Below are 72,089 nucleotides of genomic sequence, written 5' to 3'. Positions count from 1 at the left end.
ATTTGCCATAATTACTCCAGCTGCAAACAGCTTTTTTTCAAAAGGACACCAAGTTTGTTCACTTCCTTTGCTAATAACCTTTGAATGTTGTCTATTAATTTTCAAAGAAGAGTGACAAGGCTAGAAATATGGGTGAATGCAAACCTTAATATAAAAATATGAAGATCTATTTTTATAATCCTTAAGACCTTTAAAAACAAAGAGCAAAACACAAAACAAAATAGAAATAAGGGCTCATAAAATGTTTAAACGTTGGATTTTGAATATCAAGGCTTCAAAAATATTGTTAAAGAATGCATGTTTGTGGGGTGAAATGCTTTTCAGATTTAGGACATAGCAAGAGAAACTTATTATGGTATTTGGAGACATCTTTGAGGAATGCGATTTTCATAAACAATCTGATTCAATTATATCAGCTATGTTTTGTCATCTCAGAAACAATCTGTTGCCAGAAGAAAACGTTACAGAACAAGATATGCAGCAAAATCTATCTAAGAAAAATATGAAGGAATCTCTGAATAAGACTGTGTCATGAGATAGAAAGCAAAACAACTATATGGAAAAGTCTTAACTTTTAAAGAAAAAGATAAAAATGATAGTTCGAGAGAGCAATTGGAATAATTTCATTTTGTTGGATTCTCACGAGAGATTGATTAAAGTACTGAAGAAATTTGCAATAAGAACTAATAACTAATAAGGACTACGTCGGTTTATTTGATCAGAGATAAAATGGAACATGTTGTCATTATATGTGGCTTTCTTTGGATTTCCTGGTATCTTAACTAAAAAATGTGATATTTTTCAGCTGCAGTATTTCAGCTTTTTAGATCAGCAGTTTATAGAATACATTTTACCAACTAATGGTAACACCAAGGGTAACAGTACTAGCAAGAATACAGCTTCCAAAGTGCAGCTTTTACTTCTAGGAATCAGCTTCAAGAATAAAATTTACTTATTAAAGTGTTTTAAATACACTGCATATTTACATACAGCACAGTAGCATTCTGAGGAAATAGCCATTATGCTTATGCCTTTCAAAATTGGCTGAGATAGTTCAATTGCAAGAGACAAGAAGAAGAAAAAAAAAGGTACCTGTAAACATTGCAAGGAAATATGGACTACAAGCTGCTAATACAACTCGATGAGCTGCAATTTCCATGTCTTCAGCAACTATTGTCACATCACATAATAGGTTTTGACTATTAAGAAAAACAAAACAAAAATCATTTTAGACAACAGGAAAGATAATCATTTCCTTTGTTAGTTAGCTATTGTGCATATTCACCAAGTTTAATAAAATAAGCAATTGATAATCAATATTCAGGTTCTTATCATTCTTCTTGTTAGTAGGACTATTGATCTTTTTTTTTTTTTTACTAAGGAAAGACCCTGCAATTATTTACAAAAAACCTGATGTAAAGACAAAGTTTAAGTGCTATCAAAATTCACTTCAGGTTTGGACCCCCCTTTTTCTGTGCAATCTCCATTAGGTTTAGGAACCCATGTTAGAAAGATTAAAATTTAACAATTAAAAGAGGAACATTATTTCTTGCCCAGTCTTATCCCTGATAAAAATAATTTCTTTTAATCATAAAAGGTAAATGTTCCCCTCGCACATATATGCTAGTCATTCCCAACTCTAGGGGGCAGTGCTCATCTCCGTTTCAAAGCCAAACAGACAGCACTGTCAGAAAATGTCTTCATGGTCATGTGGCCATGTCCCCTTCCCACCAAAGATGGTTCCTATTTTTCTACTTGCATTTTTACATGCTTTCGAACTTCTAGGTTGGCAGAAGCTGGGATAAGTAATGGGAGCTAACTCCATTATGCGGCACGAGGGATTCGAACAGCCAAACTGTTGACCTTTCTGATCTTTTAATCATAGGACGGTTGAATAAATTTGTTTAGCATTATCAACAATAGTAGAAAGCTTGAGAACCTTGCTTCTGTATACAATTCCCTCCCTTACATACTATTTTGACTTAATAAGATTACTTTGCCACGTACGTACAGTAAATATGTAAGAACAAAAACAAAGACTTTTTCCAGAAATTAAGCAGAGTTTATTCTTTAAGTCCATGATTAGAAACTTGAATTATAATCTACAATATCTGTAACAAACAGCCACATGGAAATTGTAGTTCAATACTCTAAATAAAGAGTACAGTTTTCTCCACCAATAAAAGCTTCCTTTTGAAATTCTGCTATTTCAAGAGTTTGTGCTTCCTTGAACAGGGAAGAGAGGCTGGACCTTACATTTACAGTATCCAAAAAGGAGGTTTACAATTTCATAGAAAACTTTTACTCCTTGATAATATACACTTACTCTTGAAACAATGCAATGCCAGGCCCATTAAGAAAGCCAATTTGCAACAAAATGTTAGGTTGTGAAATCATTTTGCTTAACATCATTTTTCTAATCATGTTCATTAGGAAGTAACTCAAAGAATTAGGGTTATTGATGTGATCAAAACTTGTTATGACTGAATAATAATCAAAAATGAAGTTAAACAGAAAATAGCTAAAATTTAGTTTGGTTTCTAATTGTAAAGCATAAATGGATATTCCATTCAGTATAATGAACAAATAAGACAGCTCCAGAACAGAGTATTTCACCACTGTATTCTAAATAGTTTTGTGGAAGTAAATCTCTTCAGGATTTTGTACAAGTCCACATCTATTAACTTTGATGAACAGAAGTTCTTGGTATTATGTTTTCAAAAAAGTTATTAAAGACTGGTCATGCCTCTGTCGGAGTCTGAAGACAGAAGATGAGCTGGCACAAGAAGTGACAGCAAGTGAAGGGCATCTCCATTGGCCTTGGGGGAAACTGGGGAAAGGCAGTCAGTCCAGACAAGGCTTTTCGGAATTAGTAAGACCTGCAGGCAGGGAGGCAGGATGAACAGGAGAGACAGAGCTCAGACGAGGAGCAAGAACCATCCCCTCCTGATGCAAGAGCTCGGAGAGCGCAGAGAAGGCGTGAGCAGTACAGACAGAGCAGGGTACTCGTGAGGAGAGTGCCCCGCCCATCTTCACCAGGCACACCTGGGGAATGAGACTTAAGGAGACCCTATGGGGAGGGGCATTTGTCGGGAACAAATGCCTAGTTCCTGAAGTGTTGTGTACCGAAGTTTGAACTTTCCAAGTGTCTTTGCATTCCTTTTGGCGTTCTGGACTACTTACCTGGATCTTTTGCTTCCTTAACTCCTTGATTTGTTCTTGTTTTACCAAATACATTTGGGATTTATTGCTGTGCAGCCTTAGTGCAGACAGCGCTGGGCTGGACTAACTGCAGTCAGAGGCTGCTTAAGGTTTGTGTGGGGTTTTTTTCTCACTCTGCTCTGCTCAGAAATGTGGGAGCATTTGGGGAGATTTGGAGCAATTAAAGGGTGGTTTGAACTGCCAGCTCTGTGCCATGCCCTGGGTCATCACAAGATTACAATAAAAAGAATAAAAGCTAAATAAATTAAAAATATTAAAAATGTGGAAAAAAAAGAAGTCGCTTTCCTCTTCATTCCATCAAGTACATAACTTAAGTACAATGATTTGTGTAGTTTACTTGCAAGGAGCAGCTGTATGGAACCACACTGGCTATTTCAAAGATCCAGAATGAATTTCAACAGCCAGGATTCCGCATCCCTCTCTAATCTCCACTGCAACACCATCCTGCTACAAAACTGATGCCTATCTCACCATGTCTTTCACACAGAAGGTGCAATGTTAATTGGAGCCATTATTCTAATTTTTCAGAGAACCAAGTTGGAAGAATAGCATAAATCCCATGTACATTTAACTAGTCAAGATCCAAGCACTCCAAGATTTTCATCCAATGCTCTAGTTCCCTCTGAATAGGCTGAGTTGAATTTTCAAAAATCTAGACCAGAATGCCCAATACATTTTTAGAACAAACACTGGACAACAATTTTCAAACAATTTGCTTTCTGAAAAACGTTTTGTGATTATGATATATATCATACGGGTGTGTACTTTATGCTATACTGCTCATACTTAGGTTTCCCTTCTCAGATATCCACAGCAATACAGGTGAATCTGGTGGCCAGATCTCAACATATCAAAGCTATCAGCTTATCAATCATTAGGAAGGATTGCTAAAATAAATGGCATAAGAAAAAAATGACTATATTTCTTTAATCATATGCCAAAATAAGTGAAAGAGTGGGGGCAGAGGAGATATGAGAGACACAACGCCTATATTGTTCAAGTTATGAAATCACAGGACAGTGAAGAAAAAGTAGGGGACCTAACCCAAAACAGCAGCAACATCAAAGCAGTGAACAGGAGCACAATTAGTGGAGTTATGACCCAATAGTGGTCCAGTAGTATTTTACCACTTTGTCCCTAAAGAAGAGACACCACACTAAAAGAAGAAAATCCTATCCTTAAAACCTAAGCCCCAAGGCACATATGTTATCCTCACAGGAATGCTTTCATAAAAAAGATAATTTTTCAGGTGTGGGGGAATGATATGACATCCTTAATACACATCATATAACCACTATTAGCATTTGAAAACAGATTTGTCATTAATAAAGAGCTGAAATTTTCTGCTGCCCAGAAAAGTTGTATTAAGCAGCTCAAGTTTCCCCTTCAAAATCTTATTGACCAGCTCTGGAGGAAAAAAAAACAACAATTATATAAAATGCAATGTCCAGACCAGCATCTTATTTAAATAATGCAATATCATATTCAACATTGTATTCCAATAAGAGTAAAATCTGGAAAACTACCAAAGACACTGTCTGCTTTTCAAGAACAATACCTTCTTAATTCATTCAAAACTTTAAAAGCTTTTATGATGTGCCAAGGATTCACTGTAGCAGGACAGCGTTTTTCAGTATTATCATCTTTCAAATCCAGAGGTTTCTGCTGGCATACTTTGGCACATCTGAAAAAGAAAAAATATTTCTTAACCATGAGAGTTTGCAACCAACTTAATTACTAATGCTAAACTGATTAGTTTATTTGTGCTTTTATTGTTCCACAATATCATTGTTATATAGCCTTATAAGTTGCTTTAGAGTCCTTGACTGAAGTGACACAAAAGCTTGTAATATTTACATTCACTTACAGTTCTGCAACTCAGCCAAGTAAAATGTGCTTTTAGTTTTGACTTGACTATGCTTTTAAGCTTTGGGATGAACAACCCAACTCCCAAGTGAAATTCAAACTAGGAAAAGCCCTAAATTTAAACATCCACAATAATTAAGTCATTGATAAGAGGCTGAAGTAGCTACAATTAAACACACATTGAAACACACTAAATGGAAGTTAGTGCTAACAGCATACAGGTGAAGCATCATTTGTCATTGCAAAGCTTATTAAAATAGCTTATTTATCAAATGGTTTCTGTAAATGAAACTATTAAGGAAAGAACTTTCCCAACTTGATGTATTCTATGTATTCAACTGTATCTTTCAGAATAGTCAGTTCACATGATCATTGGCCATCGGCATGATGGGAAATACTGGAAATTTTAATTCAACATGCCTGAAAGTCATGGGCTTGGTGAAGATGCGATTAGAGCAAAAAGCTCAAAAACATGATGCCCAAATTTGAGACATAAAACAAAAAAAATCTCACAAAATAAACAATATCTTTGTATCTTATTAAAATATGTAGTTTCCCCATATATTGGCCTTACATCTCTTCTTAAAATAATTCCATGGTTTTTTAAATGAAAACTAAAGCATAATTGGCAACCAATTCTCTATAAACTCACTATTCTGGCCTGATAAACAAATCAACATTTACAGATTCTTTTTTTAAATAGCCAGCATTTTATCCTACTGATCCTATGTTCAGAATGAGCAAATTCCTTAAAATGAGACTAGAACTAATACTAGAAGACAGCAACTACACATGTAACTAGTGGGCATGAGAAACATGCAAGAGCTTTACACAATTAGTTATGGGATTGCACTTTGCTGCACCTCCAGTTCGATAATGCCGAGATACTGCACTAGACTGCCCAAGGTTCTAATACAGAAGTACTATTCTTTCATAATTCTCCAAACATGTTGATTATCCTAAACGTAAAAGATTGATATTATCATATATCACTACCTTTCACAGAAGACACTACCAAAAAAACAAACACTGGGACTGTTTTATCCCAGTTTAACATTTAATTTCAAATGTAATTTTCATAAACCCTTTCAGCTTTCCTGGGAACCAAACTTGGACAGAGTCTTAAAATAAAAAATGAAGATCACAACTTTATTTTTTTGCTAGTACAGGTGAAACTCAAAAAATTAGAATATGTGCAAAAGTTCATTTATTTCAGTAATGCATCTTAAAAGGTGAAACTAATATATGAGCTAGACTCATTACATGCAAAGCAAGATTGTTCAAGCCGTGATTTGTCATAATTGTGATGATTATTGCTTACAGCTCATGAAAACCCCAAATCCACAATCTCAGAAAATTAAAATATTGTGAAAAGGTGCAATATTCTAGGCTCAAAGTGTCCTGCTCTAATCAGCTAATTAAGCCATAACACCTGCAAAGGGTTCCTAACCCTTTAAATGGTCTTTCAGTTTGGTTTAGTAGGAATCACAATCATGGGATAGACTGCTGACCTGACAGTTGTGCAGAAAACCATCATTGACACCCTCCATAAGGAGGGAAAGCCTCAAAAGGTAATTGCAAAAGAAGTTGGATGTTCCCAAAGTGCTGTATCAAAGCACATTAATAGAAAGTTATGTGGCAGGGAAAAGTGTGGAAGAAAAAGGTGCACAAGCAGCAGGGATGACCGCAGCCTGGAGAGGATTGTCAGGAAAAGGCCATTCAAAAGTGTTGGGGACTTTCACAAGGAGTGGACTGAGGCTGGAGTCAGTGCATCAAGAGCCATCACACACAGATGGATCCTGGACATGGGCTTCAAATGTCGTATTCCTCTTGTCAAGCCACTCCTGAACAACAAACAACATCAGAAGCATTCCCTTCAAGTGAGAAAGGAGTGTCAGCATCTCCTTTCTCTACCTGTCACTGAAATGACCAGAACAATCCCTATTTTTTCCCAAGCTTAATGCTATTAAAGTGCCTATTATTCTAGTGTCACTGGTCATATGCTCCATATCTTATTGGAGTTACAATCTAATCTATTTGAGGAAAACCATGCTAGGGAAGGTTTTCCTAAACTTTTATAAAATTCATGTCATACCTGAAGCCAATAGAAAATGTGATTAGAATCAGAGGAAAAAAATAGTTTTGGAAAGGATTCCATGTAGGAAAAAAATATGACTATTTTATGCTCAATTTATGTCATAAAAATTATATAGCAGCAGAACAGTTACATGCAACTGGAAGACAAATTTGGAAGATTGTAGTAAAATATTTATATGTTCAAAATTTGTTTTTTTAAAGTACTGGAGTCTACAATAACTTTAATATATTGCCTCTAAAATGACACATCTTAAATAAGCAGCATTTGCAACAATAAAATATTTAAAAACAGCTTCAGGTTCACCAAATCATTTAACACTTGGACAAATAAGGCAAATTAGGTCAGGTGCTTAAATTTTAATAAGCATCTTAAAGAATTCTAATAAGAATCTGAAAGTATAAGTTAAGGTGCCATCACGTGGAAATTCTTTTCCTTGCCATCCTCATCCAGTAACTGTTGGCACAGACACCAAGAGAAAGCTTACTTTAAAAAAACTAAGTTAAAAGTAACATTACATGTACATGACTAAAGAGTTCTTTAGTCATGCATCTCCACTTTTTTCTAGAACTTTCTTAAAATTGAAAACTTTCCATGCAGAACTATTCACCTTCACTCTATTTAAAAGAATGGAAACACATCAGGTACTTTTGGCTTATTCGGCCACTGTAATCATTATTATTGGACAAAACCAAGAATGACAGATATTCCAGAGTAAATGTTAGCATTCCAACTGTCATTATTTGTTATTCAAATTGTGACTAGAATGAAAAAGTATTTTTCTCCATGCAAAGAAAGTAGTGAACAAGGATTAATCAGCATTCTCCGGAACCTTCTTTTGTCAGCGAGTCTCTGTTGACCCTCAAAAACTTAAGATTGCTTAGCACAAGGATAACCAAAGTAAAAACACCCTACCTAAAAGTTGCTCTTACTTAAACTACGTTGACAACTTTGGTTGGAGCAATCAAAATCTTCAACTAAGCCACAACTCACACAGAAGCTGTTTGGAATTTCAAGGCCCTGTTTTGGAATACAGTATATGAAATGTGAAAGAAGTATCCTGACCGTATGTTCTGTGGTTTTCTAACTTCAAGCCAACCACAGACAAACCCTAAAGATAACGGGGCTGGAAACAGCCCTTCCAGGCAGAGGGACTAAATTAGCCATCCCCAGAAACGAGCTGTTGTTTTTACCATAGCTGCCCTAAAATATGAAATGCCCTTTGTAAATGTTCAGAATACGGTTGAATTATTGGGACGTAGGTTCCAATAACAAACGCGATATTCCAGTTTGGCAATAGGAACAAGGCCTGTTCGAAGATAATGATTTTCTGCAAATGGGGCAATTCTCTCCAGAAACCTTACATTAGGAGAGTGCAAGGTCCACATTCACTTATCTAGGAGTCCTCTTCAATTGAGAGTCCTCGGGGTGCTCAGGACTTCAACACCCACCACTTGCAGCCAGCTGGGGGGGGGGGGGAGCGATGGGCGTTGAATCTAACACATCCGGAAGAGATCAAACGGGGGCCGAGACTCACCCCAGCGGTTGCAGCAGCGGCATTTCCATCGCGGCTCCTCCGCTCGGGCTGCTCCCTCCGAAAAACGCAAGCACCGAACGCCGGCGCCAGCACCATTCCAACCGCAAACGCTGGGACTCTCCCGGCAGAAAGCCCAGGGAGCGGCAAGACTTTCCTGGATTCAATCAGCCCAGCCTCTCCGTAGAATGCAGCCCCGGCGCAACCGATGATAGTTTCCTTCCTCCGCTCAAACGGAGCCAAATGTTAGCACCTACTCACGCCTCGCGGTCTCCTCCAGGCTGCCAAACCTCTATTTCCGGGGTCTGGACGGGCTTAACCTAATTTATCCTCTTCACCGAAGAATGTGACGTCAACACGTAACTTGGCGGGGGGGGGGTGTAGGACGTCTTCCCCCTCCTCCCTCTCTGCCTGTCTTAAGGGGCGCGCGAAAACAAGGTTTGCAATAGAAGCAGCTGGTGTTGGGGTGGTTACAGGGAGGGCAGAGGAGGGAAACACGGGAACCCTGTTTGATACTAAGCATGGTTCTCTGCCGTTTTGAAATGACTGTTTGAAGGACGCGTCCTCGTTTTTTCCACATAGCGTCCATAGCTTTCTTCATAGCAGGTCCCTACAGACGTTTTAAGTAATTTCTAGCATTTACAATGACCAGGGATGGGCGTCCTGGAACTAGGGCAGCCAAGGTGATGGAGCATTTTAATTGCTGGGATAGTATCTAGAAAAATCAAGTTCACCCTCAAACACGAAAGCTGATTGGTTAAATTTGGACCATTTGCCCCCTTACATAAACCCATTGCATGTGTCAGGATTGTTTATAAACTTTCTTGAACTTATACTTCAGCCATAAGTGGTGTAATGCCTTCATGCAAAAGTGTAGGCACTCCTTATCAAAGTGAATGTGTCCCTGAATCCCCAATAAACATAATATCTCAATGGTACCAGGCCATTGTGCCTAACAGTTGGCCGGAGGTTTTTCTTCACCCATTTTCTTCATAGGTACCTTTTCAAAATAGTTTTTTTATTACTTTATACTGTAGCACACAAAGAAAATACAAAAGTAAATAGTAGGGAAAATAGGGAAGGGAAAAGGGGAAGGAAATGTGAGGGGAAGCAAAGAGAAAAAAGAAAAAAAAAGATTGACTTCCTACTCCCTTTGGTGCAGTGGAATAGGGCATTAACATCAAACCTCAACTTTTTACATAATATTAAGTAGCCATTTCTATAACAACAAATCTATCTAATCGGTAATACCAAAAATCAAAGTTTCTTCATAGGTATCTTAAGTGGTTGTAAATGATTTGAAAGAAAGAATGAAAGATTAGAAAATGACTTTTATGATGAGGTCCCCCATTCAGAGTGTAAGTAATGCTATACTTGTCAGCTAAACTTTTCAGTCAACTTAAGTAGTTGCAGTGATCTGCAACTGCAGTGATCTGTGGATTCTGTTATATGTTCCATCTATTGAGATCCACTAAATGTTCAAATTGTTTTTAAAGATAGTTCCCATAGGAAGCATTGCACATAGTTCAACCAGATTTAAAGCCCTCAAGCTGGATTTGAATGTCTAATTTAGGACTGAACCCTATGAAGAGTAACCACATAATAATAATACTAATGTTATATAATTTACCTGGGATAGTTTGATCATTTTTGTATTCCAACAGAGCAAAGGGGAAATACAAGTAGCATTGATGCTTATCTGTATTACAGCTGAAAGAAGATCCAGCTGTTAATGTGCCCAGAGGCAAAAAAAATCAAGTTGTTGGTTACTATTTATACCTATGTGGTACAGGAGCTGATTGCTAGAGGGGCCACTGTTGTATTTGCCAGCCAATTCAGTATGAGGATTGGCATGCTCCAGCACCTTTAATTAAACAATGCTATCTATTAGTACCCCAGTAGTTCATATTCTCTGCAGCAGTATCTGGAATGTTGCGCCCCTCCCCCCAATATTCAAACAGCCTCCATTCTGGTGTTTTAAAAGGTCCCGAGGACCCAACTCTTCATCCAGCCTTTTTACGTATATGAAGGCCCCTTTTCTTCTTTTTTATCATCTGGATTTGTTATCTATGGCATCTTTGTTTCCTTTCTACTGGTTTCTTGTTTTAAAATGTTTTTAACAATTTGTAAACCACCGAGTTTACAGGGCCAGGTACTATACATCCTAGCAGGCCTGACTAACTGGTGGTCAGTGAGCCGGATGTGTCACGTGCAAAGGCAAAAAATATCACAATATGTCACACTACGTCATGTGATGCAGTTGAGTTTGACACCCATGCACTAGAGTCAGGTGCTAAATATATTGAATAAATTATTCCTACAACAAAAGCAGGAATTGAAAAGACAGAAAACTGCCAACTGATTTCAATGCATTGTGCTAAGTGGTTAAATAGTTTGTCTGGTTTTGGCCTAATGTGAACCTACCTATTGTAGTTTAAAAATAATGGTTTATAGTTAAGGGCATTATGGCTTGCCTTCCTTGAAACCTCTGATTCCAATGAAACTGTGAGCTCTTTCATTGAAAGAATACTATTCCAAAAGATGGACATTTTGTGGTGTCAAATAAGTGATTAGTTATTTCCCATTAAACCAAAATTCAATAAGAAGCATGATCAAAGGCAATAGGAAGATTCAGCTGTAACAGTCACTGATAAATAAGGGACAAAGTACATGAACCCAGCTTCCAAGATTCTCAAGCTTGACTAGCAACTTTATGACACTGACAATGCATCAAAACAGATATAGTACTAATTTATAGAAGATAGGAATCTTAAAGTTAGAAATAGCATTTTGAATAATGGGGAAAGTTCTTAGTGTATGAAATGAAGCAGGAGAAAGGTTAATAGAATTCTGAAAAGAAAATTAAATGTAAATATGAAATCTCTTCTTCCAATAATATAAAAGACAGCTATAAAAAAAGATAGGCAACAATGAAATCAAATTGAATATGTATTTTGCAATAAAGATGGAAAAGCTCAGTTCAGTCACCAAAAATAAAACCAGATGTTGAATGCAGATTTTTAACTACTATTTTTTAAATTTTTAACTAAATTAATAAAATATTTTTAAAAATCAGACTAACAAGAAATGACCTCATCAATATTCGGTATGGTTATACAACCAAAGTAAAGAATATATTATACGGATATTTTGTTAAAGTGTTTTAAAAACTCTAAACTGAAATATATTAGCACCATTAGATATGTAACTATCCTAAAATTCATCAACAGAGGATGAAATAGCTTTCTTCCTACACAAAAATAGCTGAAGAAAAGTAGAAAGCAAAAGATAACAAAGGAAAATTTGCTCAATTAAGAACTGAGTTGCAAAGAAGAGAAAGATATAAATAATACCAATACACTGAGAACAGTAGTGTATTTGGAAGGACAAAAAGTTCAAGTAAGAAAACGTAATGTGCTGGTACTCCAATTACTGGTCAAGAGCCATTAAGATAAGATATAGTAGACCTAGACAAATTATTTAAGATCGGAGACATCAAATTGACTATAAAGGTATACATATAAAGGCCAGTTTGCCCAATTGTAGCATATGACTGTGAATGGATACTAGAAACGCTGAACAAAGAATAACTATTGTTGAATAATACTGTTGAAAACAATTGTTGAGAATGTGATGGGCTGCAAGAACTAATTATTCAGTATTCAATGAAGTAACGCTATTCATGGAAAGCACTAATAAAGAAGCCAATGCTTAAATATTTTGGACATACTGTATAATTCAATCACTGTGTCTTAAAATTTGGACAAAACTCAGCATCACTTTTTCATGTGTCTGTTGACAAAAATAGGATTGCCAACATCCAGTGATGGATATGGCACAAGAAGAAGTGTCTTAAAATGATTGTCCTTGGAACTGACAGAGAAGAAACAATATTAGATTTAATCTTCAATGGTGCTTGTATAGTATGAAACGTACATGTTTGTAAGTGACAGAAAACAGTGGTTGCAATACTACTGTTCCACTTAACATACATGTTATTGGGAAATTGCTAGCAGGATCCAACACAATTATATTTCAGTATAAAAGAAAATAATTTCATAAATGAGGTGACTAGTAATAACAAGTTTTAAAGGAGACAAGAGAGCCAAATCTTTTTGTAATACCTAAAGATTATATAAAATCTCAGAAATTCAGGCTCAACTCTGTATTCTAATGGCAGAAAAGGTCGACTAAGTCCAGGAGGAAGCCAGCATGGGCATTTTGTAGGTATCCAGTAAATCAAAAAAGTTAAAGCAGACTTCCTTTAGGAAATAAAAAGCCCTTTCTCATGAGAAAAATAAAACATGGCACAAAGCATGGAAGAAAAAAGTGTAAGGAAAGCAATAATGATAAAGACCATGAGGAATATACATTAAGAGATATAATAAACTTGCTAATCTCTTACCTAACTAACTTATACCTCCATGTAGGCTCAATGCCAGAGAATTATGAAGATGATTTCTAATTTTTAAAATGGGCTTCGGAGAGATCCAGGAAATTACAAGCCAATCAGTGTAATGGCTGTTCCAGACAAATAGATACAAAGTGATTACTATTTATTACTAAAATAAGGACACGAGGAACAAACTTCAATAAAGGTAAATTCTGCTTATAGAGATTTTGCGAGAGTGCCAACAAGCATGTAAATACAGATGTCTATCAAGACTATATACTTGAATTTCCAAGTACCGCTACTTTTGACAAAATTCCTCATTAGGATTCTTGAGCAAACTTAATAGTCATGAGATAAGAGGACCTTGCATTTTATGGATTGCTGTTTTTTTTTAAAGGAAACTTTTTTCAATGAAGGAAAGTTAAGAAGATAAATTTCTAGTAAATGTATTGGGAGGAATGTTTTTTTTAACATTAAATGATTTTGTGCTGCATGTTACATAAATAAGCACCTATGAGCCAATTTTGACCACTAAGATAAATGACAAAAAATAGATAAAGGAAATAATATAAAATAAAATAATGAACATTTATGAAGGCTTGTAGGTGTACCCTGCATCCAGGCCAACTATATTATGAACATTTTTCTTCCAATGGGTTCCTATGTTATTTATTTAGTATTTTAGTGTTTGCATAAGAATACATGGAACAAAGGCTCCTGCCAAATTGAAATTTCTAAAATCTTAACTTGGAGTAAGCAGATAGTCATGACTGGAAGGAGACAAATGGGTGGTAAAAATCAGTGATTGTGAAGCATTATTTAGAGACAAACTATGCCTAAATTGAATGAATTACATTAAAATTAAACTAAGGGCTCCAGAAACATCTCTCTAAATCAGGTGTCAAACTCAGGGCCCGTGGGCTGGATCCACCCAGTGATGTGGTTGGACCCAGCCTGCAGGGCCATCCTGATCTACCCAATGTGAAGAGGAAAGATTGGACCAGCGTGGCTTCGGCCCAGTCTACCCACTGCGAAGAGGAAAGATCAGGCCACTGTAGCTTTGGCCCGGTCTACCCAGTGTGAAGAGGAAACATGCCAGCAATTTGTAGAGTGGCATCAAGCTGGCCACGCCCATCCAGTTGGCCACTCCTGCCCAGCTGCCCAAGGTCAACCACAGCCCTGATGCAGCCCTCAATGAAATTGAGTGACATCCCTGCTCTAAATGGATAAATGATCAAATAAAAGAAAAGTGTGATTCAATTTAAATATTATAAAAATGATATATTGTATATTGTGACAAAAAAAATTCCAACTTCATGTATATTAATGGAATCTCAACTGCCTAAAACATCTTTGGATAGGGCAGACTCAGTATAAAGAAAACTAATTCCATGTCAAGGATCATTAGAAAAGAAACTTGAAAAGTTATTTTTCCTTCATACTATTTCTTTATATTTTTATAGTTGGTGTAGCTTTTATTCTTCTTATAATATTTAATAAAATTATTTGAATGCAGTATTGCAGACAAATTCTGCCCATAGCCTAGAGTTCGATCCCAACAGGGCTCAAGGTTGATTTAGCCTTCCATCATTCTGAAGTTGGTAAAATGAGGAGCCAGACTGTTGGGGGCAACATGCGAACATTGTAAACTGCCCAGAGAATGCTGTAAATCACAGTAGGATGGTATATAAGTATAAGTGCTGTTGCTATTGCTATTTGACAAAAAAAAAACTGAAAATAAATTTGTCAAAATTGTCATGCCCTTGTAAAATCTACTGTGCATTTGCATCTGGAATCACACTTGAAAACAGATATAAATGAAGGAAGAACAGAAAAGTTAAACCAAAATTATCAGAGAGACCAAAGAATTTTCTTTATGAGAAAAGGATAAAACTTTTGAGACCTTTAGCTTCAAAGAAGAAGAAAAATTATAACTGAGGAACATATGTGGCTTGAAGAAAGTGGATTCCTTTTTTTTTTCTGAACAAGCTGATTTGGAAGACAAAAGGGAAATACACAATTTAATTAGGAAACTCACTGCTACTAAACATAAAGGTGGCCTTTGACTTAAATTAGTTTTGGACTGAGTGCTTAATGATCTGTAAAGCACTTCTGGGCATTGTAAAATGTTTCCCCTCTGCAATTATGTAACTTCTAACTTTTTTTCCAGTTTCCAGCAAAAAAAAAAAAAAGCCCATTTGGAAAAATTGGTTGGTTTAACAACCATGCTGTTTGCTTAGCAACCACTATGAAAAATATGTAAAAGCAGGTCTGATCATATGGATGCATCAACATACAACAAATTAGAAATGGATTTCCAGTCCCAATTGTGGTTGTAAGTTGGGGACTACCTGTATTGAGAGCTTTAAAAAAGACTAAAGAAATTAGTGTCTTGATATGTCTATCAAGAATTATCTCAATTCTATCACTAGTCTATCAATTCTGTAAATATTTACTTATTGTTAGGAATGTAGGCTAACAGTTGGGTTAGTGTGTGAGTGTGTGTTTGTAGAGGTGGTCTTCAACTTACAAAACTTCACTTAGTGACCATCTGAAATTACAATTGCACTGAAAAAAGTGAGTTTTTCACAGCAGCATCCCCATAGTCACATGATTAAAGTTCAGACATTTGGCAGCTGACATATATTTATGACAGTTGCAGTATCCTGGGATCATGTGATCTCCTTTTGCAACCTTCTGAGAAGCAAAGTCCATGGAGAATCCTGATTCACTTAACAACTGTGTTACTAACTTGACAACTGCAGTGATTCACTTAACAACTCTGCCAAGAATGGTCATAAAATGGGGCAAAATTCACTTACAACTGTCTCGCTTAGCAATAGAAATTTTGGGCTCAATTATGGTCATAAGTCAAGGACTACCTGTATAATATACTTCTTGTTCTTTTTTAAAATTTGTGTAATTTTTGTTTTAATATTTTTTAGTTTAAAAATTGTTTGCATCACATTTTCTTTATCCTGGTCTATTACTTGTAATAGATATACTGTGTAATATGTAATATACTTGTAATATGTAATATACTTGTTGTTCTTTTTTAAAATTTGTGTAATTTTTGTTTTAATATTTTTTAGTTTAAAAATTGTTTGCATCACATTTTCTTTATCCTGGTCTATTACCAGGATGATTAATACTTATAACTAAAGTACAATCAGCTTGGTGAGACTAATTGTGTGCCATATGAATTTGGATTATTTATTTATTTATTTATTTGTTTGTTTATTAGACTTATATACCGCTTCATAGGGCTTTCAGCCCTCTCTAAGCGTTTTACAAATTTTTTAGCAAATTTAGTCAGCAACTTGCCCCCACAGTCCGGGTCCTCATTTCACCCACCTCGGAAGGATGGAAGGCTGAGTCGACCTTGAGCCAGTGAGATTTGAACCGCTGAACTGCAGATCACAGTCAGCTAAAGTGGCCTGCAGTACTGCACCCTAACCACTGCGCCACCTCGGCTCAACTCTATAGGACCATTGCTATAATTAAAACACAACGAAATGCATATTTGTTTCATAAAAAGCAAAATGCCTAAACAAAACAGAAATCATAAAATGGCACTCCAGCATTCCAAACAAAAATCCCTAACCAGACAACTGCATTGTACCAAGCATAGTTTTAATCTTCCAACACCCAAGCATTACTTTATATAACATGCATGTGATTTATATAAACACTGATGACAAAAAGAATCACAAAATGCACATTATAAATAAATGACGTATCCGAGACTTCAACCAATGCAAAAACATCCCTAAAGGAATCAACAGAGGCACACAGTCTTATGACAGCATGCCTGAGTGAAAAGTCACCTCTTGTAGGTAGAGTGCCTATCCAATTCTCAAATGCAATTTTTAAGGGGTCGCATTTAAATGCCTCATGGCCAGATGCATAGGATCAGCAACTGCACTCATTGTATTGTTCTCTTAGTCAGTGTTTCCCAACCTTAGCAACTTGAAGATGTCCGGACTTCAACTCCCAGAATTCCCCAGCCAGCGAATGCTGGCTGGGGAATTCTGGGAGTTGAAGTCCGGACATCTTCAGATTGCCAAGGTTGGGAAACACTGCTCTTAGTTATGACAAGACTAAGTTGTTGTGCTTTCAGAAACGCATTTTACCCCTTTTGTCAATTTTATCCTTCTGCTCTCCGTCGCTTCGGGCTTCCGCTGCCTGAAAATCGGAAGGAACCCACCCACCTCAAACGCGTAATCGGCAGGTAAAAAGAAGCTACCCCTGAGGCAAAGCGAACGGCCCTCAGGCAGAACAGCGTACTACGTTTGGGGTAGGCGGGTCCCTCGAGAGAGGCGGGGTTTTTTTAAGAGCCACGCGCCTCCAATAACAGCGCCAATAGAAAGTGGGCGGGGCCTTTGGAGTGGACCCAAAAGTCGAGGTTGCGCAACGTCGCGCACGAGAAGCGAGGTGGCGGGTTGTTTCCTTTATTGCAACAAAGGGGGCGGGGCGCCGGAAGCAGCTGCGGGAGCAGCCCGCCATGGCGGGAGCTTCGGCTTCAGGTGGGCGGCGGCAGTTGCGTTCTCTGGATAACGTGAGTACCGGTGATGGGGATGCCCCTGGCGTGAATATAGTGTTTGTTAGGTTACTAGGGACGCTCCTATGGACTTGTGCCGGGAAAGGGGCGACGGTGCGGGGTTTGCACACAGTTAAGGGGGTTCAGACTCTCGAGGTTTTAGAGCAGTGTTTCCCAACCTTGGCAACTTGAAGATGTCCGGACTTCAACTCCCAGAATTCCCCAGCCAGGTGGCTGGGGAATTCTGGGAGTTGAAGTCCGGACATCTTCAAGTTGCCAAAATTGGGAAACACTGTCTTGGAACAATCGGCTTAGGCTCGCCCTGACACCCCATCCCCTCGCTCGGTTATTGCCCTCAGCCCGACGCTCTGCAAACGAATCTGAGTGCGGCCGCTGTCGATGCCAACCAAATATAATGATCCTATTCTAGTTGAGGGATATACCGGGAGGGCTAGTCTCGGGTTTGGAGGCGTCTCGTTACCATCATGTGATGGCGCTGGTTTTCTTTCATTTCTCTTTGGAGACAGAGAGCATATATTTTGCTTGGCGAGATCTTGGGGTTAATTTTAGTAGGACTTTCCAGGTATTTTCACACGATCTAGTGAGCCAAACCCTGGACGTGTGAACTGAAGCATGTATGTGACAAGGATGAATTTGTGCCTGGCATAGTCAGAATAGAGCTGGAAGGGGCCTTGGAGGTCTTCTAGTCCAACCCCCCTCTACCATTTCAGACAAGTGACTGTCCTGTTTCTTCTTTAAAAGCCTCCAGTGATGAAGCAAGCACCTACAACCTCTGAAGTCAATCTATTTCATTGATTAATTGTCCTCATTGTTAGTTATAGTTATGCTTAATATCCTAGGTTTTCCTCTTCTGTTTCCTCCTTTCCCTATTTTGGCTTGAAATCCTTTTTACCAAAATGCTGAGGTTAAAAGTGCCAGAAGCATTGTTAGGTAAATCAAGCTTTGTTTTATGTTCTACCAACATTTATAAAACTGGTCTTGAGCACACAAATATAAAAGATCAGGATTCACCACCACCCCACACACATACACACAAACACAAATATGAATTTGCACCTAGTTTGCTAGGATTTCAGTAGAATCAATAATTGATTTAGAGACAGAGAGATGCTTGAGATGATTCTGTTTGCCTATCTGCTATGGCTGATTTTGACATTGGAAATAAGTTCTGTGCAGGATGTTAACCTTTCTGTCAAAATAAAGGCTGCTTTCAGTGTCTTGCGCTAGCTTTCTAAAATTTAATTATGTATTTGAAAAACAATTTTGTAATTAAAAAATTAGAGTGTAATACATTGATTAAAGATACATTAGTCACCAGCTATTAGAATTGACTTTTCTTCATTATTGGTCGTGTTGACTAGAACTGATTATCTTTCTTCCTTTGTCTGTCAGGAATGATAATTTGATCCCTTTCTCTATGGAAGGTGAAACATGTGAAATTAAGATGTATTATGTTTGAGCCTACATATAAATTTTATCCAATAGGATATACATTTCAATAAACATCTATACATTACATTCTGTGGTGGGTTCTAGAGCCTGGTGCAACCGGTATGGTGCAACGGGACCGGGCATCCACCACATAAATGCGTGCAACACATGCGCACAGTGCGTGCATGCATACTTACCGCCAGCACCTCTCCAGCTGCTCAGCGGAGCATCGCGCAGGTACCATGCGTTTGCGTGGAAGCCCCAAACAGCTCAAATGCAGGAAAGGAGCAAGAGGGGCAGGGGGCCCTCTGGAGTACCATAACGGAACGGTACCTGATGCTCCCAGCCAGGCACTGCTACGCCTGTACAGGTCGTATCCCACCACTGATTACATTGTTAGCACTCTTAAAACTGACTTCTTACTACTTCCCATTATTTTATTTAGTGTACAGCGATAGTACATTAGCTAGGAGACTAATACTGTGTTAATACAGAGTGGTTGTTTGACTGCCTAAGACTGCTAATCTATTTGTTTCATGCTCATGCGCCATCCATAGTGCACCACAGTGAGCAACAAGCTTGGGGTCAGGCATTGCATTCAGACAAGGGTTGGATTTAGCACATTTAGCACAGTTTTTCCCCCACACCAAAGTGGTACTTATTTATTTGCATTTAGCATGCTTTCAAACTGCTAGGATGGCAGAAGCGGAGGCACATGACCCTGCCACAGGAAACGTTAGGTCTCAAACCATCACAGTCCTTCCCCTTTAAACTACTGAACCACTGTGCCTCCTACTTCCTGTTAATATTGAACTACAGAGTTGGTATATTCTTTTATAAAGTCTGAAATATAAGGATGCCCCTGAAAACCAGACAGGTTTCCCAAATACTAACTACCTTGATTCTTAAGATCATGCTGTTTCTCTTCAATAGTGATTGACTTGCTTTATTTGAAAATATAACTTCCATGATACCTACATTCCAATTCAAAATGTTGTTGTTTTTATTAGAAACAAAATGTATTATTACAGCACAAATAGGAGAAATGGTTAAATGCTAGTAAATACTTTTTGTTCTAAAATCCTAAGATATTGGTTTTGTATTAATAAATTTAGAAAATACCTCCCTGGCCAACAGTATCTAAAATCTTTTTTAGTTTAAATATATTTATTCTGCCCAGAAGGAAATGAATTTGTTTGAGGTGGCTGCATAAAAATTAACAAATAATAAAGTAGATTTATGGGGATTTATTCACAGAAAAGCTTCAGTTATACTCAGCTATCTACTTGACAGTTTTGCTTTGACTATTTCTGATCATTACCCATCAAATTGAATGGGAAAACTGAGCATGTTTTAAAGGTCTTTTTGCTCCAGTTGAAAGAATATATTGAGAATGAAAAAAAATGCTTGCAATTGTTAACGGTAAACAAATTTAAAAAAGATTTTATGTTGAAAAATATACACAAAAGTAGCATTTTCAGGTCTGTATTCAATTTAATGTGAAATGTACTAGCTTCCTTGTACAAAGATTATGTAGTTTGTTGTCAGCTGTTTGTTGACTTATTAGTATGTATTAGATGGATTTTTATTTATTTTTTGTCCAAGGTTATAAAACTTAAATTTTAAATAAGTTAATTAGAAGAAAATCCTAATTAGAAACACACCTAATTCTGTGTTTCAAAGGGAGGTTTGCAAAATTGAAAATAAAAGTATCATGAAAAGATGAGTCTCAAAGTTGGGGAAAATGTATTTAATTAATGTTATACTTGAAGGATCTGAAAATGGTAAACATGCTTCTTAATAAAAAGTTCCTAGTGTGTTAAAATATTATTCTTTAGGTCACATATAGATTTAAATAAATCAAATTGCTTCTCGCAGGGAGGGATTATATACAGTGTAAAGAGTAAGGACGCCTGAGGATGTTATTAGTGGATGCTGAGGTAAATATTTTATTTGGATTTATACTGTTTTTATAGCAACATTTTCTTGGGAAGGGAAGGTCTTTTTCTATACTCCAAACCTTCATTGCTGTAATCTGGGTAATTCTAAAATTACATGATAACTATAATTCTCTGTAGATGATGTTAAATCCTATTTAGCCTAATAGGGGATATCTAAGTAATCACATAGGTTTTGTTGGAAATATTTGCTTTTTGAAATGTACGGCTCTTTCTAATGTGAGACAACCTGCAGAAATAGCATAATTGATTTCTGCATACTATGTAAGTTATTTTGAATTTCTGGTTTAAAAAACTATCATCTGTTTCAGGGGTCCTTGGAGGTAACACAGAGTATGGATGATGATCCTCTACTTGATGCACCACTTCTTCCACGCCATACATTACATTCCAGGCTTCATCCAGAGTTCCATGCTATACCTACAGTCTTTGTTGCCAATGTTTTATTGCTTTTGCATGTAAGTTGAAATAAAAATAATAAATGTGGAGTTATGCAAAAGATCAACTTAGCTTGCCTGAAGATCAGTGGTTAGCTATTTCACTTAGCTAACCAACAAATTAGGAATACCAATTTTTTCTCTCTACCACCTAAATTGCTCTTTCCCCAGCAGAAAGACATTTATCTCAATGTTTTCTTCTTGGTCTTTTAAAAGTGGCAGAGACATCTAGTATCCTTTAAGAAAGTCTTGCCCCATCATTATTACAATGGTACCTCAGTATTCGACTGCTTCAGAACTTGTTGAATTTGGTACTCAATGCATTTTGATGCGAAAATGTTGTCCTGGTACCCTGGCACAGCAAAAGGAAGAGGGGGACTACCGCAGAGGGTGGACAGGGAGTTGGCCATGCTAGGAAAAAGGACAAAGTTCTTTCCAGCTAAAACAAAGTGGGAAGTCACCTTGTTCGTTTGACAGATTTTGTAGTAGTCAGTGTGCCTCTCAGAATGAATTTATGTTGAGTACTGAGATACACTGTATTTACTGTTACAGTTTTGTCAACTTTCAGTGTGGGAATCATATCTCAACTGAGAAAATTAAACACAAAATGGAGTGTGCAAAAGATTCCTATTTCTATTGCCATAAACTAATAAATCTAGCTTTTGTTATTCTTCCAGTAATGGGATCTGAATTGCCAAGTCTCCTTACTGACTAGTAACTATTAACAAAATGAAATAGAGCAATCAAAACAGTTTCGGCATATGCCAAGCAGTATTGTGGATGTAATAAAAGAGAGGTATGCTTCAGTGTATGTGTATGTATAGAGGGTGAGGGAAGGAAGAAAACATAACTCTGAAAGCTTGATGACAGAAGCAGTGACATGTATTAAAACCAGAATAAGTAACTCCCTGCTTTACAAGTGAATGAACATGGCCACTACCTTCATCATGTTCGGGACAGATTACAACAAGTGAAAAACATTATAAAGCAGAAACTGTATTTCCCCTTTTCTGAATGAGTTCCTATTTCCCTGAAGTGAAAGTTTCAATATTTCTAATATTTTGGCAAGACAGTTTTTGAATTCAAGTCATAAGTTGCAAGTCACCTAAATAGACTTTTTTATTTTAAAATGGATGCATATTTGCAAGTTAAATTTGTCAGTTGGATGTTAAGTATCACAAATGTCAATCTTCCCAAAGCTTTTTGATAACTATACCCGAATCTTGATGTTTTATTGCTAGTTTATGTTTTAATCCCTGTCTGTACACATGTACTGGCAGTAGTGTTGTGGTATATTCCTTGAATACTGGAATGTTGACTGTAATAAACAATGTTGACTCTCAAAATTTATCATTAACTTACTGCTTCATGTTAGAATCTTTATATAGGAACTTTGGCCATACCATTTGCCAGAAACAGGCTGATGAAAACTGGCCCCATGTGTAAATCCAGACTTCCTGAACTGAGAAAAAATAACTCTGGTATCTTGGAAAGTTTAATGAAATAGCATACCTTATCATAAGTTGGGGAGTTCCCATAATGCCCTTATGCATTGAACAACCCCAATCACTCCTTGAAGCAAGCCAAAGCTGAATCTTACAGACTTTTTTTATGACCCTTCGAGTTGTTATAAAGTGCCCTAAATCTGTGCACAACTATATCTTGGGGTGCCTATTTACATTATAACATTTTAGCATGCTTAGAATTGGGTTATAGTGATATTGTTCCCGAACCGGGAAATGCAGGCATTCCCAGTTGAAACAGTACAATAATTCAGCTCACAACAAAAAAAAAGTAAAGATGCTTAATAGGAATAAATAGCTTGTATGAAACCTGACTGATACTTTATTAGTGCATATAATTATTTAATATCTTTCTTTCTCTAGGTTACTTTCGTTGTGTTGGCATTTGTGACGGGGGTGATTTGTTCTTATAATGATTCAGGTGAAGACACATGCCCTGAAAACTACACTTATCCTTTTAAAGTACAGACTACTATAACGATTGCCAAGGTAATTCTCTGGATGCTTCATCTGTTCCTGGAACGATACATTCACTTTCATCACAGCAAAGCTAGAAGCAAAGGTTACCTCCGCATCTACCGAACCACAAGACATCTTAAAAGGGTTCCCCTATTAATTCAGTCAACAGGTAAGCCATAACATATTTGGTTATTTTACTTAAATAATGCTTAACTTAATTAAATTAATGTTTTCTATCTAAATTCAGGTATTTCAGTATGCAGTAATGATGTTACACAACTATGGTGGAAATTTTTGTGACTTTAATTTTGTCCTGATATATCTCATTCTGATAAGTTGCAACTTTTCTTCTAGTAACTGAAACAAATCACTCTTATAGCTATAATTAATACATAGTATAAAATCCTGCTCAGACTTTTTAAATACTTACAGAGCCACTGCTGAGTAATGGTTACTTCTACTGTGAAAAATGATAATGTGTTGTCTTAATTGTACCAGGCCCACTATGTGTAAATAATTCCACAGATATGAGTATCATGTCTGTATTTTTAACCTCTTTGCATGCATAGAAAATTTGCAGTAACACCAGCGGTCCTAATTCTCTAGAGATCAAGAATGTATCAAGGCACTTTTTCATTAGGACTGTGTCATCTGCTACAAAATAAATGTAAGATATTGTTTGAAACATCCTTTAAATTGGCTTTTGGCCTTGCTTTCAAGGATGAAAGTTTATCAACTTTTAATATACTCTAGTCTGGTTTCAAATAGTTTATACCGTGTTTCCCCAAAAATAAGACAGGGTCTTATTTTCTTTTGACCCTCGAAATAAGCACTTGGCTTTATTTTCGGGGCAGTCTTATTACTTTTGAGGTGCAGGAGACAGCGAGCGTTGTCACGTCATAGCTGCTGCTGCGTTGCAATATTTTCAGGGAGAGCTTATTTTCGGGGTAGGGCTTATTTTAGCACATGCGCTCAAAAGTCCAATTGGGCTTATTATCAGGGGAAGTCTTATTTTCGAGGAAACAGGGTATTACCTAGATTAATATTTACTTGAAAGCTTTTATCTTGGGTCTATTGGTTTAGATCCTGCCCACTACAGTAAGACAGTAAGTCCACTCTTATCAGTTACCATATCTTAGTTTCATTGGCTTGTAGAAATAAGTAGTACATTTAGATGTAAAATAGCATGCACTCTGAACATAAAACAAATATTAAATTGGTATTAAATTAAAATATGCAATCTTATCCAAATGGAGAGATTATTTGTTCTTTTGGTAGTACCACATATTTTCATTTTTAAATTTATGTTTCTAACTCAACCTTTAATTATATGTGTTACGTTTCTATTCCTTGATTATCTAATTATGAAACAAGGTAAGAATGTTGTGGCTGCAAGTTTTCCCATTTTGTATGATAATGTTGGGGATGACCATGTGGGAGGATGACTAACAGTCTGGGCAACATCTGATAAGAGTTTGTAGGTGGAGGGGAAAGGATAGGAAGCATTTCAGAAGGAACCAATAAGACAGAAGGGGAGGAATAGTTTCAGTCTTGTAAAATTCTGTTCAATGGAACCTTGCAATAAATAAAATTGATCTGATGCTCCTGGTAGCACTTCTCTGGACTAACACTTGCCACTGAGAGGTTTAAACTTGCTTAACTGGATAGAATAAAAAAACTATTCCCGTACATTAAAAAGTAAGTTAATGAGTACCCTTTGAAAAGAAGTTTACTTATTCTGTAATGAAAAAAAAAATTTCTAAATTAAGCATCTGGCATTTCAGTATTTGTAACATTTTGTAATACCCAAATTGCAGTTTGAACCAATCAGCAATCTACAGATTGATGCCTATCTGTAGTCATGTTAGATGTGCACCACTGGAATAGGGCCACTAGATAGAGCTCTAGTGATAGAAAAATTGACAAGATGGCCGATAACTATTTAAACAGATGATGCATTCTCTTGAAGATCTAGTGCTTGTGTATATGCTCCTATGGGGAAAAAAATATATTGTCCTTTTACGTAGTGCTAATGATCATTTCACTTATAAATCCTTCTATGCTGTCTCATCCTTATGGGGTGGGTGTTCTTGAGAAGGATGGTAAGATACAGCCAGAGTGGGCTTTTTTCTCGGTACAGTCATCCCAAAATATAAAGGTCATCCCAGCAGCCCAGCTCAAACAAGCGGACACCTGTATAACAAGCAGACACTGTACAATTCTGTATATATAAGGCAGAACTGATACAGGAAGGTCCTGGAGGGGGATAACAACAATATTTCACATTACACAAAATAATTCAGTGGTAATGTGCTCTTACATTTGGATACGGAAATGATTATAGTGATTGTTAAAATCATCACATCCCTAAAAGACCAAGATTTTTTTTAAAAACCATCCTAGAAAGAATTGAGCTATGGTTGCTGAAAGATACCATTGATTAGACAGTACCCAGTTAATCTGTATATTAATTTGACCCAGAATAGCCTTATATATGTTCATAATATTACTCCTGAAAGCTGGTGTGGGACTGGTGTAAATCCAATCAAAATAAATAGTATATTTCATTTCATTTACTTTACTTTACTTTATTTGTATGCCGCCCTTTTCCCTGAGGGGACTCAGGGCGGCTCACAATTCAGGGGGAGGGAAGGACAAACAAGTTACAGACATGAAGACAATACATCATTAAAAAAAAAAGCACAACAGTCATACTATTCGAGTGGGGTTGGAGTCTTTAGCCCCAGGCCTGTCGGGACAGCCAGGATTTAAGGGCTACGCGGAAGGTCTGGAGGGTGGTGAGGGTACAAATCTCCACGGGGAGTTCGTTCCAGAGGGTCGGAGCAGCCACCGAGAAGGCTCTCCTCCGGGTAGTTGCCAGTCGACATTGGCCGGCTGATGGAATTCGGAGGAGGCCTAATCTATGGGATCTTATTGGCCTAGTGGAGGTAATTGGCAGTAGGCGGTCTCTCAAGTACCCAGATCATTCCAGTAAGTCTAGCCCACTGTAAAGATTAATCTAGGACCTTTACAAGGTTAATCAGTGGTGACTGAATTGTTCTGGAAGGCATAATGAAGGGGAGAATTGAATTCAAGCCCTAGCCCTGCAGACAGTTAATTCATTTTCTGTTTGTTTCTATTTTGGGTCATTAGAGTGAGCTGTGTATGGATTTATTTTAATGGCCTATTGATCAAGGTTATCTGTTGCATACAATCTGGTTTAAAGTTATTGCATCATTATTATTTAAATAGAAGGGTTAATTTGGAGCTATATTTGGAAAATTCTAGACTACCCTTCACTGTTTTAGTGGTCATCACAAGATCTTGACTTTCAACCAATGTGGCTTTGTGGGAGAAACTGACCAGATTTCTGTTTCTAATGTGTCCTGTTTGTTTTTAATAGGAAATGTGGCTTTATTGCTGATAGTGTCACTGCAACATTCGTTTCCTAATCACAATAAAATGTATCTCTGCTTCATGCTGGGAATCTTGGCGATGGAATTGATATGTTCATTGATATGTCTGGTTGTCTACACAGGTGAGAATTGTTTCTTTGCCTTGTTAGGGTGATTAAGCCACCCACTCTCATTCAGTTTTTAAAAGTATTATTTTAACATGAATTTGATTTAAGAGGGCTGCAAAAAATTTACAAGCTGTCATCCTAATATTTATATTATCAGAAATCATACTACTGGTCCTTTCAGTGTTATTCTATATGATGCTGAGAAAAAGTATGTAATTTAATACATTTGGGGGAAAAATGGTTAACTTTAGACGAGGACAAAGATGCGGATGTTACTGAACTTAATTTTTGTGGTGGTGGAACTGCAAGCTGCAATTGTTTGCATGACACTTACATCTTTCAACTTTTACGCTGGTGTATCCCAAGGGCTTGGGGCAGTGTACAGCACAAAAATAGAGCATACAAAATGCAGCTGTTGATAAAGAAATTCTTCCCTTGGCAGTGAGAGCCATCTTTTGTGGCAAAGCAGCTGCTTTGAGAAGCTTTTTGCCTGGCACTGATAAGCAGCTACATCTCTTCATGAATAGTTCAAGGCTCTTTATTTCTTACTGGGTACATGGAAGCTGAGGAAGGAAAGAGCAAAATACATATTGCAAGATATATTTGCACAATTCAGAGATTGTTAGAAAGACTCAAGCACAAGATGTAGTCCTATAAGAATAATAAAATTCTCTGGTCTCTTTCTTAGGATGAAAAAAGCTAAAACTGTCAAGAGAATGTAGCATTTGACAGTAAAGTAAGATAATTCTATAAGTTATTGCAGCAAAGAAGACAAAAATGACACCATGCTATTATTTTCAAGCCATGCTAGTGAATCTGTTTTAAAGAGTTAAGGTGTATGTGAATAATCTGTAAACTGCTGTTTCACAGGAGTTGGCTTTCGAGTATTGTGGATTTTTATTGGACTTGCTGCTTTTTCTGTTTCTTTGACTCTATAGTTTCCCACTGTATACAATGAAAGAAATAAAATTTAGAACCTAGAACAAAAAAGTATGTGATGGGTAATGTCTCATTTAATACACAATAGCAACATAAAGTCAGATTTTAGCTAGCTTCTGAGGCATCCTTGTAAGTGTAATGGAAGCAAAATAGCACTTTGAAGTAGCGAAATATATAGAGCGGGGCTTAGAAGCTTGTGAATCCTTTTGGATTTTCAATATTTCTGCATAAATATGATTTAAAACACGATCTTATCTCCACACAACTCCTAAAAGTATATATGAATCCAAAACATACTTGTTAATTTGTTTATTGAAGAAAATGATTCTCAATATTTAGGTCATAGTTATGTAGAATTATTGAAAATTCAAAAGGGCTCACAAGAACCATGCTGGGTATCTTTCCCCCTTAACGCTTTACTACTGTATATAATAAGTCTGTGCAGCAACCCAAATTCAAAAAGCAAAGTGGGGATCCCCTTTTGCCCTTTGAATCCAGACCTCCACATAACCTTAGAACAGTGTTTCTCAACCTTGGCAACTTGAAGATGTCCGGACTTCAACTCCCAGAATTCCCCAGCCAGCAATGCTGGGAGTTGAAGTCCGGACATCTTCAAGTTGCCAAGGTTGGGAAACACTGCCATAGAATCTATGTTGTTCATCTACACAGTTGTTTGTTTATTTTTTTACTTTCTTCTACTATTCTTCAATGTTTTCCTTTATTGTTTCCTGGTCAGTGATATTGATTTTCACTGGCAATGTGTATGACAGCACACAAATCGCTGTAAATATGTAAGACAGTACATTAGCTAGTCTTCTATGTGCCACACAGTTCTTTAGTTCTGTTTGTCTGCAGTGGCATAGGGTCTCCTGCTTGAGCAGGAAGGTTGGAAGATCTCCAAGGTTCCTTCCAACTCTATTATTCTATGTTCAATTAAGAATCAATGGCTTTGACAAAATGGTGAAATGAGTGTCATGAATGCAGGTTCTATCCCTACACACGTATGTGCAATATAACAATACATAAATGAAGCAGGAGTTTTCCTCACATTGCTTAATTCATCTTTTGTGCCCCAGCAGATGCTCACGATTCCACTCTCTCTACTTCTGTTCCTGAACATTGTTGTTAATCACCCTCATCTGTCTCTTTATCTGATTTACAATCCTCTATTTAAGAAAAAAATAGTTATATTATTTTTTAGATGGCACAATAAAATGCTTTGCTTTATTATCAAACCACTAGCTCACCCATCTTTTATGATTCTGCTCCACTGGCTACCTTTAGGCACCTCTTAAATGACAATTGTTTCGAATGTGTACTTTGGGGTAATCTGATCTATGCTTTGATACCTGAATTCTAAGGCACCTTGAGAGCTAAATGCATCTAAAGCTTTTTACAGCTTTGTAGACACACCTGCTTTAAATATTCCTCTGATCAGTCATGCAGCCCTCTTCCTACATAGCAGGTGGCCTAGTAAAGCAATTCCAGTAGAGATAGGAAGAGTTTTTCTGTTCACACAGAGCTGTTGATTGAGTAGATGAGAATGAGGCATTGTGTTGATGTGGGACCAATAAATAAATAAAAACAATCTTCTCCAGTATGTTTGCTAACCCTTTTTTGGCTAAAGGCTAAGGAGTATTCAAGCATTCATTCTGAACACATGTTTGCAGAACCAAATATTGGGTGTGAATGATGATAATTTTATACAGTTTTTCCTAGCCAGATCTTCCCCACCTTTCCCACAATGTATGGGAATACATTACCCATCAACTCAGCAAGCATATCTGCTTTAATTCATACCACACAGCATTTTAATGCTCCTTTCAAAAAAATAAATAAAAGGAATTAAATAGGAACCCAATCTTTGATTTAGAGTAAGAATGGTACATAAGCCACATCTCCTTATTTCCTAACAAAATATCCCATCACACAAATAATTGACAAGGGTTTTCTCTGCATTAACAAATGAACACTTAGCTTGCTATGAAGTATAAAAATAGCTGAAATGGAGACATGATCTTTCCCTGTTAATACATGTCTCCATTTTCTTTTTTTCCCCATTGAATTTCCTGGTAGATAATCATATATTATGGTTGTATCCACATGACAAATTACCTAGCGATCCCCTTGCTCAGCCAGTTCACCCATTTCTGCTCACCGATAACAAATAAGCTTTGTTTAGTTGTTTGTTTTCTTATTGGCACAAAGCAGGCTGGAAGATTTTGCTTATGGGTTCCCATTTCCCCTATTATTTTCTGGAGCAGAAGGGAAAGATAGTGATGGCACTGTTTTCAGCTCCCCCTTCCTTTTTATTTGATGGGGAAGAAAACTGATGAAATGCCAAAACAGGTCCTGTTCTCTTAAGTGTCAAACTCATGCTATCACGTAACGTATTGCAACGTTTTCTCCCTTCACAGAGCTGGGGTGAGCGTGGCCTATGCATGACACATCCAGCTGTGGGCTGCCAGTTTGACACCCCTGCTCTAGAGTCATCCAAAAGATGTATTCCACATTCACCCAGAATCATCATCATCATTTTAGCCATTGTCTATCCACTTCAGGATGAAGGCCTCTTACACATGTTTCAAAATCAATACGGTCCTGAGCTTTCTTTTGCCAGTTGGGCCCACAATACTGGCTGATGTCATTGATGCATCTTGTTTTTAGGCCTCTTTCATGGACACTTCTTACAAAGTGGGATCTATGACTGCCTTGATCCATTCTACGTCTGCCATCCATTCTTACTATGTGACCAGCCCATTTCCATTTCAATTCTTTTATTCTCTTTATGATATTGTATACTTTTTTTGGTTCTTGAATCCGTGTGCAGGTCTTTCTATCTTGTCTTGCAATGCCGAGCATGCAACTTTTCATGGCTCTTTGTGCCATTTGCATCTTTTGTATCGATTGTGAGGTTAGTGTCCAAGTTTCACTGGCATATGTTAGAGCAAGTAGCACACACTGATTGAAAACTTGTGACTTCAGGCATGCGTAAGGGGGAGGTTCAATTTCCTTTATTGTATAAGTAAAAATTATCCTAGTTTTCCAGTTGTTATAACACATCAATACCTTTTCCTTATAAACATGCCATGAAAAAGCCGAGGTGGCGCAGTGGTTAGAGTGCAGTACTGCAGCCACTTCAACTGACTGTTAGCTGCAGTTTGGTGGTTCAAATCTCACCGGCTCAAGGTTAACTCAGCCTTCCATCCTTCCGAGGTGGGTAAAATGAAGACCCAGACTGTGGGGGCAATATGCTGACTCTGTAAACCGCTTAGAGAGGGCTGAAAGCCCTATGAAGCGGTATATAAGTCTAACTGCTATTGCTATTGCTAAAAAAGGATCATGATTGCATTCTATAAAGACAAAATAACCACACAATTGTAGAGTTTCTTTTTCCCTGCCCCTAAGATGGCATGTTTTGACTTAAGCCAACTATTCTTAGCCCATGCAGGTGGTTGTTGTTTAGAGAAAAGCCTAAAGAAAAAAAACCTTCCTATTCTCTTGCTTGTATTGGGGTATATTCTAGAATTGCTAAATTGTTTGCATTGGGTTACTAAACACCTTGAGATAAACCTTTCTGATGAACTGTTTCCATCCATGTGAATATTTAGCATGTTGTGATTTTTTTTTCATAACTAATTACCTTCAGAGACATATTTAATGAAATATGTGCAGGGATTTTTATCTTTGGAAGCAGAATATTTATTTATGCTACAAGAGTTAAAATTCCTTTAAATCAACTTTGGATTCTGTCATTTTATTTAACTTTATCGTTTGGGCTCCGATTTTTCTCTGGGTCTGAATAATAAGAAAACTCATTTTTTTATGCTTCTTGTTTTATACTTAAATGCTTTGAACAGTTCCATTTTGTAGAGGAAACAGAATAGATTTTTTTTCTATAAATGAAGTTTGTTTTTAATTGAATATAGTTCGATAATAGCAGAATACATTTGATCTTTTCTTTGTTTTCAAAGTGAAGGTAAGCAACTTTAACCGAGCAAAGCCAAGACCTGATATAATAGAAGAAGAGAAGATGTATTCTTATCCTAATCAAGTTACCTCAGAAGTTGGATTTAGGTACTTGTATACAATTTGCTGAACTTGAATAAATCCTTGGGGTTCACTGACAAATGCGCGCTCGACAAAAGCATGCCGACGAAACCGCGCCAAGAAAACCGCGCCAATGAATGAGCGCAGAAGCGCGCTGACAACAGCGCGCCGACAAAAGCACATCTTCAACAAAGAACTAATAACAACCTAATAACCCTAACCCTGAACCTAACCCTGAACCTAACCCTGAACCTAACCCTAACCCTTACCTTAACTTAAATCGTGCTTCCCTTACCTTAACTTAAATCTCGCTTCCCTTACCTTAACTTAAATCGCGCTTACCTTAACTTAAATCGCGCTTCCCTTACCTTAACTTAAATCGCGCTTCCCCTACCTTAACTTAAATCGTGCTTTTGTGGGCATGGTTTCGTTGGCGCGTTGTTGTGGGCGCGTTTATGACATCGCGGTTTTTGCGCTGCGGTTTCATCAGCGCGCTTTTGACGTGCGCGCATTTGTCAGGTCACGAATCCTTGGCACTGACTCCGGTGTTTTTTAAGCCCTGATAGTTTGATCATTAATTAATCTCATGATTCATTATTCTAGAGCAGGAGTGTCAAACTCACATTGTCACAGTGGCATCACATGACATATCGGGACTACCCCCCCCCCTTTCATTAAACTGGGCGTGGGCATGGCCAGTACGTGACACATCCAGCCAACGGGCCAGGAGTTTGACAGCCCTCTTTTAGAGCAGGGGTGGAGAACTATGTGGACTTCAACTCCCAGAATTCCTGAGCCAGCATGACTCTGGCAAGAACAACCTTTTTGAAATAAGTTAAAACAGCAAAAGAAAATGTAATTAGGATGATGGTGTGATTTTATTTTATATTTTTGCTTTTCAGAGAAATCTCAAGTTTGGAAGAAGTAGTTGAAAAACAAGGTGATGTGATTGAATACCTTCAACGACACAATGCTCTGCTTAGCAAGAGACTATTGGCATTAATGCCCGAGCAGAACAGAAGCTAGTGGTATTCAAGACTGCAATGTAGAAGAAAAACTTTTCCAGCACTGATTTATTCTCTAAAATGCAAGTTGTACTGAAAAAGCCCACTCTACGTTTTGAATAGCAGTTGGTTCACTTCTGGATTACTGGAAAAGCTTTTTTTTTTTAAAGGATATATATTTTTAAATGGTTGTCTCTACTAAAAGTTTTTGCAGTGCAGGAAGTGGACCTTAGATAGGGAAAATTTCTCTTTCTATGTCAGTCGCAGATTGTTCTTCCAAAGTGCCAAAGATTTCTATGGTAGTTCAGGATTTAGTTCTTTTCAAAAATACAACAAGGAAAACATCTTCATTTAAGGGTCATTTCTCCTTACATCTGGGTTATCAGTTAAACTATTGGATACATTTATAAAAGAATATATTAGTATTAGGCTATTAGTATCTCTGGTTCCTCAGAGATAAATAAAGTTACTATAGTAATAGTGAAGAATCATCTGGAAAACTGTTTAATACCTTTAAAAAAAACTGTAGTCACTGAGATTCCATTTCTGCAGGCATAGTGATAAAAGAATAGAATCCTACATGCAAAGGAATATCCGAAAGAGGAAAATTGGGGTATTCTACATAAACTGGAAAGACCATGTGGATATAATATGGGAAATATAAATTGAACCTTTTAAAATCATGGATATCAAAATAAAGCTAATATTGCCTTTCTACCTTGCTTATGTGTACAATCAAATGAACAAGAATGGAAAAGTATGTGAAAATATTTTTTAAATGTGTGGGTGTATTAACAGCTGTAAGTATTTATCTATCTCTATCCTAGAGGTTTATGGTATGGTATTGTTTATAATGTGAAGAAACATTAGTTTCTGGCTTTTATGTCCTCCTTAAGATCTACTTCTTTATTTTGAAAAGCTACTTCTTTAATCACTGCATATGGGATTAAAGTCCACCTCCTCTGCCCTTTAAACCTGTCATAATTGTTGAAAATACTCAGGCCTACCATACTTACTGATGTCTCCCCCCTGAAAGCTGTTGCACAAAATATGTAGATAAAAGTGTGTGGATCCTATTGAATTGAGTGAAAATTAGTTGCTGGGATCTGCTTGACTAAAGTTTTTAATTTCCTTTTTCTCTGTTAATAGTTAATTGCCTGCTCTGTCTTTTTGCTGCCAATGAAGAGTAATTTTTGTGTGTTCTGTAGTCAGAAAGGCATACTTTTCCACAAATCGGATAATTCTGTGATTTTGTCTGGGGAAGAACAAACGTGTACCAACAATCCTGCTATAAATTATACAAACTAATTGTCCATCCACTGCTTACTGAAATATATGTATGCATGTATAGTGCACGAAATAACTTAATATTGCAACTGACTGCTTCTAACACTAATTCCTTCATGTCTTTTTGGCTGTGGATTAAGCACAGGTAAGATTTTATATATAAGATGAGCTTTCCTTTTAAAGGTTACTTAGATTTCATCATAGTTTGTATGTAATTTGTTCTACCTTTTGTATTAAATGTGATAAATGAATAAATGCAATAAATCCTAATCTATTGCAAACTGTAACTATATTAATATGCCTGTGAAAAAAATTATGTCTAGCAGATCAAGTTGCCTACCTATGTTATCAAATGTGATTGGTAGCAGGAAAGTGCTACCTCTAAAGTCCCTTCCAACTCTGATATTCTTTTTTTTTAGCATTTTATTTATGCATTTTCATTTAACATACATAAGTGCTTTGTATAGTGCATTGTCTGAGTTAATTTGCTTACACCAGCTCCTAATTTCTACCGCTATTATTGCACTATTTATAAACTCTGATATTCTATGATTCTATTAATGTCAACAGGAATTTAAAAACAATTCTAGTCTAGAACATTAGATATCTATATAAATACTTGTGCATTAATTTAAGCCAATAATTAGTTAAAGTGCAAGGAAACACTTGTTATTATTTTTGTTATGGCTCTTTCAGTTGCAGCTCTTACTGGGTTTGAACATTTAGAACAGTGGTGCTTTTTTTTTTAACTTGGCAACTTTTAGTTGTGGGACTTCAACATCTAGAATTCCCCAGCCATTCCCCTTAAAAAGTCGCCAAGTTTCAAAAGTTACTGGGGTATAGTAAGCAACTTGTGGCATTCCAGCTGCACAACAGTGATTTTCATCTGTTGTTGTTTTCACCCAAAAATGCTAATGTTGCTTGAAGTTGAAGGTTTTTTTTTACCAATCATAAAGCTTCCATCCTTCCAGTTCAGCTATGATTATTTTATTTTCACAATATCCATCCTTTGATCAAGATATGTTTTCCCATTTAATTTCCTTCGTACTTTGGAAGATTTGCTAATTTGTGCAATATCTATGAGCTGAGTCACAGATCAATGCTTTTAATACACTCCCTGTTTCAAGTGCACCCTCTGTTACACTTCAAATTGCCTCTACTCCATCTCAAGTTCATATTTTATCAAAGAGTTCATATCTTTACTGGCTCAGGGCACCTAGTAAATTCCACTTTTGGATAAGGGTCTTAAGTGCATTACAAAATACCTTTAAATTCATTTAAAAGACTGGCTGCTTTAGACTGAGTCCCCAGACATACATTGAACTATAATCTCCCAGAATTACCAAATTCCCAGTGAGAGGAATGCTGCTCTAATAAAATAAAAAGGCTCAAGCCATATAAAAAGTCTCTTTCTTAAAATTGAATGCTTCCTTTGTATTTGCTTCCTTTATATCTGCTGATCTGTTCACAGAATAATACTCCAATAACTGAACCAGAGTGGGGATAAGCTGGCAAAAATCTATCTATCTATCTATCTATCTATCTATCTATCTATCTATCTATCTATCTATCTATCTATCTATCTAACCACCCATCATCTATCTATCATCTATCTATGATGTATGTATGTATGTTCCAGCATAACTCTGGAATGTCTCAAAAAAATTTGACCAAACTTGGTACGCAGATGACTTATCCTCCGGAAACAAACACTGTGGGGGTAAGACACCCCTGGGTGTGGGTGTGTTTTTGTTCCAGCATAACTCTGGAAAGCCTGGGCCTTTAAGGAGAGCAAGTGTGGCATCCTAGAATGGCAATTGTTCGTGATGTCATGGGAGGGAGAAGGGAGCCTGATTAGGCCAGTACAGAGGCCTTTGATTGAGCGTGCCATGGCCTAAGCAGATTGTCCACCCCTACCTCACTGCGGCGGCTTGCTCTTGCAGGAAACAACTTTGGCCTGTGTTCCCAGGATCATCCTTCACCCCTACTCAGGTCTAGCCCTCCCTCACACAGTAGGCCTATGAAGGGAGCCTGATTAGGCCAGGTCAGAGGCCTTTGATTGACCATGCTCCCTCACACAGTGGGCCTATGGAGTGCCAGGATCGTAGACAGGACGGGAAAGAGGAGTGCATGGGAGGGGGAAGGGAGAGGGCAGGGATCACATAACTTGGAGCAGACTATATGTAGGGGTCCAGGGAGCCATCACTACTCTGGCATTTGGGAAGATCAATGGCCTATGTTATGAAGCTAGCAATATATAAAAAAAGAATTTCAATTTTATCTTTTAGAAAGGAATAAATTATTTGAATTGGAAATAATTTCTTCCACTGTTTACCATGTTGTTGATTGTCAGTAATTCAGTTGTTTCTAATTATTCATGATCTATTACAGGGGTCTCCAACCTTGGCAACTTTAAGACTTTTGGACTTCAACTCCCAGAATTCCACAAGTCTTAAAGTTGCCAAGATTGGAGACCCCTGATCTATTGGGTTACAATTCCCAAGGACTGTCAATGACTTTTTTTTAAAGTTCTAAATTCAAGCTCATGATACCAGTGATAGTATTCAACCATCTTGTCTCCTACTGCTCTCTTTCTAGGGTTAGGACAAGCTTCATTCCTCCTAACCACATTGATTCACCGATGCCAACAAGGTGGCCACAGTTTGCTATTTTTTCCCAGTTTCCCAATCTCGTCTTAAGACTCAGGCTCTTGGGATGATTTCCTACCTAATATTTTAGGGATCAGTGAAGTTCTGTTACATGCTGTTACTTGTCATGACTCTCACCAAAGCATGTATTGATAAAGAGGTACTGGACACATGAGTTTTGTGCATCAGTGGAAAGGCTTATAGCAGGAATTATCTCAAAAATCAAATATGTTGCAAAGCCTCCATCTGACGCTGCCTAATTTGACATTTTCCATTCCCCTATGACACGGGGGTCAAACTCTTATTTCATTGAGAGCTGCATCAGGGTTGTGTTTGACCTCGGGGCCCAGGGTGGGTGTGGCAAGAGTGGGCATGGCCAGCTTGACGTCACTTGTGTCGCCAGCATCTATGGTGGCCCAAGTGCTCTGCCAGCGAAAATGGGCTCTCGAGCTCTGTTTCCAGCTGCGACGGCCTCCTGCCGCCATCTTTTTTTTCTTGGAAATACCAGATAAAGAGATCTTACGATCTTGCATATTTGTACCATGATATGTAAGTAAAGGAAAAAGAATATTTTCAGTACATATCCTATAGCAAGGCTATTTATAGCTCCTTTTAAAAGAGATAAGTAGAGCTGAAAGTATAAGGTTCGATATATATATGTGTGTGTGTGTGTGTGTTGTATTTGTGCTGATAAATAAATAAAGGGAGACTAGTACAGATCTATTTCAAGCTATTTAGCTCTCATCAGCTAGCCATACCCTTATTGGGATTCGAACCTGGGTAAGGGTATGGCTAGCTGATGAGAGCTAAATAGCTTGAAATAGATCTATACTAGTCTCCCTTTATTTATTTATCAGCACAAATACAACACATATGTAACAAAGGCAACAGTAAAAATATTGGGTTTCTGTCTGGATGGTCTCTTGTGACGAGCCGGTGGACAGAGAATGGAAGTAATGAACTTCCTCCCATATTTGGGCATACCAGGGGTTGTGACTTTATATATACACATACATACATACATACATACATACATACATACATTTTCCATAGTGTTTCTGGACTGCTTTTAATTCCCCTTTTTCCCCCTTATGAATTTTCTAATTTATGTTAACTGAATCAACTTTCCATAAACATTTAATGCTGGAAATAATATGAATCAAATGTACATGAAAAGAAACATCAGAGTCAACCCTTCTTTTCACCGCGTTGGGTAATTAAAGGCAAAAGCAGTCTGGCTGGATAATACTATCAACAACCTAATCCTGAGATAACTGTTTCCCACAGTGACTGTCCTTTTATGTTGACTGGTTAAAGTGTCTCTGATGCATAACAATGTGTTTGGAGACAGAACTGGGCTACAAATTGTTCTGCTGTCCCAGTGGGTAAATATTATACAATGGGAAATCCTTAATCGGTATGCAAATGGGAGCAAATATCAATTGCTTTTTCCAATAGGTAAAGTTTTCCTTCCCACATCTGGCTGTTTGGACTGCGGTTGGCACTAAACTACAATGTACACAGTCCCTTTGACCCTAGTTTTTTTTTCCAAGCACTTGTACATTAATTGATTTACAGAGGTCACTGAACTAGATTGGAATCAGGCTGTATAAGCTATGCTTTTTAAAAAAAGTGGGGGTGTCTTGAACATTAAATATGTTTAAAGTCTTTGCTGAACCTGAAGATGTTTTTTCAATGAGTCCACTCCATCTTTTGCTCAGGGGAATTCAGGTTTTCCTTTCTCTGTATCCCCCAAGCCCCCTCCTCCTTCCCTGCAATATATTTACTGCCTCAGTCTGGGAGCAGACATTAAGCCATGTACACAGTTCAAATGTAGAATGCAGTGATTCTATGCCATTCATAATGATTAATTGTATTTAATAGAAAGGGTCCAAAAATTACTCATGCTTTAACACAGAATCAATTGGAAAAGCCAGATTTTTACAAGACTTCCGAAAAGTCCATGAGAAGAATGGGAAGCATCCTCAATTGGGGAGGGGGGCTATTCCAAAAGAGGGGAGCCTCTATAGAGATCACTCACTCTTAAGCCCATTCCCATGGCATCACAAAATAGAGGGACTGTCAGCAACTCTCCTTAGTTTCTCAATTTCTCAGCAGAATCTATTTGGGCAAAGGAGAATCTAAGAACCCAATGCCAAATATCAGACAAAGTAATACAAGATAATAAAAACTACATATAAATATTTCTTACCTGGAACAATGGTTTAGTAGGAAGAAGCAAATCATTAGTGGCAACTATCTTAGTTGCAATAAAGGTTTGGAAGCAACATGAAGGCTAAGACATTTCACATATCACTTTAAGTATTTGATACCTATTTTTCCCCAAAGGACTTCAAACTATTTTATGTTTCCTCACTCCCATTCCTATTTACTTTGGAAGGAACCTATATATTTTGAATGTCTTTGATTGATGTTTAATTATTTGCACACTTGAAAATGTATCCCTTTGACTTATTTGAAGCTTTAATAATTATTAAATTGTTGTAATAGGAACACAACATAAAACACTGATATTTAAAAATATTGATCTTTAATTTCAGTATTTCTCTCCAAAGAAAGATGTATAATTCTTATTCTGCTAGAACTGGAAATCTACAATTTCTTTAATGTGCCATTATCTGATTAAATTCTGATAATAGTTTTGGCTTAACATTTTTTAAGAAAGAATGGTTTAATGTATATTTTACTTAGGTACATTTATCATTACTGTTTATATTGATACCTTATGCAAATTAAAAAGAAATGAAGCAAAGATTTCACATCTCTGTGAAAGTGGATGGTTTCGATATACAGCATACAAAAATGTGAAAAGATACATGAATATTTAATGTGACAGTACTATTTGAAATACATTTTGTACAACATATACAGTTACAAACATGCTTTAAGAAATTATTGAATCACAATATATAATCTAAATTGATTGTAGTGTTAAATTGCTACAAATGTATCAAGGACTACTTTATGGCAAGATATACATTACAATATTGATAAGTACTTGATCATACAAAGCCTTATCACACAGTGCATTTCCACTGATATAAGTGATTTTTTTTAAGGTTCAAACATGCTTGTAAGCCTTTTCTGTTAATTTTAGTTAATATTTGAGAATTTCCTCTTTCAAAAATAGCCAGATTATCTAACCTGGCCTTTGTTGACATGCTGCGGTTGAAAATTCTGGAATAGTAGGCCAAGACACTAAGGAGTGATGTTCTGAGAAAATTTTGGATGCAACAGGAGTAAAAGAAAGTAACATGGTCTTCAAGCAACAGTGAAACTAAATGTGACTTTAAGCAGGCCTACTGTTTTATCAAATACTAATTTCATTCTTGCATATTTTTTAATAAGAGTGTTAAAAGATACATGAGTAAGAGACACTTAATACAGCAAAAGCTTTTTCAAGGACATAATTTGTCTTAACATTGCAGTGTTTGCTTTCTGGCTACTAGATTGCTATGTTGACATGCCAAGAAAAGTTGTGAGTATACTGCAACAATGATTCTCCAGTGCTTCTAGATAAGATCTTTTGGTTGATAATTGTTTCTTCCTTCTTAAAGAATCCCCAAGTTCCAGGAAAACCTGCTCCAACAGTTTTCTCTTATGATTTCTCTGTTTCTTGATGATGGCTTATGGGAGATCTCTGTAGATTATAACTGTGCCGTTATCAAAATGTCATCTGGACTTCCGTGCCTATTTCTTTTTCTCGGCATTTTGAAGAAACTATTTTATAGAGAAAAGAGAACCAGACTGGAGTTAAAATTGTCACACTGATGGTCCATAAAAATATTATTAACATTAAATTTATGCAACTGCCAATGTAGTCAGGTCATGATAATAAATCATCGAGAAAGGCATACTTCAGGAACACAACATTTGTTTATAGATTTGTAGCGGGTAATTCTTCCCCGCCTTTGAAAAAAGAAACCTAGTAATATAGTAAAGATGAATCAATATAAAATATGGTATCGTAGAACAGAGTTACTTAGACCATAGCAGAATAAGAAAACACCATGAGCAAATTTTACACATCAGCTGACAAGTTACATGAAATTCAGGGAAGAATTTGGGATTTATTGCAAAATCTTAATAGATTGATTTAACTCTGGTAATGGGAAAAAAGTTCGATTGTAGATCAGATTCATCACTAAGTACCCTACTAAATCATCTATGGAGATTCACAGCCACCCAGGTCGTGGTTAGGTGCTTTTTCAAAAGACAACAGAACTTTTTTTTCATTTTCTGTTTCTCATCCAAGAAGCTTCTTCAGTTCAGAACTGAAGAAACTTCTTGAATGAGAAATAAAAGAAAGCCAAGTTGACTTTTGAAAAAGTAGCTTTTGGGATATTCTACCAAATCTGCTTATTTGGAAATGTGAGGGAAAATATATAGATGGGAGATTAGATGCTACTCCAGGTGTTTTCATTGTTTTAAGATGTGTTTTGCACAATCTTGCATTTTGTATCTTATTGCTGTGTAAAAAAATAGCTAAGAGATAAAAATGGTCACTCAATTGTACTGTCATCTGGAAAGCTGATTCCTATGGGTGGAGCTGTGATCCACCTGTTTCCTTGGACCAAGTGATTAAAACTGAGCAAACAGGATACATTTGCCTCAGTGTGTTTAGCCAGTAGTTAAATTGGTACTTTAGTCAAACAGAATTTTCTTTTTGTGGATGCTCAAGAGGAGCCTACAAGTCTAGCTGTGCTGAAGTGAGAGCCTTGGAAGGGTAATACTAAATAAACATGTAAACTGCAGTATGTCCAGAAGACTTTGCTTGTTTGTTGGGAAGAAAAGATGCATTTGGAGCCCTATGTGATTCTAACATCTTATCACTTCTGCTCTGACTTAATTTCCTGCCTGTAAAAACTCATACCACAGATTTATCCTTACAAGAAATAGATTCTTTATACGTGGTCAGCTAAATTGTTCTCTACCCAATGACATACAACTTTATTCTCCAGTGGGAATTCCATCATTTAACAAAAGAACTGGGCAAAACGGAGAAGATGAATAGAGCACATTTTGGTGCTCTGGTGTATGGTGCTTAGAATAAATTTTAGCCACCTGAAATTCAGAACCCACTTTAAAACCCAAACATGAAACAAAAATAGCATTTTTACATGCATATATGCTCTCCCTATCCTTGTTTCTGCCATTGCAGTCAGACGATGGAAAACATAAATGGTGGATGTCTTTTTCTTTGTCTGCTGAATCTTGTTTCATATGCATTGTACCATAACCTTTCTGAATTATACCACTATTTACTTTATGCATTTTAAAATAAATTTATTGACAACTTCCATCCTAGGAGATTCTTGATCCTATGCAAAATATAATAATCTCGTATTATATAATGCTAATATTATGAACTTCATTTTAAAAAAAAACATTGTAAAGGGATGGTCTGGTGGAATCAGTGGAACTGTGTTGATCTTCCTGCCCAATAAGCATTTTACTTATAAGCATTTTACTATAAGCATATAGAGAAAATATAGGATGGCAGGTATACAGTGGTTTGGTAAAAATATAATTTATTGGATTTCAGTTCCTTGTTAAGGAGCAGAGGGGACTCTATTTGTATTAGACTGCCAATCAGGATTTTTAAGACATGATAAATCTGCTGTAGTAAAAATGTCTACCAGGGAAACATCTAAATTCTTAAAATGAGGCCAGTGCAATAAATGAATACATTACAGCTCAACTGGATTTCTTTTCTCATTAAATTTTAAATATTTTCCTTAGACAGAGAATGATCAAAGTACACTAAAAGATGTTCCTTGTTATTAAACTAGTCTAAATTAGATTCAGTCTCAATAACTTTTATGTAGACATGTAACATCTTTCTTCCCCCAAAACTCCCATTGCATTTCTTTTATTTCTAAGTACTTAATAAGAAATATAGCCCAGAACTACATGAACTGTCATTGGAAATGGGATACAATAAATATATATTAATTCTCTTAACAACCAACTTTAAATGTATGTTACTTTTGTGTATAGTCTTGCCCTTCCTTTTTGATTCCTGACAGTTATACTCAGCTACAGCCCAGCCAGTGTGAGCGTTGCTGTCTTAACACATCAGGATTGCTGTAGTCTGGGAAAGTTTACTGTAATAGCCTTAGGAAACAACAGTAATACTCTAATGGTCAGTTTTAAACCATATAAACAGATTTTGTGAATGTTGTACTGTATGTCTACTACAATACAGATTAAAAAAATAATTTATAAGATCCGCGATGGTGCAGTGGTTAGAGTGCAGTACTGCAGGCTACTTCTGCTGATCGTTTTGGCAGTTCAAATCTCGCCAGGCTCAAGGTTGACTCAGCCTTCCATCCTTCTGAGATCAGTAAAATGGGGACCCATATTGTTGGGGGCAATATGCTGGCTCTGTAAACCGCTTAGAGAGGGCTGTAAAGCACTGTGAAGCGGTATATAAGTCTAAGTGCTATTGCTATTGCTAATTTAAATAATTTAACTAAAAAATATTTTACCTAGAACTAAGAAAATATCTCACCTAGAACTAAGAAACCAAGAACAATTAATCAGTAAAATAGCTTTCCTCTAGAACTTGTGTGGGTGTTGGTTTAAAGACAAGACTGGAAAGCTATTTTTCAGGAATGGTATATGATCTCCTGCCATGAGCACAGGGTTGGACTGTAAGACTTCTAAAGCTCCTTCCAACCCTATTCTCTGTTCTAGGTTCTACAAATATTTCCAAATACAGCTCATCTCCTTGCTATATATTATTGATGGCGAACCTGTGGCACATGGAGCCATTTGTTAGGGCACACAAGGCATTGCCCTGTCAGCTCCAGCATGCTGGCCAGCTGACTTTGGCCTTCTTTTAGGGCCATTTTTTGCCTACCGGAGGCTTCCTTGAAGCTTCCGGAGTGTGAAAAAATGGCCCTATGGGCAAACTGGAAGTTCGGGAACTGACTTCCGGTTTCCTCATAGGGCTGTTTTTCGCCCTACGGAGTATTCAGGATGCTTCCCTGAAGGCTCCAGAAGGCGAAAAAGGGCCCTACGGAGAAATCGGAAGTCACTGTTTCTGAATTTTTGGGTTCCCCGTAGGTCCATTTTTCGCCCTCTGGAGGGTTCAAGGAAGCTCTCTGATTGTGCATGCATGCGTGCGGGGGTGGGTGGGCACGCACGCATTCTGGGGTTGCATGCATAGCATTATGGATGTGGCATGCCAGCACACGACCCCCCTGCGCTCCTCCCGCTTTTGGCACTCGATCCCCCCCCAAAAAAGGTTAGCCATCACTGCTATATATGGTTTCCTTATATCTTGGAATTTCAAGGGCTACCAAAACATGGAATGGGACAACTGGACACAGCCAACTCATCATAGCCAAATTGCCATGGGACAGCTTAACAATTCAATTGTTTAAAATAATTAAGAAATGACTTTAATTTTTGTCATTCATATTTCATTTTGTCCCCCCTTTGCCTTCTTTCTTTAATGATTCTATTCCACCATTTATTTGATATTAGTGTTATTCTTGTCCCATGGTGAATTGGCCCACAGTGAGTTAGCTGTGGGGGAGGTTGGCTGCAGCAAGTTGGCCACGGCAAGTTGGCTGTGGTGAGTTGACAAGTTGTCCTAGACCCACCAAAATGGGGATCAAACCATAACTAGCTGTAGTGTCTCGGGCTGCCTTTCATTGGTTTACAACAGAGAAAATTTAGAAATACATTAGAAACATTGACTCTATTAAATCCTTCCTTCAATTGATATACCACATACAAAGTGATAGTTAAGAGCATGTACTTCTGCTCCCTGCCTCTTGTTACAAGCAAGCAGCTCCATAAATGGAACCAGCTACAAGTTTTCAGTTTTACAAATAGCTATTCTATAAATGGGTATGTAGGGAAGGGGGGGGGGGATCCACCTAAGTGCATTTTTATCACCCAGGTCTTCAACAGTAACTCACATGCATTATATTTCAATGCACATTAAAGACTTCAGGAAGTGCTGGATGTGCAGGAAAGAGATGACTGAATCACTTTTGCAGGAATGGCCGAAGGCTTCTCCTTCCATCTAAATTCCACAACGTGACTACATTTTATGTGGTGAGTGAACAGATGTAATTTCTTTGGCTGGATATTCTTCTGCTGACACCACCAGTCTCCTAATCTGCCACGAGTTGAATTTAACCCCAAGATAAGCCTAAACCCTAATTGCTTTGTTTGATCTCCTACCATTTAAACTCTAATGGTCTAACTAAACTGGATCATGGAAAAAGTAATGGACAGTGCAGAGGCAGCTTTGAAATATATTTCTTATTCCCACTCTAGGACATGATGAACAAACCTTTACATATGATAAATTAATTTTTTAATAAGGTATTCATGTTTTACTTTCTTGGGGAAAGAGCTCCCACTGGGGTTTGGTTTGGAACAGAAGAAATATCCATTTCCTGCCTTAATCCAAACATTTATATTGTATCAGTTAATAGGGTATACAAAAGGTAAATCAGTTATCTGATTTGCTTGGGTAGGGCTACTGAAACATTGATGGCATATCATGTTTTGTGATCTCACAGTGATTTTAGGCACATATGAGCAGTTCTCAGCTTTCTTCATCATGGACAACACTGGCTGGAGCTGCTGGAAACTGTAGTTCAGCAACTTCTGCAATACCCCAGATTACTTGCTACTGAACCCATATGATGCAAGAAGCAGCTTGCATTACCAGATCTGGGTTTCAATAAGCTATACAACTGCTAGATGACACCCAGGAGCTAACGTTCCCTGAATCGTTTTGCTGCCATTTATGGACTCTTACCTCCAAGATCTAGAATCTCATTTCCCTCTAAGGCAGAACAGTGATTCACTAATTCTGCCATGCAAATAGATAAGAAAAAACGAACAAACAAACCATGTAAAATCACATATGCACTCAGGAGGTACCATAGCAGAGGTTTCTGCCATGCCATTTTCTCCCAGCCCTGTGAATTTAGCATTGGCTAAATTCAGTGCTTGTTTTTTATTTGCCTAGAGAAAGCAAACATTCCTTTAAAGATAACTTAAAACCACTTAAAACTACTCGGAGGTGGGTCTTACTGGTTCTAAAGAGCCTTTAGGAGAAGTGACAGGGATTACAACCCCTGTAATTTTTTTTTTAAATTATTTATTACAGCTAGAGTATCAAAGGCTGTGTAGTTGCCTACATATAACAAAAGAAGTTTCCAGATGCAAAGTGTTTGACCACATGTTTTATTCATCTGTAAATGGGATGCTTCCTTGAGAAAAAGAACTTAGCATTCTTTTGATCCTTGCTCTAGTATGTCCTAATTCTATCCTTCTGGACTGTTTGCATTTATATGCTGTCACAGAATGCAGTCCTGCTCCTCTGCACTTTCCATTATTTAAGCTGCAGGACCCCAACTGGGTTCGTGAGTTTAGCCCTTAGACATTGCTGGAATGCAATCTAAAATTTAAAGTGCTCCCAGGTCCTCATGGCAACAGCTTGCCAGTGACCTCTCTGAACAAAATGCCTCGTGAGCACAGCTGTCACGGGCCACAAAGAGTTGACACCTAAATTAAATCTGTGTCTAAGTTCTGGGGACTTAGATTAGATATTAAATTTAAGTACCACTTAGTTAAATTCATAGCGCTATCCAGATCTATAGTTTCAGTCCTACAGACATTGTCATAAAATTGAAATTTTGAGTAGGTGAACATCAGCAAATTCCAGCTTTTCTGGAACTAAAATCTGTAATGATCCAGATGTTCCTGAACTTCAAATTTCAGCATCCCTCACAATCAGCATAGTGAGCGGGAGTTGTAGTTTAGCAATACCTACCGAGCAAAGATTCCCAGTCTTTAAATAAAAAATGAATGTCACTTTGATTTTGACAATCTAGTATAAGGGAATTAATTAGATGAAGGATTTGCTGTAACAGTATTTCCATTGACATAGTCCATGTGTTGAGGCACTTAGGCACAATTAGGAAAAACAACTCTAGGAAGTGGATGAAAAGAAGCTCCATCAATATTGTTTTGCATGATTTGCTAAATAACACCTAAATGTGTTAAATTGCCATTCAATAACTAGTACAATATTGGTTTACTACTTGGCTTGTTAGCACCTGTGCATTACAGGTTCCTCCATTAGTGATTTAAGATTTTAAATAAAGCTTTTCATCCCAAAATTTGTTTCCCAAACTGGGGGACTCCAAATGAAATTCTCTGACCAACTAGGAAAAGAAATCTGCTTGCGATTTTTCATTTAGTATCTGTTTAGAAACATTATTCAATAAGGTTGACCTTTAAAACTGCAGAGATTGTATGTACTACGAAGCTGGAAATATTGGCTGCTATATTTGTATGGCCTGAAGTTAAAGCATGAAATGATTCTGTCCATTCCAATGATATTCCTCTCAAGCTAGCATTTCATCTGTACGGGTTTACATATGCATTCTGCTCTAAGCAGACAGGAATCAAACATTTGGACATTTTTCTAATATCCATGTAAACCAATGCTATTATTAAAAAAATCTTTAAATAACCGATATGTGAGAAATGTGTATTTCTGCATTAACAGGGGGATGAGATAGTTGCAATTTCATTGGAAGAGGAAATATTGGCCTTTGGTGAGCAGAAAGCTTCAACAAGACAGCAGGGTTTCGAATGAGTCTCTTTCTCTGTACAGCTTCAGAGAGTGAAATAATTGACAGAGAGCCCAGTGCTACTCAATCATTTGGAACCATGCCCAGGGCTTCACATAAAACAAGTACTTTTATTGTTCTGTTCCTCCCTTTAGTTTATTCCCATCCCCACCCTACCCCAGTATTCCCCCTCTTCCTTACTCTATTTTCAGAGCAAATAAAAACACAATGGGAGCAGCCCAAAGGAAATTGTTTGTGGTTTGGGGGTCAATCAAATCTCTCCTCCCCCCCAACTCTGTACACACAAAGTTTGGAAAACAAAAATGTAATTTGCAAAGAAGAATATTCTGGGGACCCAGCCGGCCACCCAGCCCTTCCGAGTTGCAACATGAGAGGAGCAGCCTTTGATGGCTGCACCCTTATGGCACCTGGTTTCATTACCAAATCGGTGTTGATTGTTCCTTGTCTAAATTTAACCCCATCCCTGGGAAATACCTCAAGGGAAGGGCACTCTGGAATGAAGGGGCATGCATCTCCTGTGGGAACAGTGATGTCTGTGTAGTTTTCGTCTGTTGGCCAAGTTTGCTGGAAGACAGGAAAGAAAATATGGAGATGTCAGTATTATGACATTAGGATTAGTACAATATAGATGCAAGTGTGACTTTCAGCTTGCTATCAGGAGGGTTTTAGAAGGAACATAGAAAATACTACTTCAGCAACAGAGTGGTCAATGTCTGGAATGCTCTACCCAACTCCATTGTTACAGCCTCAAACCCTCACAGCTTCAACCTTAAACTGTCTACTGTGGACCTCACCCCATTCTTAAGAGGTCCATAAAGGGGGCGTGCATAAGTGCATCAGCATGTCTACTGTCCCTGTTTTACAGCGTGACCCGACAAATGCGCGAATGACAAAAGCGTGCCGACAAAACCGCGGCGCTAAAACCGCGATGTCATCAACGCGCCGACAACAGCACGCCGACAACAGCCGCCGACAGAAGCGCGATTTAAGTTAAGGTAAGGTTTAGGTTTAGGTTTAGGGTTAGGTTTAGGGTTAGGGTTACAGCGCGCTTCTGTCGGCGCGCTGTTGTCGGCACGCTTCAGCGCTCATTCGTCGGCGCGCTTTAGAACTTGCGGTTTTGTCACCGCGGTTTAGTTCAGGCACGCTTTTGTCGTTCGCGCATTTGTGGGTGAACCATTTTATAGTCCCCATTTATCTGTATTTACTTCCTTTGTTCATGTTTATGTTCATATCTATACTTATTATCCTGTACATGTTTGACAAGCAAGCAAACAAACAAACAAATATGCCTGCTTGTTCCAAGTCCAAAGACAAGTTTCCTGTAAAGATAATAGGCTATCTGTAGCAAAACTCCCCTTTCAAAAGTATGGGGTTGCGTGTGTTTTATAAATACTTACATATAATAAACCATTGGTTAAGACTGGTATAATATATAAATCCATCAGCTGTTTAAAAACATGAGCCAGAAAGCAGCTTATTATATAATTAATGCCTGGAAACACCAAAGTATGTCCCATGGTGTTCAACTCCCACATAATTTGTACATGATGTGTAACAAAAACTTTAAAGAGTAAACAGCCAGCATAATGCAATGGGATTAGCTTTAGAGGATGTCATGTGTGGCTGGATTGTGTTCTTTGGTTTTATTGCATGAATGAAAAAAACAACACTGTGTATTCAAATATTTTTTTGAAAATATAAATGGCTTAAGCCTGCTAATCGTTTTGGCTTAGTTTCTAAACTACAAGCTTTTCCAGTTTGATCCCTTCCCAGAGTGTTAGACTGCAACTCTATTAATCTCAGCCAGTATTCTGTTTGTGGATGACAGGGGATGAAATCTAATGTATGTTGGAAAGATCCAGAATGGGAAATGTTGGATTATATCCTAAGGCATGAACAGCTTCTCATCTCAATGCAGTTGGAAAAGTATTGAGCAGACAGTTGTTCACAGTTGGAAAAGCAATGAGCAGACAGTTGTTCATTCTTTCTGCTTCAGCCCCCTCATAATAATGGTCTGCCTCAGAGAGGTTTTTTTTTGCAAAGCTTATCTGAACATTTATGAAGAATAATTAAGAAATGCTGGTGTACCATTGAAAGTGGAAAGCAAAATTCATTGCAAAGTGCTAAAAATCTTGTATGAAGGCAGAAATATGCCCAGTTTTGCCTGGATGATCATAAACGGCTAACTTCTCCTCTCTCAAGAGAATTGTGTAATTAAAATGTTTCTTTATCTTTATATAAATAATTAAGCAAAGTAAGTTTCTCTTAGGAAAACTTTATTCCTTTTGACTACACCATTATGGGTTTTTTTTGGCACTAATATGGAAACGTTTTGCCATTTCTTTTGATAAATTATTCCTGGGATCTCTTAGCAGTCTTCCTTCCAACAGACTAGCCACATCTGACTTGTTAGCAATTTTTAGATGGCCAACATTAAATTAGATGCTGTTGCCTGCTGTGCCATGTTATTCAAAGAAAAGCTTAAATCCAAATGCAATTGTTTTCCTAAAGCCATTGGACATATGAGCCGAGGTGGCGCAGTGGTTAGAGTGCAGCACTGCAGGCTACTTCAGCTGACTGCAGTTCTGCAGTTCGGCTGTTCAAATCTCACCAGCTCAAGGTTGACTCAGCCTTCCATCCTTCTGAGGTGGGTAAAATGAGGACCCGGATTGTTGGGGGCAATATGCTGACTTTGTAAACCACTTAGAGAGGGCTGAAAGCCCTATGAAGCGGTATATAAGTCTAACTGCTATTGCTATTGCTATACCATACTTTCAGTGATGTAAAGATGTGTGAACAATTGCTTGAACTTTTAAATATTTTTTCTAGGCTTGAAACTAAACCAAGAATAATTCCATCACAACATAATCAATCATTCTTCAAATGCTAGCTAGGCTATACAAATAGTGTGGCAATTTGATCCAACATCCTGTAGAACAGGGGTGTCCAGGATCGTCATGTGATGTATCGGGACTTTTTCCCTCTTTGCTAAACTGGGCATGGGTGTATCCAGCACGTGACACATTCAGCCTGTGGGTCGGGAGTTTGACAGTCTTGCTGTAGAATATGAATCCATGCCACATTTGCTGTTCTGGTCTTCGTAGATTTTCCTTGTATCCAGAGTGTCTGCAGGGTCCATGATGCCCTTAAAAAAATAGGCACAGCTTCTATTGCACTTTTGTGGCTGCCATCCTGAGCAACGGTGGCACGGTGGTTAGAGTGCAGTACTGCAGGCTATTTCTGCTGACTGCCGTCTGCCTGCAATTTGGCAGTTCAAATCTCACCAAGTCAAGGTTGACTCAGCCTTCCGAGGTGGATAAAATGAGGACCCAGATTTTTAGAGGCAATATGCTGATTCTGTAAACGCTTAGAGAGGGCTCTAAAGCACTGTGAAGCAGTATATAAGTCAAGTGCTACTTCTATTGCGATCTTACTGGTTTTTTTAATCACATTCTGAGGACAGCAAAAGAGCCACTGTTATAATTCTTCAACCCCCTGGACAGTTACAGATGCAGTGATATAGGTGCCAGATGAATGTTTGTCTATTATCTGTAATTGTATCTACATTTTCTCTCTCTCTGTACAGACAGACAGACAGACTGACTGACAAACTGACTGACTGACTAATGGGCTCTTTTCTCTCCTCTTACCCATTAAGGGAACTGCTTTGCTGAATCAGACTACCCAATGATTTATAGATCATATGCTCCTTTGAAAAACACGGAAAAGTTTTGTGAAATCCCATAATCATTTACACCTACTGCTACCTAATAATTTTGTGGAGCACAGACCCCTTCATCATCAGATCTATGGAGAACTATTTTAAAAGAAGATTACGCATACCTGGCTCTGCTTTTTTTCTGTAGAAAAATAAAACGAACTTGGTTCACTTGCAATGCTTTTAATGTGTGCATGAAATTGGGGGGGGGGGAATAATAGCTAAATATCCCTTCCCGACTCCCAGTTCCAGCCTTGTTGCTGTTTTCTCTTTCAACCAAAGAGAACTGGAAATGTAAGTTATCACCAGCTGGCATTAAAGGAGTCGTGTCTCCCTGCAGCCTCAAGGGTGCAACTTCAAACTGTTTTATTTAGAGTTTATGAGACCCTGCCTAGACTCAGTGCTGTAGGATTGTTACACTCCCTTCTGAAAAGTCAATTGACTGTTGATTTTTTTTTTTTTTTAAGCTGGAAAGTCAGCCCAGGGCTAGAGAGCTGTTATTCTGTCAGACAATCCATATATCTGAACCATGTTACCTTTTCTGTTTTGTTTTTTTATTGCTTGGATGAGATGAGAGCAATAGAAATCAAGACAGTGTCTGTGAATTTGAAAAAAAGCAAAATCAAATATAAAATAAAAGGCTCAAATCAAGACAGGTCTCACTGTGATATTGGCCAGCCTAATAGGGTTAAGCAGTCCTGGGAGAGATTATCTGAAGATATTATCTAGGTAATTTCTAATCAATGTTAGAAAGCTCGCAAAACATCAGGGACTTCGGATATAGATTTGCATGCACTTTAAAAAAAAACCATGAAAATTTATATAGGTTCCCCTTAAGGGTTCTGGGCAGAAAATCACTTATGTAGATTGCCATTAACGTAACTATTTTCTTAAAAGCTCTATTTTAATAAGATAGCAACCGAGCTTAAAGATGAGCAGAGGATGTAAACCCTACCGTTTCCAGTTCTGGTGTGACTTTATTTCGATAGAGACACAAAATTAACCAGGCTAAGGAAATCTAACCTCTGGTACTTAAACCCCGCCAGGCAGGTACGCGCGGAAGGTAGCAGAGGTGGTGACCGATGTGCTCGGGACGGTTTCTAAATTTGACACCGTCCAACGAGCAGAAGCGGACAGTAGGCGCTGTGCCGGAGCGCAGAAGGAGCACTGAGACTACAGTCTCAGCTTATTCTCCCGTTGACCGGGGAGAGCCAGGCAAGAAACACACACACACACCCCGCGCAAGACTTACCTGGCCTCTGTCCATGGACCAGAAGCAACCCCGTCAGCAGCAAAACCCAGCTCAAAAGGAGCTGCGGGAATCTCATCTCGGCGGATGGGCGCAACGCAAGGGGGGACCCGCGTTCTTTTAATCCCACTTCGCCGCGAAGGAGCCGCTTGCCGGAAACGTGTCTGCAGTGGGTCTTTCTGGCGTGGCTCACATTCTCTGAATGGCAAGCCTTGCCGTGGAGCTTTCCCTGCCTTTCCCAGCAAGGTTAATGACCGCGGGAGGCAAGGCTACTGGTTGGGCACGTTGTGGTCAGTGCCTTCCTCCCCAGGTCCCCCCCTGCCCTGCCTCTTCCTTTTATCACTCCCCCTTCGATTCCCTAAGCAAACAACAGGAAGGAAAACCTGGGTGGAACTGGAGATCCCCCCCCCCCAAGCAACCATCCAAACTTCCTTCCCGAGTCAGTCCAGGAAGAATAAATATATGCCACCCCCCACCCTCACTCTCCAGCTACTGGTTTCCTCCTCCCATTTGCAGCTGTTTGCGCTTTTGCTATTTTGCCCATCTCTGTCCCATATGCAAACAAGGCAGGGAAGTGATGGAAAGTCCTGTCTTTTGTTTGGCTCTGAAAGGCAAGGCTTAAGATCCCCCCAAAAAGAATGGTGGGCCCCTCTGCTACCCCAACCCCCCAATCCTGATCAACTAGCTGCAAAGTGCTAAAGCTGTGCCTTTTGTGATAGCAAGGTGGTTGTGGTTTTTTTTTAAGGAGCTGAAAGCCCTTGAGTTTTATTAAATGTATTATTTCTGGGACTGACAAGATTTAAAAATGAGTATTGCCTTGAGCGATGGAAAGAACAAAGAATGCACTTTAATTCAGCTTAAACATAAAATGCATTTAGTAGGGCTTTTATATTAATGAGTCAACCAGTCTAAAGTTCTTAAAAATTCAGGAGATACTCATGAGATGTATCTGCCTTGAAAGTATCCCATCTGGAACTGTATAACACAGTCAAACATCAGGAGTTGACCTGCTGAATTGTGTGTTTTCATGATTGTAGTGAATACGGTGGTTTGATAAGTAAGCTTGCTCAGAGTCACCTTGAACCCCGTGATGGACAGCAAATAAATTTGACAGACAGACAAGCAAGCAAGCAAGGTCTTTTAACTGGAATTCCTACAGATTGTTTTGTAGGTTAAAGATGTTTACCTGGGAAGAAAACTGAGAGTCGGGGGTTTCCAGTCATATTTATCCTTCAAGATACGAAGCTGCATCTCAGAAGCAACTTGTTGTATGGTGTTCTGGGTGTGGCATTCCATTTGATGAGGAAGTAACGGAGAGCCATTAGTGTGTTGTGAGATGATGGAGGTCAAGAGAGATAAATGGCTGAGAAACAGAGTTGGCTGTAAGACAAGAAAAAGCAAATCAGGACAGATGTTGGAATTGGAAGAAGACAAGCCAATGTCACCGTGGACATGGAATGTGGTGCGTCAAATGCTTCTGCTCAAAAATCAAAGGTTTTTTAAAAGTAGAAATAGGAAAAATCAAGTAAGGTTTTTTATTTTTCTTGGAATGAGCGAGACCAGAGTTTCCTTGTGCTGCAGTCAAGAGAGGGTTACTCTGAACATTCAATATAGTTTCTAGAACATAGAAGTTAGAAGGGACCTTCTAGTCCAACTGCTTGCTCGAGCAGCAAACCATATACCATTTCAGACAAATGGTTATCAACTCATCTTAACTGATCTTCTCTGCACTCTTCCAGAGTCTCAACATCTTTTTTTTTTATATTGTGATGACTAGAACTTGATGCAGTCTTCCAAGCATGGTCTTACTAAGGCTTTGTAAGAGGTACTAGAACTTCATGTGGTCTATTAATGCAGCCTAGGATTATATTGGCTTTCTTGGCTGCTACTGTACACTCCTGGGTCATATTTAAGGGATCGTCCACTCTGACTCCAAGATCCCTTTCACAGTTACTGCTGTTGAGTCAAGTTTACCTAGTTTGTACCTGTACTTTTGGTTTTTCTTACCTAAGTGTAAAACCTTACTTTCCTCTACATTGACTTTCATTTTGTTAGAGAGGGCCCATTTTTCAAGTCTGTCAAGATCTTTTTGGATCTGGATCTAGATTTGGATCTTTTGGCTGTTGTGTTGTCTTCTTATGAGCCAAGGTGGCGCAGTGGTTAAATGCAGCACTGCAGGCTGACTGCTAGATCAGCAGTTCAGCGGTTCAAATCTCACCGGCTCAGGGTTGACTCAGCCTTCCATCCTTCCGAGGTGGGTAAAATGAGGACCCGGATTGTTGTTGGGGGCAATATGCTGACTCTGTAAACCGCTTAGAGAGGCCTGAAAGGCCTATGAAGCGGTATATAAGTCTACTGTTATTGTTATTGCTATTCTTGTTTGCAATCTGTGTTTCAGAGAGCTGTCTGCCATTTCTACCCTTATTCATTGATCAAAGCACAATGTGGCTCTCTATATGGGACAATGGCATTCAAAACATGGGGGAAAACATTTTTTGCTCATCTTGATCCTACAATGGAACATATACATAGGACAGTAAAGCCAGTAACATCCAAAGACCACCAGGCTTCCCCATCTGTTTTAAATCACACGTGCGTATTAATTTGGCTATTAAAAGTATTTACAGGTACTTTTAATAGCCTAAACTAAGGCAACTCCTAAACTAAGGCAACATGGAATAGAAAAAGGTGGGGGAAAGGCCAGTTAAGCTTCTGAACATAATTTAGTGTTCAGCACCCAGTGAATTAATGAAGCAGAGATATTTGTTTGGCATTTGGAGCAGCATAGTACCTGACTCATTTATTTTAGCTTTTGTTTTAACTGAAGGTTGCATAAGACTGGGCATGGGGGGTGAGGGAGGGGAAATCACATTCAGACCATCCATGATAATGCACAAGCTAATAGAGAAACACAGACACACATATCAAACCATTAAATCCACCTATAATTCCTTCCCCCTCCAAGTTTAAACATAAAAACATAAATATTGCAAAGTTTATTAAGCTGCTGAATTATCTATAATTGGCTAGATTCACATATCACTTTAAACCCCAAACCTTTGTTTACATGGGTTCACAGACCATAAATCAAAGTGCAGCTAGTTACTTTACTTCTACTCCCTAGGCATTTTTGTACTACTGAAATGTAACATCTGTTATATGATCTTGACAGCAATTCAAGTGCCCACTGTCTAGAAGGCCAGGATAAGGGTTGTTTTAACAAAGTGCCACAAAGCATTGTAATACTATAAGATGCAAGTCTTCTTTTCGAAATAAAACCAAGTAGTTTTAGACAGAAATAAGATTCATTTAGTAGATGAGAAACTGCATGTTTTCTCTACTTACATAATCATAATCTATGCATAACCACTTGAATTAAACATAGGTGACTGCTGCAGAGGTGGGTTCCTATCAATTCGCACCTATTCGGTAGAACCGGTTCATCAAATCTACTGAATCGGTTAGAAGAGGTTCCACCAGTGGACCCGGAAAGCAGGCCACACCTACAGAAGAGGTTCCAAATTTTTTTGAAACCCACCACTGGTGGGTGTGTAATGTCCCGCAGTTATCTACGTGTTAATAATGATCTAGTCATATTTACTTATACATTTTAGGGACCTTTCCTTACATAATTGGTGTTTTCTTTCATACTTTTGGATTTCTAATTTCTGTTTCCGTTAGTTGGCAATTGCCAAAACCAATCCCACGTGAAAAAGTATTCAAAGCCTTCTTGATTTTAATTGTCAATTTATTTATTCCTGCACATTGTAATATTTATTCATTTACATATCTGTTTTTCCACTGTTGTGCAAACACAATTCCAGCAGCTGCTAACACGTGTAAAATTAAATATATATTATACTCCCTTTCAAATAGCCAACAAAATATTTCTGGTTTTAATTCCATATCTTGCTTTACGATTGCTTCTAACCACTAACTTCTGAATAGCTACTTGGACCAACCTAAGTACTAATTCATAATTTCATATCCGGTCACATGGGTGGCAAGCCACTCCCATCCGGTCACATGGGCAGCAAGCCACTCCCATCCAGTCACACGGGTGTCAAGCCACTCCCACAAAGGAGGCCACACCCACAGAGTAGGTTCCAACAATTTTTGAAACCCACCACTGGACTGCTGCTAGAAAACTGCAAGTTAAAAAGTACAAGGAAAGCCAAATGGCGAAATCCCTCCCCCCCCCACGTTTTACGGACTATCTGAGCTTATTTTGCTGCAGTAACTGTCTTTAAAGAAAATATAACGTGACTTGCTAATACTGGCTTTCTGAAACATGCTTTTATCAGTTTTCTACCCAAAAATTCAAACAATCCTTTTCATAATTAACAGGCAACCAGGGACAGCTTGCTGAATTTCAGCCACCATGCAGCAAGAGAAGGTGGTTGTTATGTTTGGAGTGAGAAATATTTCATTCACACTAACAGCAAAAATAATGCTACAAAAGTTCAGGGACAAGCTCTTACCTAAATAAGCATACACACAGTGACTGGCTTTCCAGATAGAGTAGCAATAAGCCATGAAACATGTTGTTTTGTGAATCATAAATGCAGGTCCCCATGATATCTAATAATAAAGTTGTTTTTGTGCTGTATTAAGATGCTGGTTAATATTAATTATTAATATTATTATGTATTGTTTTAACCTTGTTTAAAATACAGAATAATTGGCTACACGGAGTGAAGCTTGCGTGTATGCATGCTTGCATGCATACATAAATAAAACATGGCAGGCCTACCAGGAATCAGTAAGAAGAGCTGCACAATTGATGCCAGCATCCTTTTAGGCCCACTCATAAACAGAGGATAGCACTTTAATGTTACTGCCTGGTGGTATCCATAATGTAATTACCAGGTCAGCAAGTTATAGGCTGTAAAACTCTGTGAAAACAACTAAATGGCACTAACTAAACTTTTCTGCATCAAGATTTTTGCAGCCCAGATATGGGAGCCTTAGCTATACTATATCAGGCAAAGCCGAGTTTGCACAAAATGTACAATATGAACACAACCAGGGTGATTAATTTATATTTCAGTACAGTTGAACTAAACCAACTGATTTAGCTGAGATTGACTTAGCTAAGTAAATCATGGGGTAGTGTTCTATGTAACGACAGGCATTCTTGGCTACCTGATTTCTCTCCTTCAAGTGATCACATAGCTTTTTTTTCTATTAGATTAAAACACCTTGTGGGGAAGTGGTGGCTCAGGGGCTAAGATGCTGAGTTTGTCAATCAGAACTCAGCAGTTCAGCGGTTCAAATCCCTAGCGCAGTGTAATAGAGTGAGCTCCCGTTATTTGTCCCAGCTTCTGCCAACCTAGCAGTTCGAAAGCACATAAAAATGTAGAAAAATAGGAACCACCTTTGGTGGGAAGATAACAGCATTCCATGCACCTTCGGTGTTTAGTCATGCCGGCCACATGACCACGGAAACGTTTTCGGACAGCACTGGCTCTTCGGCTTTGAAACGGAGATGAGCACTGCCCCCTAGAATCAGGAACGTTTGGCACGCAGGTGCGGGGAAACCTTTATCTTTACCTTTAAAACACCTTAGGAATGACATGATATACATACAACCTCTAGAAAATCTTTTTCTTGGAAACTCTGCAATCAGTGTCCTAATCCAGCTGAAAAGCAGCCATGATGGATAAAGTGTCGTGATTCTATAAAATGTTTGTAACTTAGTTTATCACCTAATCCTAAACTATTAGGTGACAGTTTTAGATGATAGTAAAAACAGTTTTATTCCCTTCTCTTCCAATTAGTTCTTTAGGAAACGTGCAATAAGCACATGGGGAGACACATTGCATTTCCTTCCCCCAGCTTTATAGCTTCCATAATTCCTCTCAACTAACCAGAAGGTTAAAACTCTTGCAGACTTATAAAAATCGGGTCATTAATTTTAGCAGACTCCGGACCAGAAAGCTTCAAGCAGAGATAAGGTTTAGAGGGGAATAGGAAGCCTTCATCTTTTCCTGCTCCTGACTGAAATACAAAATAACATTTTGACACTGTGAGGTATGCATGAAAGCAGATAATGATTTATATTTTGTCTAAAAAGGAACATTAATGGAGTCTGCTGGGATAATTGGAATATTTGTACGTCTCTTGGAATTTTCTTTTGAGGTTAAAACTTGTTCTCTTAATTCAAGTATAATTGTTGCTTGCTAAGGACCAGGAAATAATATCTATGGTTGTAGGACTGTATGTCTTGGTTTAGAATCACTTGTATTGATTCTAAACCAAAAACTAGCAACAACCTCAACAATTACCATCCACCCTCATCAAATACATTTTACATAAGAATCATTCTTTTAGGTTGACTGGAAGTGCCCTGATGGCTTTCTCTGTTGAGCTGAGCTTTCTATAAAAAGTTGTCTGGGCAGAGAGGAAAGGAGCCATTTCAAGGTACCTCTGGCTCCTGTCTTTTTAGACCTACTGCTGAGTGTTTCTCCACTCAGTTTGAATTTTTGGTCCACCCTGAATGATACCATTGTTAGAGGAGAAACAAAGTAAAGGCACCAGAGAATTATAAAACTTTGATCCTTTATTAAATCTCCATGTTTCAAAAATCTGAGGAAGAATAATTCACTCGATCTAGCCATGTGGGTCACACATCACTCATTTCCTAAACTTCAGCAAAAGTGCTTCAAAATATTTCATTGTATTTCTCATGCAGTGCCATGCAGTAAGTCTTACAATCCTTTACAACAGACAAATTTACAATGCAAAAAGCTCTCCCTTTTTATATTAACAGGAAATCAAAAAGGAATAGGTGTGCCTAGGACAAGATTGACTAATTTTATCAGAAATTTAAGAAGCGATTGAAGGTCACATATTTATAGCTCAGTTATTTCACAACTTTAATACAAACTTTCACCCACCAGCTCATCCCAACCCCTCTCTTCATTATCTTTCTAGCTCTTGGCTTTGAATCCTCCTAATCCTAACATATCTAGAAGATGCCAAGTTGGAACAAACTACTCTATTGTGGTCTTTTCCAACCACTGAAGTGCTGGCTGGAACTCTTAGAATTAGTGTCCCATTTGGGGCAGCTGCTCTACTTAAAAGGAACCGAGGAATGAAAATCAGTGATAAAGCACATGCCATGCATTCAGATGGCATTGGGTATAGAGATATCCTAAGTCTGCTGAACTGGCTCTACTCTGAGAAAATTTATATCACAAGTAGCAATTCCTTTTAAAAACCATCACATTATTGGCAAGCATTTCTGCAGCAGACTAAAATAAAAACATATTCCATCAGGTATGAAGTGCTAATACCACTTTATACTGCCTTGGTAAGATACACATGGAATATTGCATCCAGTTTTGGTTACCATGATATAAAAAAAAAGATGTTGAGACTCTAGAAAGAGTGCAAAGAAGAGAAACAAAGATTAGGGGATTGGAGGCTAAAACATATGAAGGACGGTTGCAGGAACTGGGTATGTCTAGTTTAATGAGAAGAAGGACTAAGGGAGACATGTTAGCAGTGTTCCAATATCTCAGGAATTGCCACAAAGAAGAGGGAGTCTATTCTCCAAAGCACCCGAGGGTAGAACAAGAAGCTATGGATGCAAATTAATGAAGGAGAGAAGCAACTTAGAACTGAGGAGAAATTTCCTGACAGTTAGAACAATTAATCAGTGGAACAATTTGTCTCCTGAAGTTGTGAATGCCCCAATACTGGAAGTCTTTAAGAAGATGTTGGATAGCCATTTGTCTGGAATGGTATAGAGCTTTCTGCTTGAGCAGGGGGCTGGGCTAGAAGTCCTCCAAGGTTCCTTCCAACTCTGTTATTCCATTATTCTATGTTTCATGAAGGAGCCAAGTTATGTTCTCTGTGGTATTAGTTGTTGGTACTGCATTTTACCTAATAATAGTTATGGAGAAGTATATGCACCGTACTTAACAAAGTGATATTAATGAAAGACAAGGTATCAGCAATTTTGTTTTGCATTAGATATTCTTCCCTTCTTTGAATGGACCTGGAAGTCATTGAAACTTGGCTCTATAGAATTCTGCAAATAAAATCAGGCCTTTTCATTTTACTTTCTTAGTCTCAAAGAAAAATGCAGTTCTGCTTCTCCCCCTCCACTCCCTCCATGTTTTCCTCTCTCCTTTATAGGCATTCTTAAAGCAAGTATTTGTCCTGAATGTATGTAGCAGAATATATTCTGATGTTTTACCGTTCAAGAGTGAAATGGTATCAGATTGTGGTAGTAGTCTTTAGTCTGCTGTTGTGGCCCAGCAGGAGCCATTGGAGCTGCCACCAGACTCCGACAGTGAGGGGCCCTATGAGTCGGCTCTGGAGAATGTGGAGGACCCTGGACAGGGTTCTGAATCTGAACAGGACGCAAAGAGACTGGTTGGCCACCAGGTGGCGCCTGAGCCTTGGACCAGTGGGGAGGAGACAAGGGAGAGTGATCCAGAAGCCAGCAGTGAGTTGTTCCTGGATGCATGCCATCAAAGAGCTACTTGGCGTCAGAAACAATTACGCAATTACAGGAGGTAATTGCACTCAGCTGGTGGTCATTAGGCTCCTTTCCAGACTATAAAAAGACTACTTGTGCACACACCCCTCTTGCAGAAGTCAACACATTAACTAAAGAGAATGTAACTAACTTGGCAGGCTGGATTGCTGCCAAGGTTTGTCTGAGTTGCTGCCAAGGTTTGTCTGAGTTGCTGCCAAGGTTTGTCTGAGTTGCTGCCAAGGTCCTAATCTGTTTGTTTGCTTGGCTTTCAGCCACCGAGATTTTGGTCTTGCTAATTAAAGTACATTCCAGTTAAGCTTGTCTCGGCATTCGTTACTGGACGGAGGAGGGGGTCAGAACAGTCTGCCATATGTTATTGGATAAAGGTAAGGTTTCTCACAAGTCAGGCTCAATGTTTAGTGATTTCATGGGCATTTCATGTCATGCAATTTTCTTGACAAAGATACTCTTTCAGTATAAAGGTAAAGGTTCCCCTCACACATATGTGCTAGACATTCCCGACTCTAGGGGGCGATGCTCATCTCCGTTTCAAAGCTGAAGAATCAGCATTGTCTGAAGACGTCCTCGTGGTCATGTGGCCGGCATGACTAAACACCGAAGGTGCATGGAATGCTGTTACCTTCTCACTAAAGGTGGTTCCTATTTTTCTACATTTTTACATGCTTTCGAACTGCTAGGCTGACAGAAGCTGGGACAAGCAATGGGAGCTCACCTTGTTACGTGGTGCTAGGGATTTGAACCGCTGAACTGCCAATCTTTCTGATCAACAAGCTCAGCGTCTTAGCCACTGAGCCACTGCATCCCTTTCAGTATACACTCTTGCAGTATAGCCTACAGCAAAAGTGCTCCCTGATGCAGCTTATCTTTTCAAGATCAGCCAACATCAAATAGGCTCAGCCACATAGCCAAGCTTGGTACTGGATATATATGGGTCAAACAAAATGTCTTCCCAAAATGCTACTAACACAGGAATTGTTTGTTTGGAAATTTCTCAGATTGCTTTCATTCTCAGTTACTTCATTTTCCGAGATTAGTGCCATGGTTTATAATAAATATATTGCAGAAATCTTAGAATAAATTATCTTAAAAGAAGTTATAAACATGTTTTAAAAAGAACAGAGAAGGATATTTATATTAAACAGTATGTATTTACAATTCATTCAAGACTTATGTAAAATAGCCCTATTGGACAAGGTCAAAACAATTCATATTTGAAAATTGTGCTGGTCTAGACTTCGGACACGGCAGAAGTGGAAAGAATCTGGGATTTTGGGATTTAAAACATATTTGCAAATAAGCATTATAGACTCTGTAAAATCACTCTTATGCCTTTGAATCTTTCCAGATGACAATCTAAAGCAATTACTGTAATGCAATATAAACTGAAGAAATGCTTATGTTCCCCTTAAAATTTTGCCAGTTTTGTCTTTTCTATTTATATATTTATTTGTACCACAATGTAACCAAAGCAGAAATTGTGGATTCTGAGTGGGAGGGAGGATGGGAATTACTTAGAGAGGCTTTGGCCTCTCGAAAGCATGTAAAAATGTAGAAAACTTTGGCATTGTGCTTTCGTTTCCTGGTTTATAACCACTTGGAAGCCAATTAGTTGGTGTCTGTTTACCATGATAAGTCCCTTGCCTGAGTACATTTTTTTAATGCATTTTCCAAAAGAAATATATTTTTCTTGTCAAATACAAGCAACATTTAAAAGAAAAAACAGGTACTTCATTAGATGTCTGGAAACATAACAAGGCAGACACCTCTTAAGAGCTGTTTTCCTTGGGATGTCTTAATGAAGCTGTTAGAAGCTATTCATGCTACAGAACTCATGTATTCTTGTTTTTAATGAATCAAGAAACTCAGCATTCCTGTACGTCCAATGGAACTTTTAACAATGTGGTAAGAGATATCCTGTGTTCTAGCCAGGTGGATAACTATGACCTTTTCTTTTAATAAAACAACAACCCAATTCCATTCCCTTTTGTTTTCTTGCTTGATTTCCTTTTCCATGATCAATGAGCGTTCTTAATCCTGTCTGCCTTCCCTCCCACAGCACAGTTTCTTTTCTCTATAAGCATTATTTTTGGCTTTTTGAACTTTTGGGTTCTGAGTTTCTGATAATGTCTCTAGGTTGTGCGGCTTTGACTACATACGGCTCTCTTCTAGGCTCATGAATATGGCCAAAGTACAGTTCTACAAAACTTTGCAAGGTTAAGAAGAATTTGGGCAAAATGAAAAGGGTTCTGTGAAAGGCAATAAACATGATTAGAAGAGTATATAATTCTTTATTAGCCAAATGTGATTAGACACACAAGGAATTTGTCTTTGGTGCATATGCTCTCAGTGTACATAAGGAGAATAAAATACATTCATCTAGAATAAAAAGATACAACACTTAGTGATAGTCAAGGTTACTAAAAAGCTATTAAATCGTACTAGGAATCAAATAAAACAATATAAATTGAAAAATACAAGCAACATGATTATAGTCATAAGTGGGAAGAGCATACTAGCAATACTAGCAAGGAAGAGAAGAATAATAGTAATACAGTCTTAGTAAATTACTTGACAGTGTTGTGAGAGTTAGTTGTTAAGCAGAGTGATGGCATTCATTCTTTGTATCTAGTTGTTCTGGTTTGCAGTGTCCTATAGCTTGTTTTGATGGCAGAAGGTGAAACAGTTTATGTCCAGGATGTGAGGGGTCTGTATATATTTTCACAGCCCTCTTTTTGAATCGTGCAGTATACAGATCCTCAACGGAAGGCAGGTTGGTAGAAATTGTTTTTTCTGCAGTTGAAATTATCCATTGAAGTCTACGTTTCTCTTGTTTGGGTGCAGAGCCAAACCCGACAGTTATGGAGGCGCAGATGACAGACTCAATAATTCCTCTGTAGAACAGAATCAGCAGCTCTTTGGGCAGTTTGAGCTTTTTGAGTTGGCGCAGAGAATTTAGGACCTAGGAATTGATTTTAACTTCAGAAGGCTGAGCGGTGGGGGATATAATCATATTATTTAGCTGTTGGAAAAATAGAGAGCCGAGGTGGCGCAGTGGTTAGGGTGCAGTACTGCAGGCCACTTCAGCTGACTGTTATCTGCAGTTCAGCGGTTCTAATCTCACCGGCTCAAGGTTGACTCAGCCTTCCATCCTTCTGAGGTGGGTGAAATGAGGACCCAGACTGTGGGGGCAATATGCTGACTCTGTAAACCGCTTAGAGAGGGCTGAAAGCCCTATGAAGCGGTATATAAGTCTAACTGCTATTGCTATTGCTATTGCTAACTCCCTGAAGAAGGACATTATTTACTCTATGTTGTTTCAAAATACAAAACACGAAACTGTAGCATTGGGTTTTGGAAGACAACATATAACATTTCAGTGGTGGGTAGGCAGTAAACTCCACTTGGCTGGATATGTTCAAGTAGAGATTAGGCAACAAGCTATGAGGAATTATTTCATTTGCACTGTTGTATGGATAAGGGGTTGGAGTTGATGGCCTAACTGATTCCTTTCAATTTAATATTCTATGCACATTTGTGAAAGCTTAGAGTTTTTCTTAGGTTGCCTAAACTGAAGTATGCATGTTTATGTGTGTGTGTGTGTGTATGTATATATAAATAAAAATAATATTTATTTATTTCTGGGAAGTGCATCCTTATTCAAGAAACTATTTCAGCATATTTATCTGCCATTGTAATAGGAGTAGATTTTTGAATAATACACTTTTAAATATATATTACAATAAGATCAGTTAGAAAGGAAATTATAAAATTGTAAATAATCATATTTGGAATATTACAAATGGTAATACTAAAATGGTTGTAATACCCCATCAATGTATAGATGGTGTTACATCTGAATATCCAATCTATTAGATACCTCATTATGATTCATCATCACCCTAGTAGAATGAATTGAATTACGACTTGGCAAATGGTATTCTGTACATGCTTTCATTTCATCTTGACATCCTCTATTATTCTAATAAATAAACTAGAATTCTCACATACCCACCCGTATGTGCTCCCAGGATAGCTAAGAGTCAGCTAAGTGGAGATTCCTAAATATTTCAAAACTTATCATGTGCAGGCAATGGTAGAATCCCAAAGGGCTCTGATTTAAGGTAAGAAATTTTTAAATTCCAACAGAAGAAAAACAGAAAAACAGAAGCTGCGGGAAGACAGCCATCTGAAACCTCACACCCAGTGTAGGTCTAGAATCCATTTTTTTCAGTTTGAGGCCCTATTACACTGCTCAAATTACAGAGATGGAGGCGGGGGAGGGCTTGCTTCTACAGATCTTGCTTTTTAGCTACTCTTTTTATAAAACAGGAGGGTACTACTGGCTAGAATTTGGAGGAAGGGGCCTAGACATTTGAATCTCCTCCTTTCTCATTACCCCTTCCCAACACTCACATTTTCCAGATGGTATCTATTATGTTTGCTAAATAGATTGTTATGTATAACTTGTTTGGAGTGAGACTTGGGCCCCCAGAGAGGGCAAAACTATGAGATAGATTATCACCGAGACACAGTGCCCTTTAAAACATATTGAATACAGTAAAAAGTCAGCCAGTGAAAGTGGGAACAGCTTATTAAAATTAAAAAAACTGCCATTGGTTTTGTAACTGTCAACAAATCACACTTTTTTCTATGTGGCAGCATAAGTTAACCCGTGCAAATATGTGTAATTCTTCTGAATTTTTCAAAATGTAAAGGTCTGTATGGAATTAGTGCTTTCACTGTGAAGCAATAAATAACGGTAATAATTTTTTTTCTTTATGAAAGTCCTTTTTGATGTTAAAATCACAAAAGCTTATATTTCATGAAAAAAGAAATAGTATCTATACCTATATCTATAGATCATGATTGCAGCATTGAACTTTATTTTTTTTTTTTTGCTGGTTTTGTGGACCAAAAGCATTTGGCTGCAGTTATGAGCTGTTGATAACCTGATGAAAAATTCTAGTTACATATTAACTAACAAGAATGATAACCACAATGAAGGCACTCAACTCCCTGACCTGAACTGCAGAGACCTTATAATATTAATGCAAAATTTCACAACTTCTGCTATATTGACTCAGACGTACAGTTTACTTAAACTATAAGCAAGTTTGTGCTCACTTTCCATTGGTAAAATGATTGGCTAATCTAAGGTGAATACAATTTTGAAGCAAGAAGACCTTGTTTGCTCAGTAATAAATTAACCGTGATTAAGTGGGGCTCAAATAAAAGATACCAACACCTGCGTGATGCTTATTAGTAGTGAATGAGCCACAGGCCTTGGGCAATGAATGGCCATCAACACCACTTTGTGGTTTTCTGAACCCTTTTGGATCATGCTGCAAGAGTTCAGTAGCAAAACATGAAACTTTAGTAGTACAAATGTTGACATTTTGGAACGCCAAACTGTTGGAAACAGAAATTCCCCTAAGACCTTTTCCTTTAAAATAAAATTTAAAAACAAAACTCTATGATACCACAGTGCTTTATATACCTTCTGAAACTGCCAGATGATGATGATGATGATGATGATGATGATGATGATGATGATGATGATGATGATGATAGCATAACACTACCAATCTGTAACTGTTGCCCACCACTGCCTACTTGGATTGATATAAGAGACTAATGAAACTTGAGTTATCATACATAAAAAGGTCTTTTAATATGTCACCTGCTTGGTTCATTTTCCATCCTGGCATTATAAATGCACAGTTTGTTACACAGTATTCATAACTTTTTAGGACTGCATCAACACAAATTTAAGTGACCTATGAGGCTGCACTTCAGTAGCTAATAAATCTGTCTGTCGAATTGTCCCCTGTGTAAATAAGGAATAAGAATGTGGTATTAGAACGTATTGCCAACCTGGCCTTTTTGGAGTGTCTAATTTTGTGGTCTGGGAAATAGGAATACAGTCTTCAGTCTGCTCCACAGGAATGCTTTGAATGGTCCGTGGGTTTGTTCAAAGTGGGGGGGTGTTAAAACTTGACAGTCAGTTGTTCTCGGAATCTGGCCACCCAAGTACTAAACAAGTTTGTATACATATATAAATAAAGAACGACTGGGTGATCAAGACCACATTGTTGATTGTTGGCTTTAAAAATATTGGAGATGCCTGCCTCAGTGTCATAACTTCTGCTTTGCTTAAGGAAGATCCCCAATTGAAGAAGCGCCATAGTCTTTAGATAGGCTAAAAGAAAAGAAACTCCTCAGAGCTGCTTCAAGCCAATGTCAACAATTCTGGGGGGGATGAATAAAAAGGACAGGCTAAAAAGAAAGAGCCTCTTATGTTGCTAATGACTGAGATATTAACATAGATCTTCCTTTTCCAAATCAATAATAAATGGTAGCTAATCATTTGCATCAGCTTAAAAAGACCTCCCAAATGTTTAATTTTTATCTCATTACTTCAGATTTCTTAGCTGAAAGAGAATGACTAGTTCATCTTTATCTGAATTTTGAAGTATGCTTTTTTACAGTGAGTGCCAATTAATTAAATATAAATTGAGTTATGGTGCACAGTATATGCGCATGTTATTTGTATCCAACGAGGCAATTTTTGCATCAAATTATGGAATACAGATAGTCCCTGACTTAAAGCAGTTCATTTAGTGACTGTTTGAAGTTACTACGGCGCTGAAAAAGGGACTTATAATCGTTTTTCACAGTTACAACTTTTGAAGCATCCCCATGATCATGTGATTAAAATTCAGATGCTTGGCAATTGGTTCGTATTTATAATGGTTGCTATGTCCCAAGGTCATGTGATCACTTTTTGCACCCTTCTGACAAGCAAAGTCAATGAGGAAGCCAGATTCACTTCACAACCGGGTTACTAACTTATCAACTCTTATGAAGAGCCGAGGTGGCGCAGTGGTTAGGGTGCAGTACTGCAGGCCACTTCAGCTGACTGTTATCTGCAGTTCAGTGGTTCTAATCTCACCGGCTCAAGGTTGACTCAGCCTTCCATCCTTCCGAGGTGGGTGAAATGAGGACCCAGACTGTGGGGGCGATATGCTGACTCTGTAAACCGCTTAGAGAGGGCTGAAAGCCCTATGAAGTGGTATATAAGTCTAACTGCTATTGCTAACTGCAGTGATTCACTTCACAACTGAGTCCAGAAAGGTCATAAAACAGGGCAAAACTCACTTAACACATGTCTTACTTAACAACAGAAATCTTGGGCCAAATTTTGTTCATATGTTGAGGACTACCTATGCTATAATCTAGTTAAAAGATTTTATAAATTATATTTTCATGCTTATAATAAAAGCTGCCTTTGCAGAAATAATTATAACTGAGTTTATCGCCAGGCACAAAGAACTACAATTGCAACCTTTGACAACTTTTGTTGATGACAGTGGAGACCAAAAACTGGTGCTGGTAAAATAGATGTGCATCTTAAAGATGGGGAAATGACTTCAGGGTTAGATAGGAATGTTGTGAATTCTACATTAGTTATTTTAAGAAACTGAAACTGATGGGAAAAGCCTTAGAAATAAACTAAACTAAAAAAAAGCACTTACATGAGTTTCACATGTTTATCTATTTTTTGAAAAATCCAAATTAAATTTCTGACTGAATATAAAAATATAAAATAATATTTTGACTGAATCTAAAGTATCCATCCATCCATCCAGTCATCCATCCATCCAGAGAGTAGCAGAATGAAAGTACATAATGTAATAACAAACATTGACATCTTATATAATTATGAAGAAACACAAAAATATAATGCTTTAAATGTGTGTGTTGTTATCCATGCTAGGGTTCGCCCTGATTTTTTTCCTCCATTGCCCAATTTAATATATGTGTGACTGAACTCAGTACACATTGAGGAACTATATAGATGGTAGCTGGAAAGCCATCAGGTTGTCTGCCTCCACAATGAGATTTTTATCCCCAAACACAAACAGATATCTTTCATCTTTGGCCGTAGCCTCAACAGGTAGATTTTGATTATCACCCTACTTACAATGAACCAGAACATTTTTTTCCCACTTGTCCTTTGTTTTCTGACACCTGTTGAATTATTTTTGTTTATGGGGAGCAGTAAATGATAAGTAACTTTCCTTTTGAGTTCATGCTGAAAACATCAACTTTTAATGCTATAGTAATAGTCGGGTCCTATTGATATGTCAAGACTGTCATCCAACCTTTCTGTGAGAATTGGAATTAAACTGAACAGCAGGTAACACTTCATTTGTAAGCTCAGTTTTCCTGGGGAATTCAGAACTATATATTGGAAACAATCACTGGCTAGAACAGGAAACCATAGGTTAGATCAGGGCTGTCAAACTTTCAGTCCACAGGCCGGATGCGTCATGAGTTGGTCACGCCCACACCCAGTTTAGCGAAGGGGGGGAAATGATACGTCATGTGATGTTGCCATGACGATGCGAGTTTGACACTCCTGGATTAGATGGTACTGAAGGAGAATCAATGGGATTTCTAATGATGTTATTTTACATTCTTTACAAAAAATCCTGGTGTCATTTTTTTAAAAGAGAAGAATCTCTATGTATGTGTAGTAGGAGGATACACCAGCTATTTTTACATCCAGACCTTATACAACTCTCCCTGTATGTTTTTTTTAATCCTGTTGTTATAATTTTTTATAAATAACTCATGGTGGTGAAGATACTTAATACTCCTTCCTCTCATATTTTGCCCACAACAAGAACCCCGTGAGGTGAATTGGGATGAGAACAGTGGTGGGATTCAGCCAGTCCGCACCTATTCGGGAGAACCGGTTGTTAACTTTCTAAGCAGTTCGGAGAACCGGTTGTTGGAAGAAATCTCCTTTTGTTTCTTTCCACTTTACAGGGCTAATCGTGTAAGGAAGGCAGGAAGGAAACATTCTGGTGGTGTTTCTAGCTAATCTTTGTTGGCCTTTGTTGCCTTACAGAAACTGCCTCTCTGGTTAACCCTTATGACATTGCAACAGCTAAGGTGAAGCGCCCATAGACCTTAGTGACATTGAGTTGGCCACACCCACACAGTCACATGATCACCAAGCCACGCCTACCCAGCTGGTCATTAAGGAAGAGAACTGGTTATTAAATTATTTGAATCCCACCACTGGATGAGATAGTGACTGGCTAAAAGTCACCCAGATAGCTTTAATGACTAAGAAAGAACTCACAGTGTCCTGGTTTCTAGGCCAGCACCTTCGCCAGTACCCCAAACTGGCTTTCTGGTATTTGTTCATTTTAATTAATACTAGCACTCCCCACTTAAGTCTGTTATGACTGGATTCTGCTACCATGTAATACCAGCTCACGATCACTCTGCTGAGCAGTAGCCAGGAAAGTTCCTTAAACAATATATATAAGATGGTGTAAGATATTTACATTTAAAATTTCGAATGTGCCTTTTGGGACCATAGCCAAAAGTGAAAGCATTGTACCTTTTTGTTAAATGGATATAATTTAATATGTATGCTTATTTCATGAAGCATGACAACATTTTCCAGGATGAATTTTCATTTTCCATGCAAATGCTGCTCTCTTGCAAGACACAGTGACTATTCTATAACTCAGATATGAAATTGGTTCTGGAGTAAGAAAAATAATAAGCACATGACAGTGCAGTGTGTCTTTTTCACTTATTTTTTTTTATTGCAGTCTTACTTTAGCTTCCCTTCAGATTATTTGACCAGTATTTATTGCTGTCAACACTGTCCTTAGATATAATATCAAATAGAACTGGCTTCACTCTGCCTTTTGGTTCTTTTATTTTATTTGCTGCATATGCATAAACTTTCTTCCCTTGATCTTCTCTCTTCACTCAGTCCCCACACTCTCTCCCTACTTCATTACAAAATGATTTACAGAGTTAATGAATAATAGAGGGTAAATTTTATCTCCAGTATCTTCTGCCACCTGGGGACATGTTTTCAATGTAGTCCAGATTAGTCCTTCGCACTATCTTTATATTGTTCATTTCTTTTTCTATAGCTTATGTGTTGCTTTTCAACTGAATTAAGTATGATTATCTGGTTGTTTTTTTTAAAGGGTCTCTTAGTTCATTTTGTTATATCATGCCAAGAAAATCAATCGTGTTGTTTTTACAGACAGATGAAAAAGCAAGCATTCTCTGTAGAAATGAAGAATACTTCTCTTTGTAGCATTTATTCTGTACTCAGAGAGGCATTCGGAAATTCCAAATACTACCCTCCCCCTTTTTTTCTTCATACTTAGGGAAATCCATATTTACTTTTTGCAGTTCGCTTTCACAATTTGATAATGTTCAGATATGTTGTATTTGGATGTTCGGATTCAGGATTTTTCTACTAATGCTTACAGAATTACAAGTACTTCTTGACTTACAACTTTTATATAACGTTTCTTGACATTCATTTAGTGACCATTCACAGTTACAATGGCACTGAAAAAAGTAACTTATGACCATTTTTCACACAACCTTTCCAGCAGCCCCATGTGATCCAAAGATGGTTGGCAACTGGCTCATATTTATGACAGTTGCAATGTCCTGGGATCATGCGATCACCTTTTGCAAATTTCTGACAAGCAAAGTCAATGGGGAAGTCAGATTCACTTAACAACCTGTTACTAACTTAACTGCAGTCATTCACTTAACAAACTGTAGCAAGAAAATTTGTAAAATGATTTGATTTGATTTGATTGATTTGATTGATTTGGCTTGTATGCCGCCCTATTCCCGGAAGACTCAGGGCGGCTAACAATAAAAAGGGAAGGGGCGGTACAAAAATAAAAGAAAACAACAATTTAAAATTCAACAACAGTCGTAACATAGGATGGGGCTGGATAATTCAACATCCCCAGGCCTGCCGGAACAGCCAGGTCTTAGTTGCTTTGCGGAAGGCCGGAAGGGTAGTAAGGGTAAAAATGGGGCAAAACTCATTTAACAACTGTTTTGCTTAGCAATGGAAATGTTTGGCTTAATAGTGGTATTAAGAGACGTGGTGGTTCAGTGGCTAAGATGCTAAGCTTGTTGATCAGAAGGTCAGCAGTTCAGCGGTTCAAATTCCTA

The 72,089-nt window shown here is 37.9% G+C and overlaps 3 protein-coding genes across 4 annotated transcripts in view; 1 reads left to right on the top strand and 2 right to left on the bottom strand.

Annotated features, from left to right (window-relative positions):
- Nucleotides 1-9,091, bottom strand: part of LOC116513065 (kelch-like protein 2) — a 40,618-nt gene extending 31,527 nt beyond the window's left edge. Inside the window, 3 exon segments of the mRNA XM_032223858.1 lie at nucleotides 1,093-1,199; nucleotides 4,781-4,906; nucleotides 8,721-9,091. Of these exon segments, the coding sequence (XP_032079749.1) occupies nucleotides 1,093-1,199; nucleotides 4,781-4,906; nucleotides 8,721-8,749 (262 nt within the window). The 5' untranslated portion in view covers nucleotides 8,750-9,091.
- An 8,467-nt stretch (nucleotides 9,092-17,558) lies between these two features.
- Nucleotides 17,559-34,552, top strand: LOC116513199 (transmembrane protein 192-like). Of its 2 annotated transcripts, none has more exons than XM_032224140.1 (6): nucleotides 17,559-17,668; nucleotides 21,372-21,518; nucleotides 23,384-23,648; nucleotides 26,883-27,017; nucleotides 31,916-32,018; nucleotides 32,894-34,552. In XM_032224140.1, the coding sequence occupies exons 1-6, from the start codon at nucleotides 17,615-17,617 to the stop codon at nucleotides 33,015-33,017; spliced, it is 828 nt and encodes a 275-aa protein (XP_032080031.1). In that variant the 5' UTR covers nucleotides 17,559-17,614; the 3' UTR covers nucleotides 33,018-34,552. The 2 variants fall into 2 exon arrangements, with proteins under 2 accessions (XP_032080031.1, XP_032080032.1); XM_032224141.1 differs by lacking the exon at nucleotides 17,559-17,668 and adding an exon at nucleotides 20,996-21,042.
- A 4,910-nt stretch (nucleotides 34,553-39,462) lies between these two features.
- Nucleotides 39,463-52,877, bottom strand: LOC116513359 (apelin receptor early endogenous ligand-like). The gene is made up of 3 exons (XM_032224393.1): nucleotides 52,556-52,877; nucleotides 48,060-48,149; nucleotides 39,463-40,671 (listed from the first exon to the last, which is right to left on the bottom strand). The coding sequence occupies exons 1-2, from the start codon at nucleotides 52,629-52,631 to the stop codon at nucleotides 48,061-48,063; spliced, it is 165 nt and encodes a 54-aa protein (XP_032080284.1). The 5' UTR covers nucleotides 52,632-52,877; the 3' UTR covers nucleotides 39,463-40,671; nucleotide 48,060.
- Nucleotides 52,878-72,089: the final 19,212 nt, after the last annotated feature.

The sequence above is a fragment of the Thamnophis elegans genome, chromosome 9 (assembly GCF_009769535.1).
Source record: "Thamnophis elegans isolate rThaEle1 chromosome 9, rThaEle1.pri, whole genome shotgun sequence".
Taxonomy (NCBI): domain Eukaryota; kingdom Metazoa; phylum Chordata; class Lepidosauria; order Squamata; family Colubridae; genus Thamnophis; species Thamnophis elegans.
This window is presented reverse-complemented; position numbering and strand designations above follow the sequence as displayed.

Coding starts and splice junctions, on each gene's coding strand:
- LOC116513199 (XM_032224140.1), top strand. CDS start 17,615: ATGGCGGGAGCTTCGGCTTCAGGTGGGCGGCGGCAGTTGCGTTCTCTG. Junction 17,669..21,371: donor AGTTGCGTTCTCTGGATAAC/GTGAGTACCGGT, acceptor CATCTGTTTCAG/GGGTCCTTGGAGGTAACACA. Junction 23,649..26,882: donor CCTATTAATTCAGTCAACAG/GTAAGCCATAAC, acceptor TGTTTTTAATAG/GAAATGTGGCTTTATTGCTG.
- LOC116513359 (XM_032224393.1), bottom strand. CDS start 52,631: ATGAGATTCCCGCAGCTCCTTTTGAGCTGGGTTTTGCTGCTGACGGGG. Junction 48,150..52,555: donor GGTCCATGGACAGAGGCCAG/GTAAGTCTTGCG, acceptor CCTGTCTTCCAG/CAAACTTGGCCAACAGACGA.